The following is a 71,035-nucleotide window of genomic DNA, read 5'->3' as shown; positions in this document are numbered from 1 at the left end:
GCGACCGGTTAGAAGGGTGCTTTGCACAGGCCCGTTGGAAGTACCCTCTCGCCCTTCTGCACGTGCAGGGCTCACTATCTCGCTCGCTCGTTCTTCGCCCAAAAGGCGTTTTACTGGTGTTAATTAATTAAGGTGGATGGTCACTGCAAGTACACAGCTACGTCGAGCAATGACCATACAGCAGTAGCGGCGGAACACCTTCAATTAGGGGGGGGGGGCACTGCCGACTTTTGGTCCCATTCTTTCCATGCAACGCCCATAGGGCTAACGTTAAAATGCCAAAATCAAAGGGGGGCACGGTGCCCCGGTGCCCTCCCCGTTCTGCCGCCTATGCCATACAGCATACGCGAAATATAATGTTCATTGAGTGACTTAGATATCATATGTTCGATGAAAGCGTTTAAAGCTTCAAGAGTTGTCATTGGGAACACATGCGTTATCGATGACAGCATCAACAATGAAACAAACTGTGCAAGCCAGACGATTGAACGCAGGCTAACCAAGAAGCAGCATGTCTTGGCGCACGCCGCCACAACCCAAGGGTACGACACGCACATTTGAGCTGCGGCTGTCCGCGCGGGGTCACTCACATGGTGCGCTGTGGCCGGTCGCTCGGTCCTGTTCCTTCAGTGGTCCGCCTGGTGACGCCGTCAGCCTCCTCCGTTTGACCGGTCGGTGTGCGCTCCCCTGTTCAGCTCACGGGTCCGGTACACGGCTCTATCTGCGGCCACCGCTGTCCCACGGAGGCAGGGCGGCGGCGGCGGTGGCGGCGGGGGCGGGGGCGGGGGCGGGGGCGGCGCCCCTGTGCCGCCCTCTGACGGCTGCCGCCCGACACCGCCCGGCGGTGCTGCCCTGAGACATGGGACTCGGACGGGACGCACAGCGTCATGACGTGGCGGTAACAGAGTAAAAGAACGTCAAACTGGCGTCACAATGGTGTTTTTTTTTCATGCAAGGGAGGGAATGGCAATTGGCAAGTACGGCTGTCGCGGGTATAAGCGGTAGGTTTTGCCTTTTTACATTTCTGGCTATACCTATCTCAGAAACTAATCGATATACGATGAAGCCATTTTAGAGGATCGTGACAGGCATGTAATTGTATATGAATAAATTGATCGCATTTTCAACCCTTAACCCTCGCATGTGTGCGGCGTTTGCCAGCTTCTAATGTGTAGGGGGGGGGGGGGTCGGTTGGACCCCCCCTTGCCGTTTGGCCCCTGATCGAGCTAGAGCTTCGCGGAAAAAACGAGCGTGTTGCCCGTGACGAGAGGAAGCCGATGATACCCAATTTTAAGGTCCTAGGTCATTGGTTGACCTTCCAGGTCAGGTCAATGACCCAAAGTCGGGAAAATCGGGACCTATTAGACAGTCGTAAAGTGTGGCTGCTAAGGGGTTTTTCGGGGTGCTGGTCACGAATATCGTGTTAGTTTTGATCACAGATGATGTCTTTAAGCATTTAGACCAGGTCGGGTCAGGTCAGGTCAGGGCAACCAGTAGGCGTCGTGACGGGTATTCGTAGTCCGTGTCAACCGCCTCTGACAGCTTCGTAACATGTTACGAAGGCACCAAAACTGCTTCGTAAATGTTCAAATGGTTGCTAAATTCGAATTCAGCTCCAAAAACTAGCCTAGAAACATGTAAAACTCGAAAAAGTGAACCGAGGTCACCCGAGGTCACCAAAGGTCAATGACCTGACCTGACCATCAGGTGACCTTGACACCCACCCTAATGCATGGGAGTAACATCAAATCACATGTCTGAGCGTTTGAAACCACGAAAAGCTTGCAAACGCGCGGCTAATGCGAGCCGACATACGCGGAATCGCGATTCCGGCCAAACATGGTCTCGGAAAAGAGGTCACAGGTCAAAGGTCATTTGGGTCAGGGTCATGAAATTTTCAGGGTCGGTGTAAAATTAATCAATGCGAAGGTACTGAAAGTTTCGTCGCGATCGGCCGCTTTTTACGCGAGTTATTTGCGAAAAACCATTGGGGGGTCCATCCGACCCCCCCCCTACACATGCGAGGGTTAAAAGCTTAAGACGAAGAAGATATAGCCGGAAATTTACTCAATTTCATAGGGGCAAACCCTACTGCTAAAACCCGCGAGACCTGTACAAACAGGAGAGCATCAGATATCAGGGGAACATCGAAGCGCAGCTATTTAAAAAGTATAGCCTATGAAGAGACAAAATGAGACACTTAGGCGACGAGTTGGAACTCCGGAATGAGCTTTTGATGACGTACATATACGAGACTTTTCAATATTACCTTTGGTAATAACTGGTTTGATCAGACCTTTAGGTCAAGGAGGTAAGGTCATGACGTTCAGGTCACGAAGCTGGTTGAGGGAGGTCCCTGGTCATGGCTCATCATACCTACACAGAAGGTAGGCAAATCCTTCGATTTTGCAGCTTATTTTGAGCTCACTGTTTTAATTTAGGCTCCCACATAAAAAATATCCATTGCACCCCAAAGCGGCCTGGCGCCCCTACAGCTGGGCAGTGGGCACCCACAATCATTTTAGGAAAATTACACCCCTGGCTAAAGGTCATCTTTCGATGCGTCGTTTTGAGCATTTCAGCTCAATAACTGGGTCACCAATGTACATAGATCGGACTGTGCGTGTCTGCAGGGAATCGGTCCGTATATTTGGAGAGACGGCCGGTCGGTCGGACGGGCACGCGGACCGGTCGCGGTGTATCTGGCCTCTCCCTGCGCCCAGTGCGTGGCACTGCGTGTCTGTGCGTGGCGACTGGCGAGCTCGAGGTCAGTCGCCGACCGTGGCCCGGCGCCGGCCTAGTTACAGAAGTCACCCGGACCATCCCCCGTGGGCTGGGCGCTGGCCACACAGCCATGGACGCACGGCAGTGAGCAGGGAGCACAGACCGCCTCACACATAACATTCGTGAGGGCTCGTGAGGACTGGTTATTGGTCACTTCCTTCAAGTCAGCCGACGACCATGACGACACATAACCTGCAATGACTATTTCACCAGCACGACCGCAACTTGCAGCAACACGTTGTAGCCGATATACCTACGTCAGAACATCTCGCACGCATGACGCAATGACCAGCGCCACAACCTTCCTCTCTGTGGTGCGACTGGTGCGTCGCTGCGTTATCACGGAGGGCTGCGGCTGCTCTACCTATACCGAGCGAGCCCCGTGTCCCGTGGCATCATCGTGTGGCTCGGGTCTTCCTACCAAATGTGTCTCCGGTAAGTCTCCTCAGTGACTCGGTCAGCCCCGATACTTGGGGACTGCTCTCGATGAACTGCAGTGTGTAGGTACCGACTTATACGCGCCAGCCGCGGATATTTAGAGTAGGTATACCTACCCGCCACCGGTCTATCGCCACCACGGTGCAGCTGACGGTCATGGTGGTTAGGAAAAGGCACCATACATTTAGCTGCTTTATTTTTAACCTAACTTGCCACACCGTGCTCGCAGAGGTCACATAGGTCACAGAGGTTACAGAAAGCAGGACAGGTCACAGACGGACAGGTCATAGACGGACAGAGACCATAGATGGACAGGTTACAGACTGCCGGGCAGAGGTCGCAAACTGCCGGACAGAGGTCACAGATGGACAGGTTACAGACTGCCGGGCAGAGGTCGCAAACTGCCGGACAGAGGTCACAGACGCTGTCCGTATCGACACCGTATCGAAAGGTGTACCGACACCTTTTTTTTAACCCCACATTTGTTCTCCCGTGAAGTTCAGACAAGTTGTTTAGAAACCTTCAAAAAAGGTACAGTCACTCGATTTTTCTCAAGTTTGTCTGTCTTGGCGGATCAAGCAATGCCAGAGCAAGATTACGGACACACAAATTTGATCAGGATCGGACGATTGGACACTTCTAAAAAGAGATCTTTCGTGCTTCCCGGAAATTCACCGGAGAACAGATGTGGGGTTTAAAAAAAGGTGTCGATATGTCGCAGAAGGTTTTAAAGAAGTAAGACTGATGAAGGTCACAGACGGTCTGACAGAGGTGACAGTCTGATATACTCGTAGGTCAGAGATGATCGTTACTTCTAGGCATAAGCGTCATCGCGTGAGCTGACCTCTGTCCGACCGTCTGTGCCCTCTGTGACCTCTGTCTGACCATATGTGACCTCTGTAGGACAGTCGGGTCACAGACGGCTGGACAGAGGTTACATAGGTCACAGAGATCACAGTTGGACAAAGGTCACAGACTGTCTTACAGATGTCACATATGGTCGGGTGCAGAGGTCACAGACGGCACAGACGGCTGGGCAGAGGTCAGCTCACGTAACGGCGTTTATGCCTGATTGCCTAGCAGTGTATAAGGTATACGGTACTTTAGCGAGCACATTGGCCGAATGGACAAGCCCCTCACAGCGTCACCTATCTAATACACCGCACATCTAACAGCGACATCTAACGACGAATAGAGTGTAAACTGTACAGAGACATTCGGGAGTCGAGACCGAAACGACGCGACGGTAGGCTCACTACTCGACATCAGACAGCTAATGTCCTGACAATGAGATGGCAGTCGGGTAGTAACTTTTTGGGTTTGTCTGTATCGAGCCAAAACCAACTTAGAATTTATTATTTCAATCTTAATACCTATTTTTAGTATTTTGTTGGTGGGCATTGCATCTTCACTAATCATTGTCACTTACTGAACTGAACCGAGTAACAAGCTTGTATCTTTCTCAATTTCCCATTTTGGCTTGGTTTTGGTATTTTCCCATGGTATTGGTTAGGTATTATAAGGCTAGGTATTGGTTTTACAATTATTTGAAATGAGCAGGACCAGTCCTGATCTGTAAGTGACCGGTGAAATCCTTACCGTAGGTACCTACGTAATACCAGAATCTGTCTCCGAAACTGAAACAACCACACTTGAAAGGAGCGTTAAAGGGCTAGATGAATTGAAAACAATCCCTCCCACTTGAAACTGTTTGCAGAGCACACTTGAAACCGTAAATATCAAAACCACTTTAAAGCAGATCATTTTTTTTTTCATCATTTCCGAGTTCCGGACTGACGGCCATTCCATCAGACAACAGAGAGTGAGGGCAGCTCCAGTGGGGCATGCCTGCTGCCTTTCCCTTCAGAATGACCGTTGAAGCGGCAGGGTGGCCGTTGACACTGAGACACTCACGTCCCAACAGTGTGGGCTCGGCCGCTGCGGCGCAATCATCGGTGGTCGACTCACCCAAGGCATACCTGCCTATAAACACGAGTCCGCGACTCATCAGTCGCAATGTACCTATCTCTTATGTTCCCATGACACATCCCCGAAATTCATTCTATTGTCCCAATAGAATGAAACGGACCAATCCCAGCATTAAACATTTTTTATAAAAATGTAAAATATAGAAACTTTTTCTCTTCGAGTTTTAAGGACGCTCCACACAGTAATCAGAACCAACATTTTATTGGGGCATGACAGGCCTTTGAGCTGACTACATGGCTCACAGGTCAACTGATTATATGACACTTCTAATAAGAGGTGAGCACTGAGCATCCACTTCGTTTTGTCGCACGCAACATGCTGTTTTTATCACGAGTCCAGCCCAATTCAGGGACAATGACTGAGGATCTACTCAATCACTTCGTTCGACATTGAAAAATACTTATACGAGCCAATTTCGACTAAACGTATCTTAAACATGCAACGTGACCGGTAATGATCATGGCTCGGGGTAACACATTCATCATAAGGTATGTAGTATGTACCTCACATTATCAATCAGAGGGCGATGTTCCATGGCGCTGCATTATTTCACGCATGAGCCAAAGTGGATAGTCATCAAGTAGGTATAGAACACTTAACTGCTTCAGACATGCTGGCCGTATAATATGTACCTAAGTGACGAGCCGGGAATTACGCCGGTTATATCTTTAGGAATCTTGGGTTCCGGTTATATGTAAGTACAATACGGCGAAAAAGTCATCTAGCATATTACGTAAACGTCCTTATGACAGGAAATGGGATTGAGTGAGATAACCGAGATAATCATGGCAATATACCCATGTACTGTACTACTACATTTATTTAATCAAATGTAATGTAGGTAAGCAATGACAAGACTGAACTGAATAGCTGACACCTAAGCGTTCCAAAACAATTTATGGTATAGAAGCGTGTAGACGCGCTTCCGATGATTTTGGCGTCTATTTTTCATGCAAAATAAAAGGTGCCTAATCCTATGTTACAGTTACATAGCAGGCGAAATCCGTTAGGTCGCAACGCAACTATAGTTACGTTGCAAACTACCTGACCGGCCAGGTAGTTTGCAACCTAACTAGTTACGTTGCAAACTAACAGACCGTTCAGTTACTTTGCAAACTAACTAATTAGGATGCCAACTATACCTAGCTCAGTGGCGGCGGAAGGTATTCTAGGATAGGGGTGCAAACGATATTGAAGCGCCCCTTCCCGCTGGGCGCCCCTTACCATGCCGATGGCCGTCCCTGCACTGGCAAATCAGTTTCGCCCCTATACAGGCGCCCATAGAAGTTTGCAGAGTGCTATTCCTGGTCATAATCATCTCCCCAGTAAAAAAAAAAAAAAAAAAAACGCAAAATACGCCCTAGCACTAGGGGTGTAACCGCCCATACGGACAGTGCAATTTTACAGGCCCCAATCTCGGACCTCCCTTAACATTCATATGTTGTAAACGGCAAACCGCCCCCGATAAATGCTACACAAACTAATTTCCTCTCGCATATCGGCCATCAGGCGCCCCTTTTTGTCGCATGGAGCCTGCAACGCTATAAGCCCTCATATGTTCGTGTTGGCGTTCGGAGGCTATCGCCTTCAAAGACGTCTCCGTAAATGTTTCTTTTTCGTCCCACACACAGGCGCCCCTCTTTCGCATGCAGGCGCCCCTCTTCCGCATGGCGCGCTTCTCGAGTAGCTGCGCCCTCCTAGCCTTTATCGCCTGGCAAGATTATATTCGACAGGGTCGGCAGCATCTGCCTTTGTTTCAGATAAGGATGCCCTCCACTCTTCAGCTTATCAAAAGATACTTTTCCCACGTCATTGCCACCCTCTTCGTGTCACAAGTGCCTTTATCAGTTGCGGTGTCGCCTCGCACTGCTCAGCTTTATGGCTGCCGCACCTCTTAACTTCCTGCCTCCTCTACAGATTTTCGAGGCGCCCCTTTCCATAGCTTTAGGGTGCAGCTGCCCCCCTTGCCCCCCTGCTTCCGCCGCCACTGACCTAGCTCCTACAGCGCTTACGGTTTCTATGTATGTGGTGGCACCGACTGCTCAGTGCTGAGAGCAGATACACATCGCATAGTTTTCTTGTTTAAAAAAACTAATTCTTCACAATTGAAATTATAGTATCGGATTACCGATTCACGCCGGTCACATATATAATAAGAAATCCCGGGTGACGCGGGCGCCAATGCTGCTGTCCTTGGCGGAAATGGTGGTGCTCGCTGCACACTGATTCCCTGATCCAGATGATCCAATAGTCCAGCGTTGTTCCGCAGAACTGGTCCCGGAACCAGTCAGCAGTCAGTCACCATCAGGTAATGGGTAATACTGGTAATAGGTATGTAGGTACTGTACCCAATTAATAGCCAATTTCAGTCGATTCACTTTTGCGATGACTTTGTCGCCTTCACACCTGCCCTGTCGTAATAACCGTTCGTGGCTTTTATACTATCGTGGGTATGATCAAGGTACGTACGGGTGATGTCCCACTTGCAGTTACTTTTCTAATTTCTTGACAAACAATTAACTTCATGACCTTCGGTCACATTAGATTACTGTTTACAGTAAAAAGTCGGATTCGAGACCAGCACCTAGCAATATATGCTGGTAAGTGGTTTGTAGGTACATCAAATACATATGTATGATGTACGATGCATGATGCATGAAATGTCGTATGTTCCTATATACAGTCCACAGCAGAAGTAATGTGTGGTTTCAGTCATGGGTATGTTCTGCTTCTAAAGCCTAGTAACGATTAGCCAGACTGCAACGAGGCTTTAAATGTAGCTTACATGTATCTTCACCCTTGCAGCTACAACTTTATCTATTGACGTCTTTTTTTCAATCAGTCCGCATTTAAAAATCGTCGGTCAAAAATATCCGTTGAGATTGGTAAAACCACACATTACTCTAGCGGTGGGCTGTACGTATATCAAATTTAACCCACCCGCTGTCTCATGTTCATATTCAGCGAGATTCAGCCCGGATTTAGCCCAGATTCGGGACACCTCAGATCAAGCTGAAACTTGCACACAATGTATAGAACGTGACATACGTATACACAACCCACAGTGCGAGTCATTCGGTGGTACTCCCAGCCGTTTCGCCTACAGAGGTCAGCAAAGGTCACGTTGCCCAAATTTTAACAGCAGTTTGTGGCTGACTCAGTCAGTGGAGCTAGAGCGCCAAAAACGGCACCAACGACTCGCAGGCATCTAATTTTACTTTTTCACTAGCAATTTGACCTTCCAACGTCATGTATTGACCGTAAGGTCATTTGCTGGTTATTTCGAAAATGCACTCGCACAGCGGTTCTCAAGTATATGGGTCGACCGAATTCCAAACCAAGACATACCATCGTGAAGCCCATGAGACGAAGAAACTTTAATAAAAACCGCTTCTCGATATGTGACACCGTTTGACCTGGACAGGTCAAAATGTAAGAATCTCCGACTCCTACCTACGTCGCAGCCCGGATTCAGCCTAGATTCGGGACACCTTATGCAATTTTCGTTTAGTGTAGATCGGCATGGGAAGACAGAAATCCATTATTTACATAGAATACATACAGAAGCACAGAGAAGGATTTGATATGCTTTTACAGCACAGCAATACATTGGTTTAGTTCGCTGGCAATGGTAAAAAAGCAAACCTCGACCAGGACACACGGTCATCGCCGTCCATCACCCAAATGTCCGTGTCCATGTTTTATTGTCCATGTACAATTTTAATACAGCACCGTTTTGAGACATCCTTGCAGACACGGAAAGCAATGAACTACTGACGTCAAAGAGCAGGAATTTACGCGAGCTAACGAGAGACATGACATCGTCGCAGAACAAATCCAAAAGAGTGCAGACAGCGCCAATAGCCATGCCAATTATGACTGTCAGTTTTTATCTGTCACGAACATCCAGTGAAGCTTCTAAAATAAGAAAATAATGAAAATAAAATAATAGTAAAATAAAAATGATTTTTTTAGGTTAATTTGAAGATGAGCTACACTTCGTCTTCCACAATATCACGAATGGGGTCGAGCAATGAAGCGTTGCATTATGTTTGTGGCAGGTGCAGGTAGGTATGCTCCGTGGCTTAGTTGCGACTTGCGAACATTGATAAGTACCTATTTATCATTCATAAGCAGAATAATCCGCCCAAAATTGTTGCATAAGTACCTAACCAAATATTTTGCATTACAACCTGTACCTAATGCTATAGTAGATTTACTGCATTTATTCTGAATTAACTGCATACACGGAACTCCATCACGCACAATCAATCACGTCGCCTTAAGAAAACTGTAAAAATAACACATTTACCATGGTTGTGTCATGTGTGCGACTGTTCCTAAATTCGTTACAGTGCGGTTAGACAGCGCCGCACACTGTGCTGTTTAGTGGTTAGGACAGCTCCAAGAATTCTAGTTCCGGCGCGGTGGCCAGCTCGTTCGAAACTGTGAGCGGCTGAGCCCCAAACTGCCCCCGCTCCGGTCGCGGTGTGAGCCTGCAGAGCTCCAGAGCCGGATGTATCTGCCTATGTTCCGACAGCGGATTCTTAGTCTGAGGCCAGTGTTGGGTTGACTTGCATAACAGACGTCACAAGTGCATAGCACTCTTTGTTTCCTTCATTATGTTTGGAACTTCAACATTAAAAGAGACTTCTATTGTTCGTTCCAGCCGTTTGTCATATAAGATTTTCAACTTCATACTTATGCACAACATGGTTAAATCGATAAAACTTCAACGATAACCTTATTATGCTAGGTAATTTTGTCCTAATGGGCTACTTCTATTAAATTCGCTGGACATTTCGGACACATTTAACTCTGGCTAAGCGGCAAGCGCTCTAACAGCATGCCTGTCGTGTTTATCCCCACATCCGGCAGCGTCCCGGTGTTCACCGACGCACGTGCATCCTGTTTCTTCCCACTCGAGCGCCGTCCGGTGGCCGGGCTTCCCTGGCGGACAGTTGTTCGGCAGCGTAATCCGCAGCGCCTCCGAACACGACGTCTGGCGGCGCCAGGAAAAATGGCAACTCGTTTGTGCGCACCCAACCGGCAGAAGAAGATTTTGTTGGACGAGGCGTCAGGTGATATTTGGTGATATTGTGACTCGTACTGTGCCTTTTGTAAGGCGGACCAGCCGCGGCATGTGCCAGCACGCTGCATTTACAAAATGTCGAGGTGATGACCTACAGTCATTAGCAGTAGCGGCGGAACACCTTCAATTAAGCGGGGGCACTGCCGACTTTTGGTCCCATTCTTTCCATGCAACGCCCATAAGGCTAAAGTTAAAATGCCAAAATCAAAGGGGGGCACGGTGTTCCGGTGCCCTCCCCGTTCCGCCGCCTATGGTCATTAGCATGCAGAAATGAGCCCTAGCAATCGTTGAAGGAAGTCATCCTCAATCGTACAGTTGAAGGATGATTTGTGAACATTAAAAATTCCTATTACGGTATGAACGTAGAAATACATTTGGCAAAATGATTTAATTAGCGCAGAGTCACACAGCTGGGATCAATGTGCGTTAGCGGCTTATCTGGTCGAGTGAATCTGCTCTGCGGCTCTGAGAGCGCCCCGAGCAGCTCAGCGCGCATATCCAGCCCCTGAGATACCGAGGGAATCCCTCTGTCGCCGCGGTTCCGTCGACACCGGCGCCGCACGTCCCCTAATCTGCGGCGATTAGCGGGCCGGGGGACCGGCGCGGCGCGGCCGGCCGGTCTGCCCAGTGTCACCGGAGTCAGGTCCGGGACAGGTGTGATCGGGGGGGGGGGGGGGTATGAGAGTGTTCCGGGGGGGGGGGGGGGGGGGCGGTATAAGAGCGGCTGACCGACTCGAGTGGCACTCAGAGCAGCTTCTCTGCCCGGTCGGTCCGTTAGCCAGCTATACTCACGATGCAGGTGTCCTGGGCGCTGGTGGTCGTGACGGTGCACTTGGCGACCGCGCAGCACTCGCACAAATACTTCCGTTTTCCAGTGTCACCAGGTGAGAGGGGCGGATCAGTGCAGTGGTTTGGTGATCGGGCTGCGTGAGTGGTTAATTCCGAAAAAGTGACCAATGAGTAGGTAGCCATTTTGTCGGCACTACAGGACGGAGTCGAAAACTTGGCGATGGCTGAATTGGCCACAGTAATTCCCGCTAAACTGAGGCTGCGATAGAAACAAATAACAACTCGTACCTACCTAGTACCTATATCTCTCAGCGAATACTTTCACATATTTTTAGTTTTTTTTCCTTGTCCTCATGCCAGCTTTATCCAGAGGAAAACCGCTGACTCATGGCTGCGGTTATTTGTTGCCCAGTCACCTGTACGAGTGTGGCCATCCGCGCGAAAAATAACCACTTATGTGAAAAAGCATTGGCCACTGGCCAGGCTGAATGAGATTTTCACATCAGCGGTTATTTTTTTTTGGGGGGGGGGCTTGATTGATCAAACTTTTTTCGACATTTGGGCCTAAAATAATCGCAGCCGGCGATTTTTTTTGTTGGTTAAACTGTCCTCACGTCAATAGGTGCTTGGGCAGTCGAAGACATCGGGACAATGGTCGATTGCAGAAGAAATCATGCTTCGGCTAGGAAACAGTGCCCGTTTTAACCAAGGCTGTTACTATAATACCATTAAATGCCACCCTTATAACCACTATTGCTCGAACATCTGTAGTTGTTGGCGTCACGAGCGGCAGTGAGGAGAAGGCCGTGGGGCGCTGCCAGCCTGGCTGCTAACTGCTGGCAGCGCCACAGCCTAGCTACTGACAGCACCACAGGTCCCAGCATTACAGAGGGCGCTGTCAGGTCGCCTAGTCGAGAAAGACCGGATACCTACTGGCGACCCACCAAATCGCGCTCGGGCAAAGAAAACGTTCACAGAGCGAGCATGCAATGCAGATGACGCCATACAAAACGTGCAATAGCAGACTGTTCAATAATCATGGCAAAATCGCTATTGTGGATCAACGTGCAACACAGCACCACAAATCCATCACGTTGCCAAAAAAACTGACAGCTTTTACTGGATTACTTTAAAGGTATGTAGTGTGCCACCTTTGAAAGATTTCCCATTTTATTTTTCCTAGGATAAGAAGCTTCTGTTTTTACCTAATATCGCAAAAAAATCAAAAATGGGCCTGGAATAGTGCCTTTTTCGCCTAAAAGTTTATCGGTTTTTGATATGTATAACAACTGTAGTGGGCTGACCTGCAAACAGGCGTCGGCAACAATCGCGAATGCGGCGCACATGTGACAATAAGCAAAGGTCATTATAGAGTTACGACGTACGGGAATGAGTTATCAGTTGTCTAATCGTAGACAACACAATGTCGAGCCTTAAACTGTAAGCCTGTATTGGTATTGTTTCTTTTATTTGGCTGTCGAACATTATTTATGGTTTGAAATATGATTTTATGTAAAATAATTGATATGAAAAAGCCGTCTCTTAAGTTATGACCCCATTTCACCACACGCAAGTGGCAGAAATGACAGTGATCAGCTGACGCATTTTTTTTTTTTGGCCGAAGTCAGAGCGCGCGGCCCGACGCACCACCCACGGTTCGTCGGAAGGTCATCTCAGGCTCAAAAGAAACGATATATACCATTCGAAAGCTGACGGTGAGCTGAATCTAAAAATGTAATTTTTATCAAAATCGATCGATGGCCTTTTTTGAAAATTGCGTTTTTGTAAAAACTTTATAATTTTGTATTCAACGGGCTGTCACGGACATTCTTGAAAACATAAACATGTATTTTTTAGTTCCAGTGAAAGCTGAACGCCAAAAGAACAATATTTAGCGAAGCAATATTTCCAAACATTAACCCTCGCATGTGTGCGGCGTTTGCCAGCTTCTAATGTGTAGGGGGGGGGGGGGGGGTCGGTTGGACCCCCCCCCCCTTGCCGTTTGGCCCCTGATCGAGCTAGAGCTTCGCGGAAAAAACGAGCGTGTTGCCCGTGACGAGAGGAAGCCGATGATACCCAATTTTAAGGTCCTAGGTCATTGGTTGACCTTCCAGGTCAGGTCAATGACCCAAAGTCGGGAAAATCGGGACCTGTTAGAAAGTCGTAAAGTGTGGCTGCTGAGGGGTTTTTCGGGGTGCTGATCACGAATATCGTGTTAGTTTTGATCACAGATGATGTCTTTAAGCATTTAGACCAGGTCGGGTCAGGTCAGATCAGGTCAACCAGTAGGCGTCGTGACGGGTATTCGTAGTACGTGTCAACCGCCTCTGACAGCTTCGTAACATGTTACGAAGGCACCAAAACTACTTCGTAAATGTTCAAATGGTTGCTAAATTCGAATTCAGCTCCAAAAACTAGCCTAGAAACATCAACATGTAAAACTCGAAAAAGTGAACCGAGGTCACCCGAGGTCACCAAAGGTCAATGACCTGACCTGACCTTCAGGTGACCTTGACACCCACCCTAATGCATGGAAGCAACATCAAATCACATGTTTGAACGTTTGAAACCACGAAAAGCTTGCAAACGCGCGGCTAATGCGAGCCGACATACGCAGAATCGCGATTCTGGCCAAACATGGTCTCGGAAAAGAGGTCACAGGTCAAAGGTCATTTGGGTCAGGGTCATGAAATTTTCAGGGTAGGTGTAAAATTGATCAATGTGAGGGTACTGAAAGTTTCGTCGCGATCGGCCGCTTTTTACGCGAGTTATTCGCGAAAAACCATGGGGGGGTCCATCCGACCCCCCCCCCTACACATGCGAGGGTTAATATGCGTCTCCCACAGCCGACAATAAGGCGCAATTACACAGCTCAATGTCACGATGGACCAAAGTCAGCCACACAGAAGCGTGAAATGACCCTTAGCGACTCGCAGACCCGGCCCTCTCAGCCCGCCTGACCGGCCACGGCAAGGAGGTTTGGCTGTCGTTCTACTAAACAGACGTCATATTTGTCAGTTTAACGATTCACGTGGGTACTTAAGTTATTCAGGAATCAGGATACATGAGCAGAAGATTCATTGCTCTGTCATTTTCACATCATGCATTAATTTGCATTTGTTCATGTCTACTTTGCTCAATTGAGCTTGGTATCATGCCTATATAAGGAAAATTGGCCGCGCTGAAATGTCAGAGGTTGTACCGGCCTCAGCTCGGGTGGAGTGGGGGTAGCGCCCGGTGGGGCAGGGTAACCTTTGACCGGTCGCACGGCCGAGCAGCTGTCACCAGTACAGCCTCTGACGGTGGAACCCCGCTCACTTCCCCTGCGCGGGCACTGAGCGCAGCTGGATGGAACAAAACATGTATAAGAAAAATGTAAATTAAAGCATGTCGTAAATCAAGCAGAACAATGAATTTTCTTCACAGGTATCCTGAATAACTTTAATAGCGATGTACAGGGGCGGCGCCACGGGTTTTCGATAGGGGGGGACGGGGACCGAAAATCGAAAATCCCAAAAGTAGATACTGATCGATACTGATCGTGTATGCAAAAAAAAAAAAACGAGGCACGTAACGCCGCGAAACTTGGCAAGGCCCAAAACACATCGAATGGTGCATCCCGTTTCCAAACTTATCCTAGGACACCTAAGATCGATCACCTTTTCAAGCATCCTTGCCTCTAAATCAAAATTTGCAGTCTTGCCAACTCAAAGCTGGTTTCCTACAAGCTGCGAATTGCTTAGGTATGAGGGGTATGAGTATCAGTGCCAGCTATTCTTACGTTTCGTACTTTCAAATTTTCGATCTTACGTCTGGTCAGCTTCAGGGCTTCACCATCATATAGTCATGGAGGAAAAGTGGGAGTGTCTTCTGCTCTGACAAGTGCGCCAAAACTGCAATATAATTTCAGAATCATGACATCACCACCTGATCCATATGCAACGGGCAGGGTGCAGCTAATGGCTAGCCGTCAGTGGCCATGTCATCGGTGGTCACTCAAAAGGCCATGCTAGGTCATGGAAGGTCACCAGCCGTTATTTGATCACACTTTCTGATGGATTTTACTTGCCAAGAGCTTCGCGGGAAAAACGAGCGCATGCACCGTTGAAAAAATTGAGTGAAAGAGTCTCAGGTCCGGCTACCTCTGCAGGTGAAATGCCCCAGGGTAGGATTCCGGTCCTTGTTGATTAACTTCGTCAAAAATCGCAGTAGAGCTGTGATGTCGGCACCATTGTGTTCGTCATGATCGAGCTGGCACGACCTGCATCGTTCTCATACTCACCCTCCAATCGTAACAACTACAGCAGGGATTGGCAAATGGCGGGGCACCCCCTTTGGGAGGTAATGAAGGTCTCTGGAAACCTCAATCCCACATCTCTTTAGCATTAGTGGCTCTCCTTATGGAACAGGTTTCTTGACTGGTCTGTTTCACCCCATAATTCAAAGACTAGTCAAGGTAAAACCGAGCGCACCACAGTGAGCACAATTTGATAAGCTGGTGTATCTCAATTTTCATGTAGAACCTTTCACGTATCACGGACCTAACACCCTTTCGTGCACTCATGCAAAAGCAACTGCCATGTTTCAACACCTGGTAATGGCATTTTCACAGTCGCTGACGTAAGAAGGGGAGGGATGGGGGGCTCGATTAGACCCCCAGCCGTTCGGCCGCCGACCGAACTTAGTTTTGCAGAAAAAAAACGAGTGCTATCGAACCCCTTGACGAGAGGGAGCCGATGCTATATCCAATTATAATGTCTTGGGCTACTGCGTGCTTTTTTGGTCCTGCCTGTGATCTATCCGAACACTTCTCCCCACAAGTGCTGGGGTTAAATGGCATAGATTTCAAATGGTTCCTGTGGTAGAACTGCCATGCTTGAATTTGACTAATTAGGAATGGAAATTTTTCATATAGTAACGGAAATCTATGGAATTTCAGTGAACTTGGTTTTATCGGCAATGGGGTCTGGCAGTGGGGTGGGGAGGTAATAAGTAATAACCCTGCCTGGCGCCCCAAAAAGGGGGCACGATCCCCGAGGCCCTGCCGATCACCTTGTAACTACAGGCATCACAGCTCCACACCTTTTGCAGATGGCCAGCACCCCCTGCGATGCATCCCAACAGCAATCTTTATTCAGAACCTGCCTTGATTAACCAACGATGCATTAAATGCGACGGATAGCTCTATAATGCATTATTATCAACTATTGAACGGGCCTCGCCGATAGGGGGGTACTGTACCCCCCTAACTTGTGATAGCGGGGGACCTGTCCCCCCCGTCCCCCCCGGTGGCGCCGCCCATGGCGATGTAGACAGTTAAACTGACAAATATGACATTTGTTTAGTAGAACGAGAGGCGAACGTTCTTTCCGTTGCTGGTCAGGCGGGCCGAAAGCGCCGGGTCTGCGAGTCGATAAGGGTCATTTCACGCTTTTGTGTGGCTGACTTTGGTCCATCGTGACACTGAGCTGTGTGATTGCGCCTTATTATCGGCTGTGGGAGACGCATATTAATGTTAGGAAATATTGCTTCGCTAAATATTGTTCTTTTGGCATTCAGCTTTCACTGGAACTCAAAAATCCATGTTTTTGTTTTCAAGAATGTCCGGGACAGCCCGTTGAATACAAAATTATAAAGTTTTTACAAAAACGCAATTTTCTAAAAAGGCCATCGATCGATTTTGATAAAAAATACATTTTTGGATTCAGCTCACCGTCAGCTTTCGAATGGTATATACCGTTTCTTTTGAGCCTGAGATAACCTTCCGACGAACCGTGTGCACCACCGCACCACAAAGTATGAGCAGAAGCCGCGCCCAAAGCCAGGGCCCCGGTAACGTGACGTAGCCGAGTCGGGGCAGCGTGCGCTGACCCAAGCCGGGGCCGCAGCTTTGGGCGCGGTCTACCGCATCCCCGCGGGCAGCCCCGGGCTATCTGCATGACACCGGGAGGACGCGCGGCCCCGGCTTGGGTCAGCGCACGCTGCCCCGACTCGGCTACCTCACGTTACCGGGGCCCTGGCTTTGGGCGCGGTCTACCGCACCACCTAACAGGCGTGTTCGAAACCGCAGGAGATGATGATGAACGGGTTTATCGAAACTTGATTGGATGAGCATATCGGTAATAGCGATTTCAGTGTGTGCATTTATTGTTCATAGTGGTGTGAAATGTAGTTGGGGTACGACCGACAACCCGTCGGGGCGAATTTCGCACTGGGGTACTCAAAATTTGAAGAATTTAAGACGTTTCCATGAGTTTTGAAGGTATGGATAAGTTCTAAAAATCCGGTTCTCCTTATCTGGGTCATTAACTCCATACGGTCCAGGAAAGCTGGCACACTGCCTTTAAGCCAATCTGTACGCATTAACTATGCCTGTTATGGAAGGAAGAAGCCGAATTTACTTTATGAGGTCGACGACACTATAAGTTCAACTGAAGCACATAACTTCCCTTACGTGCTAAACGCTTTCCCCGCCAACACATTTCTTACCAAAAATGACACAACTCTCTTCCTTTCCAGCACACGAGAACGAGTGCCATGACCCGATGGTCGATAAGTATTTCGCAGTTGGCGAGGAGTGGGGCCCGAAGAACGCCAACTGCAAACTGAGCCGGTGTCTGCGCAACGAGAAAGGACTCTTCATCGACCGGATCTCGTGAGTAAAACGCGCCTGGCGGGCGCTTGCCCATTATATAAGGATGCGCCAATCATCGCAGAATATTGGGGAATATAAAAACACTTTCCAGATGCTCAGTAGCAAAACTAAAGGTGTGTTCATCCGTAAATAGTCCCGATACCATGTCCACTGTTACAAATGTCTATGTCAAGAACGATGAAAGTGCATTACATTGATCAATGTTGCACCCTGCTTCATGACCTTAACTTGAAGCACCCTAAATCTGATGAGCTAGACTGAGCCAGACTGTATACGTACCAAAATGTGACCTGACCCCCATCTACCGCCCGCTAGGTGTGACCGTATCCGGGACAAGATTGACCTGCGTCAGGTCAAGGAGCGCCACCTGTACTGTCGTATCGCCGCCGGCGACCGCCGCCAGCCGTTCCCGGGCTGCTGCGAGCAGCTGGTCTGCAAGAGCCGCGAGGGCGGCCGCAGTCGGCGGCTGACAGCTGACGAGCTGCCGCTCAAACCCGACGAGCTGCCGCACCAGATCGAGTACATCGAGTGACCGGTGCACCGGTGACGTCACTAAATCTGCACCAGTGACGTCATATAAATCACACTTTTGACGTCACATATGCACACAGTGCTTTATGTTTGTACCTGTCGTGTATTTCTGTATTCGTATTGTGCTTACATCATGCAAGCGTTATGTGTGTATATGTTTGATAATGTTTGAGCATGGATGCATGCCGTACCTAACGACAAAATAACGGAAACTATAGGAAATATAGGTATGTGATAAGGAAGAAAGAAAGACAAACAATGCATAATAATAGAAGGTTTCGGTTTCCCGATGGTGTCATTACAGTTCATAGCAACTTAGATAGCATGACTTTCGTAAAATGACAGAGATAATAATTTGGGAGTAACTAAGATAAGCGAACATGGTGTTGTAAGTTATTTCACTGTAATCTATACGGTACGACTACTCCTATGCTACTGCAGCTGGGCACACGGTCTGGGTAAGCAGAGACATCACCTGGCGACATTCATCGCCTGATCACCGAACCTGCGAACATCGGTTCACACAGAACACATTTACATGAAGACGCGGTACAAACATGATTTTACCATTGTAATCAATCTCAGTATTTCACTAGAACAATGCCTGCCATCGGGTACACACTACACGCTTCGGTGCACTTAGTCGGAATAAGTAGGTACGGGATGAAATTAGCGTCGGGGGTGTACCAGGAAAGAGCGCGTGTCGCCAATCGGGTACGATGCGGAGAGGAACACAATGTTTGGGCCTCTGTACACCACGAGGCTCAAACTCCAGCCTTGGCCCTGGATGTCCTCAGACAATAATTAACGTTCTTGAGCGGTGGATTTTTCTTAAGTAGGTACGTTTCCTCCTAATTGGCTGATTTTAATGGTTCTTAGAATGGATATGTCATAGTATCATGAAGGCATGCATGAAGGCAATGAATTCAAAGTATGCGATATAAGCAATTATTCCGAAACATGTCGATATAAATCGCAACATAATCCAATACATAAATATGATCAGCGGTATTAGGTATAACCCATAGGCCATAAGCAATGTAACGCGGCCAATCAAATAAAGCCGAGTTTGTCTAAAATCACCAAAAATATACAAAACTATGATATGATATAATATATATCATAGGGAGGAGAGAGAGAGAGAGAGAGAGAGAGAGAGAGAGAGAGAGAGAGAGAGAGAGAGAGAGAGAGAGAGAGAGAGAGAGAGAGAGAGAGAGAGAGAGAGAGAGAGAGAGAGAGAGAGAGAGAGAGAGAGAGAGAGAGAGAGAGAGAGAGAGAGAGAGAGAGAGAGAGAGAGAGAGAGAGAGAAAGAGAGAGAGAGAGAGAGAAAAAAAACAGCGGAAGAGAACAATGGGGCTCTCCTTATGTCGAGCTGAAGCGTCGAGATGCTGGGCCACATCCGCAATAAAGAGCTGAGATCACAGCGCTTATTTAAGGAGATCATTAGAAGCAAGGGGCGAAGCAACTAAAGACTTCGATGAATCGACCAACCAGTATATATTTTTTTTCGTCATGTTTACGAAGACCGTACCCATATGTTTCGAAGAACACGCCCAATTCTAGCCACTTGTCATTCCCGACTTAGCAGCAGGCATCAATCAAAACATTTTCTCCAGATTTATGACGTCATGGTTGCATCTGCTGGCCCAACCCTACCATGTTTTGCTATTTTCGTCGTTCGCCTGTGACGTCATTTGTCTGAATTTCCGCTGAACACCCGTCACCGTCTCGTTCCGCGGAATGGCCCGCGGTTGGCAATTTGTGCCGCAGATGGTCGACCCGTTGCCGGCAGTAGCGACCCCAGATGACCGGCCAAGGCCCTACAACCGGTGAGCTCGCCGCAGATACAGAGTCCGCCGCCGGGTGAGCAGGGATGGGAGAGCGAGTTCCGAAACATGGGGTCACTGGGGACGATTTCGGATAATATGGATAATATGGACATATGAAATTTTTCGTAGGATGTGCGTCCCTATGGGTATCTTTTGCGTTTTGCCCTGTGATCACCAGCAACAGACAAACAAGGCAGGATACATAAAAGAGAGAAAATAGATAAAGAGTTGAACTCTCTTCGACATTTAAATCATTATAGCCAAAAATATATCTATTGATATTTCGGCCAAACTGTTCTTCTTCAGAATGAGACAGTGTACACAATTGTACGAGAATACGAGAAAACAACAAATGATATCGAGAAAATAGAAATATTGTATATACTGCCAACTAGGTACCTCTAACAAAATACATAAATAAATCTACCAAAAATAGTCGATAAAACTGCCAGGAATTAATCCAAACGGGGAGAAGTTATCAGGAATTTATAGACGAAAGCTTTGAAGAGCTGGTTGAAAGTTCGTTCGAACAAGGCCGTAGTCGGCAGATACTCTGTCTTTCGACTTTTTATCGCATAAGGTATTTCGAAGCCACCTCACGAGCCGTATAAACGTTCAAACGTTCTATTAGGATGCATTAATTATGTGGCACTGCAGGATTGTGAGGAGCCACAATAACTATCATTTCTTTTCTCCTCCGTGGGTACACACCACCAAGTGTCGCCTGGAGATAAAAAAACAACAAAAACAACATCTCCTAAAGCCTAAGTGATAAAGAACGACATTCTATCACACCACAACACATATCATTCAGTTGTCGTTTCGATTTTCATCTGGAAGTAATTTATCATTTGTATGTACAAAGTCTCCCGAATCTCTTCCAGCAACGATTGTATTCCATAACACAACTCATTATTACGACACGACAGTAGATCAGTCTGTCGCCCCCGTGACGTCACACCCCTCTGATGACGTCTCCCGCGGCGGCCATTAGGAGTAGGTGACCTGGTCGGGCAGCACGGGGTACTCGGAGGACGGGATGCGCACCAGCCGGCTGCCGACGCGCTTCTTGCAGAGCGGCCGCGGGCAGCAGCCGGGGAACGGTTTGCGCCGGTCGCCGCTGGCCTGGCGGCACAGGATGTTGCCGCCCTCCTGCGTCTGCGACAGCTCCTTCAGCTGCGCGATGATCTGATCCACCGGGTCACACCTGCCGCGCGTCGGAAAAAGGTCAGACAGGTCAGATAAAGGTCAGACAGGTCAGAAAAAGTCACCGGGTCTTACCTAACGGACAGTTCACAAGTGAGCAGTGGCCGAGCGAGGTCAGGTCAGAGAAACATCATAAGTCAGAGAGACGTCACAGGTCACAGCGACGTAACATGTCAGCGAGGTCACAAGTAAAACTAGTAACAGGTCAGAAAGGTCACAGGTCGGACAGGCTACAGGTCAGATAGGTCAGAGATCAGGTAGGTCACAAGTCAGAGCGAGGTCACAGCTCAGAGTGGTCACAGATCATATAGGTCACAGGTCAGGGAGGTCACAGGTCAGGGAGGTCACAGGTCAGAGAGGTCCCAGGTCAGAGAGGTTACAGTTAAGCAGAGGTAACAGATCAGAGTGGTCACAAGTCAACGGTGGCGGCAGGACAAGGAATATGTTTTTTTTTTGTCTACGAGTATTGTGAGTAATCTGGCGTCCATACGTACTGGACGCGATCGATGAAGAGGCTGTTGCCCTCTCTGACGCACGAGCTCTTCTTGCAGTCGTTGGTGGTGGTCGCCCAGGAGGAGCCCACGCTGTAGAACTTGTCCGTCTGGTCGTCCTGACACTCATTCTCGTGGCCTAAAGATGGGAATTGGAATACTAGTCAGCTTTTCAGGAAACAATTTATTTAATGCACTTTATTCGCAAAAAGAAATCGTTCACGCATGGCACAGGAAAACGGGTCAATACTCATGATGACTTAACGGTTGCAACATAAAAAAATGGAATTGATAATGTTCGTTTGAGGTTTTCCAACAAGAAAAGCGACGAACCACCGACGGCATCGCCAACCGAAGTCAGTCCAGACTCCAAATGCACCTTTTAGATTCCCAGCTAATTTCACGGATATATAGTTTCACTTACCGGGCGCCACGGGGAACTTGTAGTAGCTGTGCACGTGCTGCCCGTCGGCCAGCTGTAGCGCTGCCAGCGCCGTCACCACCAGCAGCTTCCACATCGTCACCGTGGTCAGAGACAAACTGACGATCCTACAGCGGCTGAACTTTGGGAGCGGTATGGGGCCGCCGCCGCCCGGCCGGGCCTTTTAACCGCTGCCGCCGCCCCCGCCACCCGCGTGCCCGGGAGCTCTGCGAGCCTCACTGGAAGGAAGAGCACCGAAACCGGTCCCCGGCCAGCCACCCGGCGACCAAACAACTCGCCGTCTCGAAAACACGAACAGAGTCGAGCACCTTCGTCAGTCGGCGACTTATGTAGCTGCGCACTGGTTTGGTAAGTATGCCTAGTGCCTACGTGAGAAAGCCTTTGGTGAGTAATTACTTAGGTATGCCTACCTTTCTGTGAAACGTTAACATTTGCACGGGGCACAAGCATAGGTGCAGAGGTTAGATATATACAAATTAAAAAGGCAATGTTCTAAAACCCGTATGTCGATTTTTGTCCTTCATTTCATGTATATAAAATAAAAAGGTATTGAACAGGTATTGATATTTCCGCCCATATAACACCTTACCTAGAAACTGGACAAAAAAAGTCATAGCATTGAACAATCCGAAAGCCTTTGATTGAACATTTTTTTTTTTAGCTCCGATGTAGCCCAGAAGACGTATCAGATAAAATAAGCATGTAAGCATGTGTTTTTAGAACTGATAACAAACGAGGGACTTTGTGCACGCTGCACCTCTGAGGGCACTCGCGTCCCTTCAGGTTCTTGTGTTGCAAGCTCCGCAGCCCCTTCTCCCCTGAATGCACCCATGCAGAAGGCTTACCCGACCCTGTGAGTACATAGTTGCTGAGAGCCCATTCCCAAAAGGAGCGTGCCGCTCAAGCTATCCGAGCCCGCATCAAAGAGACCCTCCCACCTTCAAAAAGTTAATGAATTGGCATAAACGTGATTTAAGTACCATGGTTCATGGAAAGAGCAAAAATGAATATCTACCAAAGTTCACCGAAAAATATTCACCGGTTTTTGAGATACTAGACTTTTACTTTTGTTTACTTTTTGCAGCCTACGTTGTTCCTCGACGTCACTTGGAAGCAGTAATTTGGCATCTTAAAAGTGCGGCAGATGTTGCGCGCAATGCAGCATATACCACCACAGCTTTACAAAGGTTTTAGTGAAAGATTTTAAAATCGCTAGACATGCGCTGACGTTACAAATTCAGAGGGGGCATTCAAATGCATTAGCCCCTCTGTATCCAAGTGAAAAGAAACTTTGAAATAAAATATTTTTGATTTAAGGCATTTTTCGACGTTGGGAGTGCCCAACCAGTGATTGTGAGCTAGGGACCCCAGTTAGGCTATCTCAACTCAAATCTAATGTTAAGGTGGGATGGCCACATTAAGCGGCTCGCACATCTTGAGAGCCGAGGATTAACCAAAGCCGAGCGGAACACTGCTGAGTACTGGTTCTCAGTAGGTCTCGGAAGCGGGCCGGTCGCCACCATGGTCGCTGGGTAGTGGGCGGCGTTCCTCCCCCAAAACTCCCACCAAGGTCACCTGGATCAGCACGGCCCTGTGCACTGGATATTAGTCATATTTAGTCTTCTAAGACACACCGTCGCATTAGGCCCTAAGACATTTATGTAATGTGGTTTGTACGAAAAATTGTATAGATAAACGAAACTGGCAATTCGTTACAACCAATACTGCATGCACCCTCTGACTTTTTAATAGCATTGACATCAGACAGGTCAAATGGGAGGGCTCGGCATTAGGTCTTTAAATGAGTCATCCGGAGCTTTCTTATATTTTTTTTAAAGATAAATGACGTAAGCGTAGCCAAGCTTTCGCAACCTCCAGTGATCTCAATCTGAACGAAAAAAAGAACGGAATATTTGCAAAAGTAGGTACTCGTTAAAAGCTGACTATTTTTACCCGCTTCTATCTATTCAAGTTTTCGTGTTATGCCAGTTGCCCACTTTGACCCTCCTTCATCATGGCAAAGTGGGCTGTGACCCCCACTCGTGAGACGGTCGCTAGCTAGTTAATTGATAATGGGCTAAGTGGATGGGCATTGGCCATCCTAACACTAATAATGCGCACATAAATAATATTTGTATACAGGCAAATGCCTATATGCCATAGCATATTGCAGGTAATCCCCCACTCTTTCGTTCGATATAATCCCAGCCGTCCTTTTCAATCAAAGTCGCGTTTGTGGAGCGTATGGTCAATCAGCTAACCAAACCGACTACTACATTATACCGTGCATTATACCTATTGAGGCATGTGTGCCTACCAAAAAACCAGTTAGTTGCGGCCCAGAAACAAGAATGCGATTATATCTGCAAACAATGACTGTGTTTACAAAGAAAATGTCTCCCAAAAAAGTTTTATTTCCGTGTATTTCAGCTCTCCGCCGCCGAGATATGGCGGATGCCGCGGAGTTTAGGACATAAATCACGACCGGTTGACGTCAGCGTGGCTTCTAACTAGTCGCTAAACTCGCCTGCATTGACTGCACTGGTCAACTCTGCGGTAGGCGCGCGCCGGAGCCGCTTTTAGTTCCGAGGTCACAGCCTGCGGAGTGGCCGAGGTCACGGTCATCCTCCACTGCCGGCTATTAGGCTCTGCCGACAGCCAGCTCAGCACTGTATGGTGGCACGCACAGGCTCGCACACTGCCTGCGCAATGAGCATGCGAACGTGACTTTGTGGTCTGTAAACCTACCTGTGCAGTTAATGCGGAACTGCTTGTCGGGGCTGGATTCTATGCAGGATTATCAATGCGTCAAAGCAACAGAGGCATATTTCTAGTTACATACTCGACACTCGTATCTGACGGGGAGGAACATCAGGTAGGGGAGGATGCAGGGTAATTTGGCAGGCAGTATAATTTGACCGCCCCCACCTTTAACCCTCGGCCTCACATGCCATTTTCCCATCCTAGAACGCACATGGGGGGGGGGGGGGGGTTGCCACCCCCGCGCCATTTCGTTCCTGTTGGAGATAGAGCTTCGCGGTAAGACTAAAAAGATTCTTTGGGAAGAGACAAATCCAATGATACCCAGTTTTACCTTCTTAGGTCAGTCATTGACCTTCCAGGTCAGGTCAAACTAAAAAATGTTGCTGTTTTGGGTCACCGTTGGATAACAAATGCGCTGCTTATCATAGACCGATGACGATGACGTTTTCTGGTGCCAAGCCAGCTAGAACCTCTTTGTCACACTACCCGACCAGGTTTTTGCTGCTGAAGTCATTTCAGGTCAAGTTAGGTCAAGGTCAATGATATGTGTTTGTATGTCTGTGTGTGTCTGTGTGTATGTATACTGATGTGTGCACCGATTGTTTACTTATAAACCGGCTCGAGACAGCTCTCCAATCGATGTTTAACTGGTTCTGCGCACACCGTATGAAAGTGAACGAAGCAAAGACTGAACTGATGATGGTCATGGGAACGAAGCAGATGCTGAGAGGTATTTCTAGTGTGAACGTTCAGTTCAACCAGGCAACAATCAGATCGTCAAACCATGTTCGTAACCTCGGTGTGATTTTCGACCGTAGCCTTGACTTCCAACCTCATGTCGATCAACTCGTTCCGAAATGTATAGGAATGCTCCTCGGCCTAAACCATGTCAAACATGTCATACCGATCGCGACCTTGAAACATCTTATCACAGCTCTAGTCTTCCCCGTGCTGCGCTATTGCATGTCAGTTTACGGCATATGTAGGGGAAGTTGGGGCAATGCCGGAAATGGGGCAAAGCCGAAATTCGAGATATTTCGAAAACCGTACGACATGGATGCCACCTGTCAGTGATGCTCTGAAGCTTAAGTGACTACCAATTATCGCATGTTTGTTACCAGTCGTCATTCGGAATACTTCGGCTGTGAGGGCGCCAATAGCGTTTTCAAGGTACGTTTCCTTCGTACTACATGCGTCTTCGAAGCTGCATTTCCTACTCATTATGCTACCGTTTGTGTGGCCAATTCGGTCAAGTAATCTTCAGCACGTCTTTGCATAAGTGTGCTGCATATTTGAAATTTGTACAGCACGTTGAAAAGTTATGGGCCTGCAAATGAATGTATGGCTGGCTGGGGTAATGCCGAAAACGTGCATTTACACACGCTTCGTGAACTTTACCGCTGTAGAATAGCAACGCGTATTTTTAGTCACACAAATTACACTTTTAACCGACACAACGGCCTGTTACCATAAGGAATGATTTACCTGGCCTTTTCTTATTATATCACACAATTATAACTTCCAGTGTGCACCAAGCGTCCTCAAGCTCTTAAAACGCGTGTCAGCTTTGACGAATTCTGGATAAAATTTGAGATAAAATAGCAAAACATCAACTTCAGCATTCCCGTAGATCATTTCTCCCATTTTCGGCTTTCCCCGCAGTCCGGGGCAACGCCGAAAAAGTCACTTCTTAGATATTTTTAGTTTGTGCGCTTAACGGTATGCGAATTCATCAAATGCGCCTGGTATGTTTGAAAGGCAAAAGACTGGCCTCTCGAATGACGCCAACCAGAATAGCTTATGTTGTCTACCTTGCGTGCTACGGGCGTCAGAAAAAAAGTATTCGGCGTTCCCCCAACTTCCCCTAACAAGGCGCAAGTCCACCGCATTCAGAAGGTGATTAACTTTGCCGCACGAGTGCTCAGTGGACGCCGCAAGCATGAGAGCATATCAGATGTTGTGCGATCGCTCGGGTGGCTAAATGCTGATGAACTGATCACTTACCATAGAGTCATCACCATTCACCGACTGCTTACCGATGATGTACCGAGGCCAGTAGTCGCGACTATCCGCCCTCCCGCTCGTGAGCAGCACAGCCATAGTACTCGCACTGCTGATCTCCTCACAGTGCCGCGTATTCGCACAGAAGCGGGACGCAGTCGGCTGTGCTTCAGTGCCGTGAAGTTATATAACTCTGTGCCTAGGAAGCCTGGCATGTCTATCAAAACAGCCACCAAGCAACACCTGTTTGCGTGCCGTGACGAGTGAGTTGTGGTAACGTTTGATTTTATTTTATTTTATTTTCCCATTGTTTTGAATGTATCGGTGTAAATGCTCCCTATATCCGTATGCTTATATTATTGACGTGCGATGGTGAAAAGCCCCTGAGAGCAGTGGACCTTCGTGAATATACATTCTGATTCTGATTCTGATTTATGTGTCCATATTACATGAAATCATGATCTGAGAAGCTCTTACCAAAAATGCAGTCAAAAAACTTCGCGAAAAGTAAATTTAGCTTGCTTAAAACGCAATTATTTTAGATGACCTAGGTTGACCTTGACCCTGACCTTGACATCTGTAGTTCTGTACATCGTCGAACAACATGTTTCATGATAGGTTGGAGGTAAGATTTGCAAAAAAAGGCCGAAATCAATGTGTCAAAAGCTCACAAGGCCCATAGCCAACGCAAGATGTTGAGAATTGGTCATTTGGGTCATGACATGACCTGAAAAACAAGGTCATATCTCCGAAACCAAAAACCACAGAAACTTGAAATTTTCAGTGGACATCAAGAAAGGATGGAGGAGCAGCTATACGAAAAATCAGGCTTCTAGCTCTAAAAATGTTGAGTGCAGAGCAGAAAGACTGCCTGGGGGGGGGGGGGGTGGCAGCCCCCCTCATGTGCGGGCGAGGGTTAACCCTCGCCGGCACAGGGGGGAGGGTTGATGCAACCCCCCTTAAGGTTTTTCGCGAATAATTCGCGTAAAAAGCGGCCGATCGCGACGAAACTTTCAGTACCCTCGCATTGATCAATTTTACACCTACCCTGAAAATTGCATGACCCTGACCCAAATGACCTTTGACCTGTGACCTCTTTTCCGAGACCATGTTTGGCCGGAATCGCGATTCGGCGTATGTCGGCTCGCATTAGCCGCGCGTTTGCAAGCTTTTCGTGGTTTCAAACGCTCAAACATGTAATTTAATGTTGCTCCCATACATTAGGGTGAGTGTCAAGGTCACCTGAAGGTCAGGTCAGGTCATTGACCTTTGGTGACCTCGGGTGACCTCGGTTCACTTTTTCGAGTTTTACATGTTTCTAGGCTAGTTTTTGGAGCTGAATTCGAATTTAGCAACCATTTGAACATTTACGAAGTAGTTTTGGTGCCTTCGTAACATGTTACGAAGCTGTCAGAGGCGGTTGACACGTATTACGAATACCCGTCACAAGAATACCCGTCAACCCCTACCGGTTGACCTGACCTGACCTGACCCGACCTGGTCTAAATGCTTTAAGACATCATCTCTGATCAAAACTAACACGATATTCGTGATCAGCACCCCGGAAAACCACATAGCAGCCACACTTTACTACTTTCTAACAGGTCCCGATTTTCCCGGTTTTCGGGTCATTGACCTGACCTGGAAGGTCACCCGATGACCTAGGACCTTAAAATTGGGTATAATCGGCTTCCTCTCGTGACGGGCAGCACGCTCGTTTTTTCCGCGAAGCTCTAGCTCGACCAGGGGCCAAACGCGAGGGGGGTCTACCCCCCCTTGTGCCGTCCAAGGACGCAAAATGGCTTGTGCCGGCGAGGATTAAGATATCTGACAAAAGTGAATGAAATAATTCTAGCCTCTATTCATGTGTCATTGGTGGAACTATTCCGTGTTAAATTTTCAAAAACCTCCCCTTCGTAATTTTATAAAACATGAATTTGATTAGAAAATGGTAACTTTAACGTCCGTTCAAAAAATTATGAACGTGTAGAATTCGGGTTGTAGCCAAATTTCGACATTGTGGTCCCATTGCTTAAGGTGTTCAGCGTTTTCAAGAGTAATTTCATGTATTTCCGTATAACCGTCCTGACTTTATAGACGAAACTTCTCAGAATGACAAGGCGGGGTATTTTGGCCGGTGCTAGTGGAGCAGCTTTGACGGTGCTCCCAGGATCGCTATGCTGGGACGGCCGACTTCATAAGGTCGTCGTGCCCAGCCTCCACCAAATCTTCATCTGGCATCGGCATTTTGCTACTGATGACGCCATTCCTAGCAACCGAGCGTCCCTAGCAACCGAAAGTGAAGACGTTGCACCTTCAACAAACGATCCTCAGCTAATTTCGTCAGCAACAAAGAAATGAAATTTATGAGTTATGTTGTGAAAATAACTTTTGATAATAATTAAATCCTGATAAAATCCATACTTAGTAAAGCTTACGATACATCAAATTCGTAACGTGTGCAAAAATGTCTGACCCCAGGTCACTTATGGTCAGGTCACCAGGCAAAGTGAAGTGACCATGTATCTAAGAACTTTGTGATTCAGTCATTCCTACATTATACATTCCAGTAGCTTGAAACTCAGGGTAGGTATTACATGGGGGAATCAGTACCAACAATTTGTTTCTCTCAGAATTTGGATGTCGGTGACCTAAGGTCAGGTCAATTTTGTGACCTCTCCATTATACTTAAATCAAAGGGAACAAATTGAAATGCTTTTCTTTTGGCTTAAAACACCCTCAAACATCAAGAAACACAGGTGATCATGACACACTGAACCGAAAAATGCTTCTATGACCCGTTTATGATGATGATGATGATGAATTGGGGTTTTTGGGCGGCCGGACTACAGTGGTCATCGGCGCCCACCGTTTATGCTCCTGAGGTCATTTCAGGTCATGAAACGTCTCCAACATTTTTTGACAATGCATAACTTTAGATAGAAATATGCTAGAGAGCTGAAATGACCATTAATGTGTTCAGCTCAGCAATACAAATCGAATGACATCCAACATGACCTTTTCTGTGACCTTGACCCGAGGTCAAATTCTTAACCCTCGCGCTTATAGGGGGGGTCGACCGGACCCCCCTCCCCTCCGTTTTTCGCGAATACCTAACTCCCGTAAAAAGTCGCCGATCGCGACAAAACTTTCAGTACCCTCGAGGTAAGTAATTTTAAATCTACCCTAAAAATCATGACCCTGACCAAATTGACCTTTGACCTGTAACCTATTCCTCGAGACCATGTTTGGCCGGAATCGCGATTCTGCGTATGTCAGCTAGCATCTGCGCGATTGCAGTGTTTTTGTAGTTTCAAACATTTAAACATGTGAAATGATATTAGTCCCATGCATTATTATGGGTGTCATGGTCGCCTGAAGGTCAGGTCAGGTTATTGACCTTTGATGACCTCGGTTCACTTTTTCGAGTTTTACATGTTTCTAGGCTAGTTTTTGGAGCTGATTTCGAATTAAGCAGTTCTTTCAACAGCTTTGATGTAGTTTAGGTGCCTTCGTAACATGTTACGAAGCTGTCAGTGGCGGTTGACACCTACAATGAATACCCGGCTGGACCCCTGCTGGGTGACCTTCACCTGACCTGACCTGACCTGGCCTAAATGCATGAAGACATCATCTGTGATCAAAACTAACATGATATTCGTGATCAGCACCGCGAAAAACCTCACAGCAACCACACTTTACGACGTTCTAACAGGTCCCGATTTCCCAGAATTTTGGGTCATTGACCTGTTCTGATCGGGCTGTCCAAGTTGAGACACAAGCTGCCATACGAGACTAAGAAGCTGCTGGTTGAGGCGCTCGTTTTCCCGCACATCAATTACTGCTGCACTGTGTGGGGAGGATGTACTGCCTCCCAAAAGCACCGTATCCAGAAGGCGATCAACTTCGCGGCACGCGTCGTCACAGGACTGGCCCGACGGCAGCACGTCACTCCTGCTCTGCAGGCGCTTGGATGGCAGCGTTTCGAGGGCATGCTTGAGAAACGGGATGTGGCTCTTATACAAAGGCTGGTCTCGCTTGACGCGCCGCCTGCACTGGCCCAAGTTGTACAGCGTCGCTCGGACGTGTCACAGAGACACACCCGATGCTCCCACGGACATCAGTTGGAGCTACCTAAAATTAAGAGTGAGCGAGCGAGGCGCTGTTTCCCTTACAGATCTGTGTCCACGTGGAACAGCGTTGGCGGGGTCGGCAGCGGATGAAAAACCATGTATTTTAGATGTCTTTTATTTCTTTTGGTGTTTAGTGTTTCGCTTTTGCGTTGATTTTAGCCTTTTATGTACGTACTGCGTAATGATTCACGTGTTTGTCAGCGAATTTTAATACTTGTATGTACACGACGAGAGGGCTGAAAAACCATTAGTAAATGGAGACCTCAATACACTGGATTTGGATTTGGATTTGGATCTGACCTGGCAGGTCAACCGATGAGCTAGGACCTTAAAATTGGGTATCATCGGCTTGCTCTCGTCACGGGCAACACGCTCTTGTTTATGCGAAGCTCTAGCTCAATCAGTGGCCAAACGGCGAGGGTTTAATTGACTTTTTTCCGGTCAATTTTATCTGACCTTGACCACGTTGCCTCAAATTCGGAATTTTAGGGCATACTTCTGATGCGCCTCGGTGAACCTTTTCCAACGCCATCTTGCACGTGTCGCTGCGATGCTTAGCTTCGGAAATATAAACATATCGTTCCGCACGTATGCGTAGCACGAAGTGTAATAGCAAAAGGTTTCCACGTGCCAAGCATGTGGACCGTGCATCTCAGCACACCTATTCGTACAACGCCTTCAAGCGTTTGTCCATGTTGTGCCGTTGTGCAGAGTTTTAGGTGCTTAGGTCAAAGTTTTCGAGCATCGGAGAATGCCTCATCAAAACATGTTTTTCGCCCCGAGCATGTGCAATATGTACCTATCTTTCGGTGCCGATTATTCCATATGTCAGTGGCTTGGTACCGGGACATGTGACCTACAAATTTGGCACCTGGACCTCCCTTGGATTGGCTTAAAGCGTCGATAAAAGGTTTTTGTTCTCAATGTGTTTTGTCGGCAAGTCACACGCGCCACGTGACAGAGAGTGACTCGGGACCTAAACCATCACCTGCCTCCAGAAATGGCACGTCAAACGGCACCACCATCATCTCGATCCGATCATCCATTTAAAAATAATTACAAATTTATTTGCTTTACAACGTTTCACAGCACAGATTTTTGGCGCCGCTTTGTCGGCGCCACTATCTTCCATGGGAGGTCCCTTCGAATTGCCAGTCCGGTTTATTTGTACGTCTATGAATTTGTACCAAATTATCTGATTTAGTAGTATCGTAAAACATTTCTTTTTCTTTTTATATCATCTGTTCCCAATTGAAAACAAGTCCATGGTGCCTTACTTTACATTTCCAACAATTATTTTCACAACATCAGATACTTGGCAATGGATTGCCCTCCCTTCAAATTTAGTTTCAACTAGGCCTGTCTAGTGGGATACTAGAAAAAATATTCCAAGCACCAGTGACGTCACAATTTGTCCAACCTTATGTTCTAGTAATCTTGGTCGTGCCGAGCCGGTTGGGTTTATAGTCGTTGGCGGTAGTATTGCGGCACAGTCTGCCTCCTAGGGGCTCATCAAGACACTGCGCAATGCAACACGACGAAGCTGCTAGAATCTGCTCGAGCCAAACTGATAGTCACATCTCCAGTCCGCAAACACTATCGACAATTTGTTTGCAGATATCGGAAGGTTAGGAGATGTGAGGATTTGAGACTGAGTTGAGTTATTTCATTGACTGCTAAAAAATTGTGGTTGAAATATGTCGATTATTTTTTTACTAGAATAAAAAGTTAACGTTTTTTCCCATACAATGTCCTTTCGCTATTCACTAATTTGTTTTACTGCCTCGAACTGTAAAACTTTTGTCAATCATTTTTTCCTCTTAAAAAAAGGAGCCGGAGTCGCCCCCTTTTTTGACGGCTCCGGCTCCGGCACCGGCTCCGGGCTATATTGTTTTACGGCTCTGGCTCCGGCTCCGGCTCCGGGCAAAATATGCCGGCTCCAGCGGCTCCGGCTCCGCACCGCTGATTTTAACTGTTCCCTAAAGATTTTTAAACGAATCCCGTCATATCTTTTTTCTAAATGACGTTACAGTGATTTATGTCAGGGGTGTAGTTTTATATCTCTTTGTGGGGGGCAGATGCACCCACAATCCTGGATCATATTATTATATAATATAAAATTATATTATAATATGCCACGGCGCCCTTCGCGTGCTCTAACGGCGTCCTCCTGACCGTCTCGCGCCCTGCATCCCTCGACTGTTCGGCGCCCTTCTGGCCTCTCAGCGCCCCTAAACCACAAAGCGTTTTCAATCACTCGGCGCCCTTCTAGGGGAATGGCGCCCTTTTCATGGTCTCACGCCGCCCTCGCAGCCGTCTGACGCCCCTACGTTTGGCGCCACTCCTACTGGGTGGCGCCCCTCTCCAGTCCGGCCATGAATAACTATCAGCTATGAAATCAGGAGGTCAAATTATGTCATGTGATATGCTTCTTACTAGCACTTGGGGTTCGCAACGAAAGTAAAGGCTGCCGGTCCTAAAGTAAATAAATACCGTGATCTGACTGGGGGGGGGGGCAGGCCGGTGACTGCGGGGGTTTGCCCCCCCCCCCAGAGACGAGGCCCTGATCTGGGCGGCTGCGCGGAAGGGGGGGGGGGTCACGGCCCCCTGTGGCCCACCCTGTCTACCCCACTAGAGCGGGGAGCTCCCGGTGCCGCAGCCGACTCTGGGACGGACCAGTTAACATGTTAGACGAGGCCCTGATCTGGGCGGCTGCGTGGAAGGGGGGGTCACGGCCCCCTGGCCCCTGTGCAGTGGCCCACCCTGTCTACCCCACTAGAGCGGGGAGCTCCCGGTGCCGCAGCCGACTCTGGGACGAGGCGCGCGCGGCTTCCATCAAGACAGCCCTGACATCTAGTGCGAGGCCGTGGAACTAACTACTGCCAGCGAGAGCAACGAGCCCCGACGTGAGGCTCTGGCCCATCTCTGGCCATTCACGTAAATAAAATTTTTAGAGCATCAGCAGTAATCTGCTGAAAAAGGCAACCTAGTGACAGATTGAGGTAGTCTAGTCTTGATCTACCACCTAGCGAGAGCCGAGAGAACACCCAACAAAAATGTGATCTTAAATCGAGTGAAAAAAAAACTTCATATGGAGGCCCGCGATGTGGCAGTCATTGCGCCGCAGAGCCAAATGTGAAGTACGTTGGTTGTTTATAAACATTTTGGGTGGTGGCAAGGCTGTATGGTGGTGGTCGGTGGTGGAATTCTCAGGGGTGCGGTGTTGTTATTCTTTTTTTTTCTGTTAAATTTAGCATGTATCATTCATCCATCATTTAGCATTTATTTCATTTGTCATCAGCTATCAAGTCTCGATTCTTGACCAATTGGCTGATAGTCTTTTCGCCACCTTGACCTGCTCATGTTGATGTTCGTTGTTGTTGTTGAAGAGTTAGGGCGCGCCTGCTCATGTTCGTTGTACTGACCAGTGACCAGTGTCTATGTCAAGCATCAACAGCTGCCTCAGGCTTATTCTGAAAGCTATTTTTTATCAAAGGAAATAGTTCACTTTTAAAATAGGGTTTGAACTGGAATAGCAGTTCCATTGCTTGAGCTGAGACAAGCACAAATAAGGAGCTTTTACGGCCCAATGATCACCCTAGGCAATGATATTCCATTGCTTGTCCCGTAAAAAGGTGCCTTGCTGAGGAATGTGTGCCTTGCAGGGGTCATTTTCCTCTTTTAAAACTGAATTGAAATATAGAAAACAATCATTTTTATAAAAAGGTTTTATTTTCCTTGCTGATCATTTTCAGCATAAAAAATCATAAATCCATTGCAAAAAAAAACTAATTTCGTGAAGGTGAACTTTTCAGGGCCTCCTCTAACATACCCACTGGGTGGGCAAATGCCCACCCAGTCACCACAATTGCCCACCCAGTGGCGTCGATTTGCCCACCCAGAAGCAAATGCAAAAATTCTGGTCCGGCCGGACGTCCGGTACTACCTTTCTGGTCTTAAGCAAACTGGATGCTGTTTGAAGGCCAAAAAAAGTTTTCTGGTTGCCCGATATTCAGGGGCGTAGCCAGGATTTCCTCAAGGAGGGGGCCAAACGCACAGGGGCCCAAGATAACCCCCTCAAAATCCAAAAAGCCATCTGGTTGCATCCAATATTTTTTGGAGGGGGCCCAAATAAATAGGGAAAAAATATTTATTAACAAAAATATTAGAACTTAGGGGGTAAGCAGTCCATGGGCCCTGTTAGATAGGCCCACGAATAGCTTCATAGAGTCGCCAGTCGGTTTTGAGGGCGGTCTGAGGGCCCGTAGGTCGGATGAGGGTTCTTCAGACCGTCAGAGGCCCCTACAGCGCATGAGAGCCTCGTAAGCCGTCTGAGGGTCATATAAGCCGCCTAAGGGCCACTAAGACCGACAAAAGCCCTCCTTGCACTTGCAGAGGCCCAGTCATGCCGACGGAGGGCTCTCTTAGACAAACTAAGGACCCGTTCAGGGCATTTGAGGGCTTTCTCAAACCGATAGGGCCCCCTCAAATCGACAGTGGATCCGATCCGAGCTCCCTCAAACCGATATAGGGTCAGACCAACAGTCGGAACGCATTGATTCTGTTTACACACCGTTGGACCCAAGTTGATCCCATCCCATCCAACTGGCCCCCTGGTTTCAATAGGGCCCCAAGGCTCTAAAATTGGGGCTCTCTTGGCCAAAGTATAACTACTCAGCTGTGTCAAAGGATCTGCCGCAGGGGCCTTTGCGTCGCCAAGGGCCCACTGTGTCAGCCAGGGGCCCCTATAGAATAAGGACCCCTGGCTTCCAGGGGGGGGGGGCATGGTCCCTTTGGCCCCCTCATTGGCTATGCCACTGCAGGTGACAAACGTTCTTCCAGGCGACCAGGGGGCAGGGGCCAGGCGACCAGGCCCCCAGGCGACCAGGGGCCCCCAGGCGACTAGCCCTCAAGCGACCGGGGCCCCCTAGGCGACCAGGGGCCCCAGAAAACCGGGGGTCATCGGATGAGTGCAGGGGCCCATTGGGTCATCAGAAGGCCAGAGAAATGAAACTTCGATATCAATTTTCTTCCGAGTAAAAGACGTTTTATCCAGTGTTTGAAAAATATCCCGGGGCTTGAGGGGCTCTCCCATGGCGCGTTTTGCGCTCAAGGGAGGGGGCCATTGCCCCCGTGGCCCCTCCCCCTTGGCTACGCCCCTGCCGATATTGTTATTCATGGACAAAGCCAGCTAAATCTCTAAATACGGCTGAGCTGAACAAATAAGCAAGAATCATTACCGGTTCGGGTAGCCTTTACTACAATGTATTATGTTAGTTAGCCCTCGCCCGATGAGGGGGGTTGATGCACCCCCCTAAGGCTTTTCACAAATAACGTAAAAACGGCGGCGCTCAAATTTCGCATACCCTCTGGGGCAACCTTTTGGCACTTGTCCTGAAAATTTCAGGTCTCTAGTCTTTTCAGGTCAGGTCACCAGGTCACAAACCCGGTACAAGGTCAGGGGAAAATTGGACTAACAGTTTAGCGGCAACCGAATGCCAGAGTTTTTCGTTGATAGCGTGAGTTCTATAGCACGTAGCGCTACCAAATTTAAGACACGACTTGGAGCATCTGTTTGTCACTTGGCCTTGGAGTTTTAGGTTCCAGTGACCCGAGGTCAGGTCACAAGGTCACAAAAACTGGTGCATTGTCAAAATAGCAAGAATACCGAATAAGAATACCTACCTACCACGCAGTTTGCAGAGGGCTGTACATGTAACTCTGGAACGAATCGCTCGAGCATTGCTAACAAGGGCGCACACAAGGGGGGGCACACGGGCCCGTGCCCCCCCATTCGAGTTGGGGGGCCCAACTCGAAGGAAGGGGCCATTTGAGGCGGCCTTCGGCCGCCTCAAATGGGCCTCTAACTAATCCTTAGACCACCGAAGACCGTGTACAACGGGCCCTCAAATGGCCTTAAAGGGCCCTCAGATGGTTTCAAAAGGCCCTCAGATGGCCTCGAAGGGCCCTCAGTTAGCGTCATAGGGCCCTCATCTGGTGTCAAAGGGCCCTTAGATGGTGTCAAAGGGCCCTCAGATGGTGTCAAAGGGCCCTCAGATGGCCTTAAGGAGCCCTCAGATGACCTCAAAGGACTCAGATGGCCTTAAAGGGCCCTCAGATAGCCTCAAAGGGCCCTCAACTAACGTCAAACGGACGTCAGAAGGCCTTAAAGGGTGTCAAAGGTCCCTGAGCTGGCGTCAGAGGGCCATGCCCTTGCGTCAAATGGCTCTCCGAAGGCTCTAAAGGGTCCTTAGCTGGTGACAGAGGGCCCCCAGCTGGCGCCAAATGGCCATCAGTAGGCCTCAAACGGTCTTCAGTTGGCGTCAAGCGGCCCTCAAAAAGCCTTAAGGGGCCCTTAGAAGACCTCAAGGGGCCCTCAGAAGGCCTTAAAGAGCGTCAAAGGGCCTTGAGCTAGCGTCAGAGGCCCCCCCCCCAGCTAATGTCAGAGGGCCCTGAGCTAGCGTCAAACTTAAAGTGCCCTTAGCTGGTGTCAGAGGGCCCCAGTTGGTGTCAGAGGGTCATCCATTGGCGTCTAATGGCCATCAGAAGGCCCAAAAACGATCCTCAGCTGGCGTCCAACGGTCCTCAGCTGACGTCAAGAGACCCTCAAAAGGCCTCAAAGGCCCCTCGACTGCTCAAAGGGCATTTAGAAGGCCTCAATGGGAACTCAAGAGACGTTAAACGGCCCTCAAAAGGCTTGAAAGGGCCCTCTGCTGATGGCAAAGGGCTCGCACCTGAGTCAATAAGAGCCTTGTCAAAAAACGGACCTGAGAAACCTTGTCGGCCCTGGTTATCTGCGGGACTCCTACATTTACCTGAGTGGCCCCCGTTTACTGAGGGGCCCTGGTTATTGATGGGGTCCCTGGTTACTTAAGGGGCGCCTGGTTACCAGAGGGGCCATGGTCACCTGGTGGGCCCCTGATCAATTGAAAACCCCTGGTCATCTGAAACGCCCCTGATTACCTAAAGGGTCCCATCACTTGGATTCAGTGACATAGCAAGGGAGCGAGGGGGTACGTGCCCGTTCTCGGGTTTAAGGTTCCTTCGAAACCGAGGGGCCCTGCGGCGCCAGTTGGTAGCAGAGGGTTAGCGCTGGCCGCACTTCAACTCGGAAGGACACCACAGGGCTTGTGGGGGGACGTTATTGGCTCCTATGTAGCCACAATTATCTTCATAAAGGCCCAATGCCGGTTTCTGAGAGACCTCGCCGGCCGCTCAGGGCCCTAAGCAGTAACGGCCAACGAGGGATTGGCTGCTATGGCTCCACATCCGTCTGTGATTGACACACGGTCCACACCAGTGTTTCTAAAGGCACCCACAATGGCAACTGCGAGGCCCCTCGCCCCACCTCCAAGGGACCCCCACTAGCGCATCTTAAGGGCCTACACCGACGCCTCTGAGGGCCGCGTACCAGTGACTCTGAGGGCCTCTTACCAGCCTCCGAGTGTCCTTGCCAGCCTATGACGGGCCACTTTCCACTTGCAGGCCATTTTGCAGGGCCACACACATGCCAATGATGGCCCCACCAGTGTCTCTAAGCCCTAAGACCCCGCAACGGCGCCTGTGAGGACCCAACACCAGCGCATCTGACGGCCTTTCAGTGGCACCTCTGAACGCGCCACACACCGGTGACTCTGAGGAGCTGTTGTTGTTGTTGTTGTCGGTCCCCGCAGCCGCGGCGAAGCCGCGGTGTAGCCTAGTGGCTCTGGAGGGCCCTGAAGGCGGCCACCAGGGCCGCCACTGCATCGCTGCGCCGAACCTCCTCTGGGGTCGGCAGTATGTTGCCGATGGCCTGGGTCCGGAGGCGGACCCCCATCATCCCCGGGCATGTCATGAGGATGTGTCTCGGTGACTCTGAGGAGCTCGCTCGCTTCGCTCGCTCGTAAAATACCATGTAAATTAGGCATTAGTGTACATTAGGCACACTCCTCGGGCATAAATGATACTTTTGCTTGCCAATTTTCCACATTTTCTCATGCAAAGACCGTTTTAAAGAGACCCGTCTGCCAGTGAGACTGGACCCACCGTGCCTCCCTCCTCCCATCGAAAGGTCCTGGGTACATCCTTGCCTGAGCTGACCCCGGGCGCCCGGGTGACTCGCGGGCCCGGGGTCAGGTGACCAGCAGGTGACCCCCTCTTGGGCGAAATTCTGGGTACGTGTCCGATATGCATCGTACATAGTCCTGTTGATTTGATTCATCGGTTAAGCATTAAATATAAGTTATAGGCTGGATCTCTAGTCTGTGATCCCGCATCGTATCAGATATAATGACATTTCATGTCGATGTGCCTAAAAAAATATGCGAATATACGTGAAAAAGGAGTGCTGCTCCCGCTCCTACACATCCGGGCCAAACAGTGACCGGCCCCTGCTTCTAGCCACCCGGGGCCGGTCGGCCGGCCGGCAGTCAGTCGCTGCCCGGGGCTGATTTCTGAGGGACCTGCAAAAATGTTTATTAATGAAATGGTTTACGTAATAAATTAGATGATTAGGTATATGTACCGGCTCAGAGTCGCATTTGAGAGAAAAAAAAAACAGCCCAGCGTAAACATATATATGTTTTGAAAATTAAGCTGGTACCGAAATAATTGTTTTACCATGCATTGACAAACCAATTGCTCAAGCTTCAAACCAACCGAAATATAGCCCCGTGGGCCGTATTTTTTTTGGGGGGGGGGGGCCTTCGGCATGGGGGGCCCAGTTCGAAGGTCGTGCCCCCCCCTTTCAAAAATCCTGTGTGCGCGCCTGATTGCTAACCATAAAACATACGACAAACGTTAACTTTGCAAACTATCATCTTATTTCCAATAACGGCACTGCTTATTTCGCCTCACCCCCGCCCCCCCCCCCCGGTAACAGGTTATGAAATTGGTTGAACCCCAAAACAGTGGCTGGATCCACCCTTGGGCAGGGGAGTAGCGAAAATTTTGCCCACCCAGTGAAAAATCCTTAGAGGAGGCCCTGGACTTTTCCCTGTAAAATGTATTTTTCCAGTATCATGTCAGTATGACATTGCCTTCTGAAAAATACTTTTATTAATTGATATAGATTATTGTTACAGAGTAGTCAAAGACATACTTATTAAAGTTTGTTTATTAAGTCCACAGAAGAAGCAATGAATTCAGTTGCAAAAGTACATATATACCTTATTCGGTCTGGTACTTTTTAAGTGGGGAAGTCTGCGGAATGGTAGGTACAGGTTGACACACATCAGGATCAGCGTGGATCTATAGCAGCACCTGACAGACTGTCCGTTTCTGTAACGGTTGAGTCAGCTCGAGGCCGACTATCGGAGCAGGTCGCACTAGGATTCAGGGTATATAGAACAACCTAGGATCTGCACCGTATTCTCCGCCACTCGACAGTGGTCTGCCCCGTGTAAACGGCACCGAGCGCTGCGGGTATGGAAGGATCGAACTTCCTTACGAAAGTGCTTCGATTGTTTTTAGGTCACTTGAACAAGGCCATGTCAGAACAGATCATCGAAGGTAAACTTTTCCGAAGCCATCGAACTCCGGCACTATGATGCGGTCGATGGCCTCCCTGGTCGTCGGCTGGTACTCGTCGCAGAGCCGATGGGCTGCTCCCCGGCACTGATGGGACTGACGGGAGGCAGGGGTGCAGGCTGCTGCCCGGCGTTGAGGGATGCAGGCTGCTCCCCGGTGCTGACCGGACTGACGGGAGGCAGGCTGCTCCTCGGCGTTGATGGGACTGAGGGATGCAGGCTGCTCCCCGGCGCCCGGCACCAAGGGGACTGAGGGATGTAAAGTACCAACGACGTGACGTGACCAAATGCCTACCACCGCTTGCATACCATTGCTTATGGACCTTAGCGTGGGCCGGGAATGTCGATTATTGGTAATCAAATTTTGATGTATCGCAAAACGGAGCATATCATGTCGTGACTCTCCAACACACCCCTAGCAACGGAAGTGCAGCGCATAAATCATGAAGGGGAGTGGCAAAGACAACAGCACGTTACTATGAGCAGAGCCGGGGCCATCTAGCAGCAATGGTGGCTGGGAGGGGTGTTTATTTAATGAGGAGGCGCCCGGAGAGGGCGAGCAGCGTCGTTGATACGCAGCCGGCAGCTCCATCTGTCATTGTATGTGGATCGGCCGTATTAGATTTGCTGGCAATGGATATGAATATCGACCTGTGTCGTAGATGACATTTGCTCAGTCTTTTACGGTTACTTGTTATTCGACCCTAAATTACGACCGCATGTGAGGTTGATGTGAAAGCTGATCACTTTGGCGCGGTAATATGCTGTCTGCTCTCGGCTCGAAAGTGGCAGCTCTTCGAATCAAAGTGGCAGCTCTACGAGCCAGTTAGGTCGGTCACCTTCGGCCTTGGCTGTAGTGTAGACGCACAGGCGTGGTCAGAAACTGTTTCACAAATCACATATCGTCGTAGCACGCCACATCCCTCGTAGGTTGTAGGTGAGGTTAATTCAGCCCAGTTTTCGGACCGTCGCCGTACCATTTCGCGCGGCGAGCCGCGTCCTGCCCCGGCCGCGGTCCCCGTGTTGTGTTTTGGTGGCAGCCGCCGCCACCGGGCCCCTGACGCCGCGCCTGGATTCCAGACGCGCTGCCGAGGGGGGCTCGTCTCGTCTGTATCTCTATGGGCGCGGCGGCCCGGCCCAGTCCGACTCGCCGAGCAGCGGCCTCCCGACGGACGTGTGCCGCAGTGACCGGTCCGCCGCCGCCGCACTCAGCAGTCAGCACTTCGACCACTGAGGTATGGACGATGTGGATATAGGTATTATAGGTGAACAGCTGTGTTGAGGTTAAGTTAAACATGAATGTGTAACATCCCCATGTAACGTGTAAACATGCCCATGAATGTCCACTTTACTTGTTATTAGGCATGGCCCTCTCGTACTTTGTAGCATTGAGTTCATTTACGAAGGATTGTGAGGGGACTGGGCGTTTTAGTTGATGTGAAGACGACATACGATTATTTGTTCGAGCTACTTGGGTAAACTTCATGACAGTGTTTAGCAGCCTTCCTGAACTGACTGATATCTGTCAATCGTCAATATAGTTACTGACCCAAAAAAGTTTATCTCCTGTTTATTTAGCATCTCTCGCTGAATCGCTCTGTCAATCACTTATTCGCTCACTCTCTCCCAGACTCGCACTCACCCGTTGATGTTTCACCCGCAGCCCCGACCGACCGTCTGACGACCTGCGAGGTCCAGTCCACCACTCGGTTTTTGTCTCCGCCGTCCCGCCATGGCCTCTGAGGAGAACCTGGGCGTGGTGCTGCACGCCAAGAACGACGTGCGCGTCGAGCCGCTGCCGATGCCCACGGCCGGCCCCGGAGAGGTGGTCGTCCGCATGGACTCGGTCGGCATCTGCGGCTCCGACGTCAGCTACGTCTACAAGGGCCAGATCGGTCACTTTGTGGTGCGCGCGCCCATGGTGCTGGGCCACGAGTCGAGCGGCGTGGTGCACGCGCTGGGCGAGGGCGTCACCGAGCTGAGCGTGGGCGACCGGGTGGCCATCGAGCCGGGCGTGCCGTGCCGCCGCTGCGAGCAGTGCAAGCGCGGCACCTACAACCTGTGCCCGGACGTGGTGTTTTGCGCCACGCCGCCGGTGCACGGCAACCTGTGCCGCTACTACCGGCACGCGGCCGACTTCTGCCACCGGCTGCCCGACTCTGTGTCGCTGGAGGAGGGCGCGCTCATGGAGCCGCTCTCGGTGGGCGTGCACGCGTGCCGGCGCGCCGGCGTCACGGCCGGCCACCGGGTGCTGGTCTGCGGCGCCGGACCGATCGGCCTGGTCAGCCTGCTGGCGGCGCGCGCGCTCGGCGCCGTCGAGGTGGTGGTGACGGACGTGACGGCCGGCCGGCTGGAGCTGGCCGCCCAGCTGGGCGCCCAGCACACGCTGCTGGTCGACTCGCGCGACGCGCCGGCGCTGGCCGAGCGCGTGGCGGCGCTGCTGGGCGGCCACCAGCCGGACGTCACCATCGAGTGCAGCGGCGCCGAGCCCAGCATCCAGCTGGCCATCCACGCCACGGCCTCGGGCGGCGCCGTCGTGCTGGTCGGCATGGGCCCGGCCGTCGTCTCAGTGCCCATCATCCACGCGGCCTCGCGCGAGGTGGATATCCGCGGCATCTTCCGGTACGCCAACTGCTACCCGACGGCGATCGAGCTGGTGCGCCGCGGCCTGGTGGACGTCAAGCCGCTAATCACCCACCGGTTCCCGCTGGAGCGCTCCGTGGAGGCGTTCGAGACGGCGCGTACCGGCGCCGGCGGAGCTGTCAAGGTGATGATCAAGTGCCAGCCCGAGGAGTAGCGGCGCCGGTCACCAGGGGCTGATCGCCGCGTCCGGCCGCCGTGACGGGCGGGGCGGGGCCGGGGTGCCGCCACTGTGTGCCTGTTTTTGCCGGGAGTCGGGCGGAGTCTGGTCGGTAGTGGTCAGTAGCCGGGCTAAAAAAACGGTTTTTATTTCTTTTATTAGATGTTATGTTATGGAAAATACTCAAGATAGCTAGGCCTACACTAGGTTTAACACCTGCATGTATTCTTTATATGATTGTATGAAGTGATGATGTATGTATCATGTGTCCAAGGGACCTTCATTGCCAGAATCTCTCGCTCCAAGCATACCCAGGTTCATACACAGCACAGCTTCTGAAGTAATGCCCCTTGTACAAAAACGTCGCAGGTTGTGGGGTCGTAGTGTGATTGGACCTCCCCACTCTACTGCCACAGCTCATGAGCTCGGAGTTGGGGTGGGCCTTGGCTGTCGAGCCACCAGAGTCCCTCTGCAGTCTGTCGGGCCAGTGCTGACATGTTCAAATAAACTGTGGGCTTCGGAGGTGCAAACCAGTGCAATACATACATGCCTGGACCCTAGCAATGCCCTCACTGTGGTGATGATAACTGCGATTATCTCGCACAAAACTATTTGTAATCTGATCTTTGAGGTCAGTGAGTGAAACGTTAAATTCGGAAATATAGTTACCCAAAGAGGCTAATTTCGAAGTGGGTTGTTCGATCATTTCCTCGCCTTCCTCTGTCGCCACAGCCTAGTGGTGCCATCTAGCTGGGCTGACAGCCGCCCTGCATTGGCTGGACGGTGAAGGGTGAGGCCAGAGGGCGCTGCGGTAGCGAACAATGGCAATGAACTGAAGGATGGATCTCAAGATCACAATTTTGTTACGTAAATAGGACTGAGGACAGCCTCCCGATAATGCGGGGTCTGGTGACGCATACACGCTCGATGTAACGCAGACCTTGCTGGCTAAGGCAGGGGTCCTTACGCCGCTCTCGCTCTCCTAATCAGCCCCGGAAGAGCTGAAGCGCGCCAGAGTCTCGGAAGCCTGTGTTTTGATCCGCGTTTGTATGCCAATCTTTTTGTGGAGATTAAACCAGCGTCGTGCAGGGTGCGTACGTGCGTGCGTGCGTGTGTGCGTTTGTGTTCGGACCCCCCCCCCCCAGGATGTGACGTTTCATAGATATCTCAGCGGCCAGCGCCGCCGTTTTTCGCACACCTGTTCATGCATCTTTTCGGCATATGTGAGAATTTCAGACCCAGGTCGCTTAAGATAAGGTCACTTCAAGTGACCTCATCCCAGAAAATCTTAGAATGCTCGCTATAGCTACACCGACTCAATGATCGCTTTGAAACTTTCAGAGGTTGATAAGAGTAACATTATGTGTAAATGTATATATCGGGATTCTGATATCGGTGACCTAAGAACATTCTAAACACTCTCAAACATCGGGTTACATGGAAAGTTGACACACTGAACCGAAAAATTGCACCCGTGACCCATCCTTATGTCCTAGCAGACATCTCGAGTCAAGTCATGTAAGGATCCCACTAGTTTTTAGGCCACTTTTGATAGAAACATGCTTGAGCGATGAAAACATCTTAGATGTGTTAAGCTCGACGATACGGATCGTCTGATATGCAACACGACCTTTTCCGGTCAGATCAGGTCCCCTTGACCTGAGGTCAAATTTTCGAAATGACCTTTTAAGGTCGTCAACTAATAGTTAATTCGACTCGTCTCAACGAGAGGAACACGATCCTAGCAAAAGTAATGTCTTGACTCTCTCGATTCAAAAGTTATTGAAGAAATAGGTGCATTTTTTGTAAAACGGCTATTTTTAGTTTTTACCCTCTGGCTAGTGGCTAGAGGCTAAACCGTTGACCTGAGAGGTCAAATCTGAGTGTAATGCGCAAAAAGAGCATTCAAAAAGTGCTATCGAATGCGCTTTTCCCCGGCGCTGTTGCTCTATTGGTTCCCGAGTTATGTGCCGGACAAGGTGTTAGGTTTTCGAAAAACGTTGAAAGAAAAAGCGCATTGCCCGTGACGAGACTAGGAAGCCGATGATAGGTAAGGTACCCAATTTTAAGTTAAGGCCTTAGGCCATTGGCTGACTCAGGTCCTAGATTAATGGCCCGAAAGTCGGAAAAGTCGGGGCCTGCTATAACATCGTAAAGTGACGGGTGGTTATGGGGTTTCGGGGCCGGATCCTGATTACGAATTTCGCGTTAGCTTTGATCAAAGATGATGTGGTCATGCATATGCAATATGCATTTGGGGTAGGTCGGGTCAGGCCAACCAGTGGTAGGCGGCCTGCCGGCTATCCATAGTAGGGGTCAACCACCAACTGACATGAGCTTCGTAACAAGTTACGTAGGTATCAAAACAACATCATTTAACATGTTGGAACCGGGAAAAGTTTATGCTTATGATGACTTCTGATGACCTGACGGTTGATCTGACATAACTTGACTTTCGAAATTTTAAGCAACTTTTAACTGCCTTTCGAACACCCTTGCTGCATTGGGCTGCGCGGTGCCAGAGGATGGGTGTTTTTACGCCCTCCCCCCTTACGTTTCGATAAGTTACGATTGGACCACCGCCAAACTAAACTATTGGACGCGTTGCGACAAAAGCAGAATCGGGGCTGGTTACGGAGCGAGCGAAGCGAGCGGAGTCTTTCGTAGATTAACGGAAATTTCTGAGTCGTGCGGACGCTTTTGCGAGGCTTATATATTCTCAGCAACCACTCGACCGATTTACATTACATGCGGTAATTTTTGTAGGGTAGCTTCATTCCTTCTACCAAGTATTGGACTATTCCCGAATCCCGATGCATGTGGGTGACCCCTTATATATCTCGGTAACTACTTGGCCGATTGCGCTGAAAGTTGGCATGTAGGTAGTCACCCACTAGGCAATGCATATCCATGTGCCAGAGTTGGGGTGCTGCTGCACGTGCGTACGTGGAGGGGTCGTTTCCAGATCTCGAGAGCGGCTGGACCGATGGCGCTCAAATGTGGTACACGGTTAGGGACCGGTTAGTATAGGGTGCCGTGCATAAATCAGTTGGGACCCATTTTACACGTGCGCACGTGCAGGGTGCCGCTCCCAGATCTCGAGAACGGCTGGGCCGATTGTGCTCAAATTTAGCACATGTCGCAGATTAACCGTGCATTTACCCTAAAAAAAACGTTTATAATCATATTTCCTCCTGGATTTTAAACGATGGAAGCGTATCAAATAACTTATATGGCAGAAATACTGACACCTATTGCCCGCTATTGGGCTGAAAATAAGAAATGTACCTATCAAGAAATCAGGATTAAATCAGAGCTCAGTATTCACAAAAAATCAGCTTTCTACATCAAGTGCGTTCCTTGCCACTGTAAAAAAGCGATAGGGTACCGGCGAGGGTACGACAGAGGCAATCATTCCTGATTTAGACAAATCTATCCGTGGTTGTCGCCCGTCGTTTTTTTTTTTTTTGCCAACGTAACCACAGCACGGCTGCACCTGCACCGTTGATTGATGGGACGTGGCAGTACTGTCAAACACCTTTATCCAATAATTTCATCACGGTATCGGTTGTCGTAATAAAGCATCAGATATAAGCTCCGCCAGCGCAGTCATTAACGCGCGCACCGACGGGGGTCGGTGTGCGGGTTAATAACTATCCGTAGTAAGCTATTTTCGAAGATATCGGGCTAAAACTTCCTGGAGTAATTCATCGGTATATGTTCTATCATATATTTTCCGTTTTTTTTCGAACAAAATTAAACTTTATAGGGGGAAAATAAAAACATAACTTTTGAGTTTTATGTGATTAAGTATACCTAACTTCCAAAATTTCCAAATTTCAAATCCGAGATAGCAGTTTTGTAGCTCTGTGTATTTTGAGTCCTCTCGTGCAAAGTAATTGGATCTAGCTTAAAAACTGAGCTGTTGGGAGCGATGGGGAGCGATTGCCGTAGTTCAATATTTTGCATCAAAATCGACCGAACATGATGTCCTTATGACGTCATTTCCAGTCGACCTATGGTAGCTACGAAATTTTATTTTAACACGAGGTGTCAAATTGATGCAGCCGAAGGTACTTTAATTTTCGTGTTGATACATACAGCGGTTTAGAAGAAATCGCAGAAAAACGAGAGGGGCTATGAATAGCCCCCTCCAGAAAAGGGAGGGGGAAAAGTGGAGGGGGGGGGGGCCCTCCAGTGGAGCGCGGGTTAAAGAAGCACCTAAACGGCTTCTTTTATAACCTGCATTCTCTTGCCCCAAGCAAGAACCATATACCTACCCATCGTTAAAATGGGTACCCACTGGGTATAGAACAGTGAAGCTTCTGTCAGACAGCACAGGTGCATTTCGTCGGCTCTGTGCCAATCAATGCAGGACACGTGTGGGCGCCATCTAAAAGACATGTATTGCACACAGTGTTGGCCGCGTTTGTCGGCGGGATGGACAAAGAATAACGGTATTTATCGAGCCGCTGGGGAGGCCGGCGACACAGCCGTGCACTCTGACCCACCGGTGACCCGCCAGGGCCTTGGCCCGCCGCTGTCGTTTCGCCGGTCCCGCGGCACAGGAGCTCACCGAGACACGCCTCTCTTTGTGGCGAGGAAACAACAGATATTAAAACTAAGCTCCGAACAAACAGCTCCACTCCGCCCGCCGGCGGCGCTGGGAAGATGGGTCTCCTCTGGAGGTTGCACGCGCTGCCCGCTCGTGTGACGCTCTAGGTGCGCGGCTGGTACTTGGGGAACTTCCTGCGCGAGCCGCTCGTCTGGCCGGTCCTCTTCTTGCTGACGGCTGAGGAGCCGCGGGATGGGGCCGGCGAGGAGGGGGACGAGCTCAGGCCGGGGCTGCTGCCCGGGATGACGACCACCTTGCCGCCGGTAGTGCTCCGACAGCGCAGCTTGGGGCAGCAGTCGGGGAACGGCTTGGTGCGGCTGACGCTCGTCTGACGACAGCCCGGCTGCTGCTCCAGGATCGGACACCTGTCGGGGACACGCCGCACCGTCAGCTCAGCCGGCGCTATCGCGGACAAAACGGAGCTACAAGCCTCCATTACCAAAAGGTGAACCGAAGGAAGGACCTTTCAGACCTGCGTCATCAGAAGCTTTCTTACTTCACCTCAGGTCCATCTCCACTCACTACATAAACCTCAGCTCATGACAAACCGACTACCACCTGCCAAACATTTTCGGCTGTCCCCACCAATTACCCCGATACTCGGCCACCCCGTGCCAACCCGTTACCACGCGCGCGCCGTCCAGCGCCCCGCCCCGCACACCGTCCAGCGCCCCGCACCCACCCTGTCGCCCTGCTCACCCGTCCTCTGTGATGGTGAGCGCCATCTCGCCGTTCAGGTCCTCCCTCAGCACGCAGGTGGCCAGCTTACAGCCGGTGGTGGTCCACGTTTCGCCCAGCTTGGCCGACTTGCCCGCCTTGTTGTCCTGACATTCTCCGGAGTGACCTGCAACCACGGACAATGGAAATGGCGTGGGTGATAACGGCGACATACACGTAATATATCGGCCGGGTGCCGTACAGATTAGATACCGGTAGCGGAGATGCTTAAAATCATGGATGGATCCTTACATCACAGGTTAGAAAAATCCCCAGCTGCTTGAATTATAATTAATTATTCATGCTGCCGCTGCTGCAGGTGTGAGCACCAGCAGTGGTGGGCGGATTTAGTTTACCGACCTTTGAAGAGACAAATGTCCCGGGGGTTCGGGCAAATCCCATCCGCGTTATCTGCATTCCCGCAAGCAGATATCTTTTTTTAATCGTCCTCAATTAAACGTCACACTCTGCCGTTTTCACGCCAGCAGACGGACAGCCTTATGGCGACAGCCTGTGCACTGTTCACGGCTCATGTATGCATGCAACTCACGCAATATGTCTCATCAGTAGCCACCAGCGGCCTCAGACCCGGGCGCGGGTCCTCTCACCTGCGGTGGCCGGCGCGCTGAAGTACTCCTGGTGCGTGTGCAGCGCGGCCGTTTGGTGCAGGCTGCTCGCAGCCAGCAGCACCACCAGCAGCACGGACGACAGACGCGGGAACATGGTGCACCGGTGTCGGGACGCGGTCTGGGCCCGGCCGCGCCGCCCGCCGCCTAAATACCGGCCGCCGGTCGGCGCGGCGGCGGCGCTGCAGCCTGCCGGCGGTCGCTGCAGCGCGGTACCGCGGTACGAACCCTGAGCTCCCCACCGCAGTCGAGACGACCGGCTGTATCCGGGATCGGGCGGGGGAACCGCGCCCTGGGACAGGGGAACCTTCCCCGCCGGGGCCGGGCAGGGGGGACCGTGCCCCGCAGACACGGGGCCCGCTGGAACAGGGGAGCTGTGCCCCACTGGGATCAGGTAGGGGAACCTTCCCCGCCGGGACCGGGCAGGGGAACCGTGCCCTGCAGGTACGGGGCAGACCAACTGTGCCCCGCTGGGACAGGGGAAATGTGCCCCACTGGGATCAGGTAGGGGAACCTTCCCCGCCGGGACCGGGCGGGGGAACCGTTCCCCGGGCTGGCACAGGGCGGGGCCCCCCCACAGCTCTGAGCTCCCCGCTGCGGGGGAGCACAGAGCTGTGCCAAGCCGGGACCGGGACGGGATGGTTAGTGGATAGTGGCTCAATGCTATCTACATTCGATTTGGACTTATATGTCTACAACACATTTGTAAAAACATATGCAGATCAGGCGTATTTCAATGCGTACCTAAATAAATGAAAAGGTGTTGTTGCCCTTTAGCCCTATTCTGGGCGGGCTCCGAAACGTTCGGAATCGGGCGGGGCTTTCCCCCCTCTCAGATCTTGAAGACCACGAATTAGAGCAACAAACGGTAAACGGCATTTGACAGTTCGTTGTAAACAATAGGTCTTTACCTACAACTTTTATAGATAGTTTCTTTTTGGGCAAGTCAATATTGAGGCCACCAGAGGTTATGAAAATAAAATGTTTGAAACAAGTAGGGTGAATAGGTCAAAAACGCCCCCATTAAGCGCGAAACCTTCTGACACTAAACCCAACACAGATTACTCAAACCTTTGGGCACCATCATGTAGCTCATTCTTTTTGCTACGTTTTGAGACCAAGAAAAGACACCTGCGTGTGGTATTTAACCCCCCAAAAAGGTTTTCGCATACCCTTACAAAAGGGCGTTTTGCCCCACACCCTGGGTAATACGCCCATACCCATGTGCAAAGCGCCCCCACCCCATCCAGCAACAGAACATGATGAACATGGCAGAACTTGAGGTCATTCTGACGTCATTTGTGGTCAACCTATCATAGCCTTTGGAATAAAATTTTGTTGCAATGTGTAAAATGGATGCCCGGAGGAGTCCTGAAAGTTTGGTGACGATATCTGCAGTCGTTCAGGATATATCAGCAAAAAAGGACAGGGAGAGGCCTTTTCGGCACCCACCTACAAGGCGCTACCCTGCACTCTCACCACCGTGCAAAACGCCCCCCTTTCAGAAAACTGGGGGCGTCTTGCCCCATGCAGCGAGTAGGCGTCTTTCCCCATCCGCTCCATTTCCGGTCAACAAAATATTGACAAAAAACGCGCCACTAACGCCGCAGCATAACAAATTCAACAGAATGACAATAAAACGCAGTTTTTAGTGATGTGCACAATAGCAAGTTTTGTGATATAAAGAGGGCATCAAAATATTAGGAATCTTCTGTAAAAACAACAAAAACAACACCCAAAACCAACATCAGCACCTACCCACGCTGTTCCTCAAGACGCAGAACCGGAAATAGAGACCTACGTAAACAAGCAGCTGACTGTTCTGAAAGACAGGATAAAACACATATCCGTCGATAAGAAATACGATTTTTTTAGGGGAGGCGTTTAACCCAGGGGTGCGTTTTCCCCACAGTTACCCTACTTGCATGTTCTTGATAGGTCAACTTTAGAATTTGACCTAGGAAGTTCAGTGTTCACGCTGGATACCAATCAACGCGTCATGACCAGGCATACAGCTTGATACCATTTCCAACTCTTTAGCACCATCACATCGTGATTTATTGGCTAAAAACTATTGATGACTTCACAAGACCTCAGGTGACCCTTCCCGGTGCCCCTGCCAGTAAATGGCACCTGGGTCATTACAGATCAGAATTCAGATAGTCTGTCACAATCCTGAAAGAATTGGGTGGTTACTGGTTTTGACTCGTTTATTCGAAGCAGGGCGTATTCCAATATTTCCCATAGGCTTGTAATGTGAAGATTACGACTCTGACCTGACCTCAGGTCACAGCTATACAAATTATGAGATATATAACTTACACATGCTGGTACTGTTATGAAGACCTGAAGAGAGGACATCGTTCCGTGAAAACCTCTAGCTCTGACGTGATTGCAAACTTTTCTGAGGTGGGGTCAACAAACCCGTTTTTGTTTGTCGGGGGACCTTCTCGCCCCCCCCCCCGCCCGGAATAGTGTTAATTATATAAATGTAAAACAAAATCGGTTAGAAAGGAAGAGTCGTCTCTCAAAGAGCACCGACCGATAAGCTGCAAAACCGCTAGATTATAGGTGTACTCGTATGATATTCTAAGAGGCAAGTCTCGTAGCGGCTTTGTTACCGGACCGAGCACGATTTTTCCGGTGTCAAATTAACAGAGGCGCACTCTGAGGTCACTGGGACACACGTGAACTGTGAACTAGGAGGAATTTTGTTTGTGCTCTAGCGCACATGCATCGGAATCCGCACGTAGCCGCGTCACGGTGCAGAAGCCTTCCGAGACGTCACAATTAAAAAGCCTCCCGATCATCGAATCCAATACTGACACTAATCTCTGGGGATAGATTATAATTAAACTACGATAACGTGTGTGCTGAATTTTTTATATAGCCATTGATAAACATTTCTAGGGAAATCGTTTGCTGGACTGCTAAGTGCGTTACAACTGATAAAAAATTGCATGGTATGTTTTTGAATCAACTGTAAACAATCACACTCATTTGCACACTATCAACGTCATCCCGACAATTAACAAGAGAGCAGCACCATGTAAGCAATGTTGAGTCCACGACATTTGTTCATGGCCGACGACCGTTCACCGTACCTACTAAGCACTACTTATCACATGAAAGCGCGCTTCGCTCATTTGATCGATTGATTTGATGGTTTGGTGAGCGTTGTTCGAAGCATTTGATGTTGCTTGATTTTAATTCAAAAGCCGCGTAAAGAAAAGCAGAGAGGTTTATGTAACAACTTTTGCATGAACATTAATCATAAAATGCAATCTTTAGATGACGATCGAGAGCAGTGCTTCCTTAATGATTCAGAATTGCATGTAGGTAGACATGTGGGTAGACAGACGAAATCCTCCCCAAGACATAAAGATGGCCCTTTTAATAGGTGCACACAGCGCAAACGGTTTTATCCTCCAATAGGTGAGGTGCTGGAACTTAGCGCTGCAATGTTGCTAGGGTCATTAGGTACCTAATTCTTGGATAGGAGCTCGCCAAAACGTTACACACTACATAATCATGCCTTCTGATAGGCTTTGAATCCTACTGTTCATGCCTCCTGATAGGCTTTGCACCCTGCTCACGGGCCTTTACAGCCACCCCCGGGCCGGCATTGCCTCGGCTCACGGGCAGCTATAGTGACGTTGCGTGCCCACGATACGAGCAGCGAAACGACACCCGGCCGCCGAGTGACGGAAATACCGCGCAGAATTAGCCGTCTGATCTCGATAAATATTCCCCCACATAACTGCATCCGCAATGCAGCTTCTGCTGATTCGGAGCGCACGCTTCCTGCTCCGTGGTGCTTTGGACCTAGATTCAGTACTTTTCTCTAAAATCAGAAACATCGTTTGAGAGCTAGAAATAGAGCGTACAACACTGCAATAACTCCTTTATCCTCAGTCATATCAGGATCTGTTGGGCTTATCCTGAATCACGGACGCAGTCTCCCTGATCTCGTCTGTCTGATCTCACGCCGGCCGGGTCGGCCCCGGCCGGAGAGTAGCGGTCCCCGAGTCACTGAGGTCAGTTCTGTCAAACTCCCTCTCTCAGCAGACAGCGGCAACAGAGGTGCGCTCAGGTCAGATATGACCAAGATTGTGCTCAGTGCCAGCAGTGGCAGCCGGGAGGATAAGCATGCACTCCGTCTCCAAATTACACCGTCAAAATTATTTCCGTATAAATAAATATAGCTGGGTCTTTACCGTTGCACAATAAGTGAATTATTTAATGATACAAACACAAAACAGCAAATATCACTTATGTCTGTTTAATCAATGAGAAAGAAAGAGTCCAGAAGACCTACAGCGCTTAAAGCCTACATAAAGCCGTATATCCGGCTCATTTCATCAACCGCATCGCTAGCTTTTATTAAAGGCTTGCTTTGACGTCATTTCTAATGAACAGTGAATTGTGAATAGCAGATAAAGCTGGTTCCCTGCAGACCATAACACACAGAGACTATTACTGAATTAAGTGATGTCAGACGCGAAGCGACCATTGAAAAACGTATACATCTTTTTCAATAGCAAATCTCCCTGGATCAGGTACATATGTAAAAGACGCCTCCTTTCATCTGCCGCGGCCGGCCGCTCGAGGAACGGGGATGTGCAGCGATCTCCGGGTCGGCAGACCGAGGGCGGTAGAGATCAGATGACGTATGCAAAGATACACGGATTTGTCGTGCGTTAGGTGACGGTGGTCGCACAACGCGGAATGCGAGGTCCTGGTAGGCTCCTATTTCTCTCAGGGATGTCGGAGTTACTGGCGATTGTGTATTACATCTGTCAGTATTCATAATTTTCTTATAATGAACAATGAAGGGTAGCTTTTCTAGCTTCTATGATTGTGAGATCACATACCTATGCATACTCCAAAAAACCATTCCAGTTCAAACTCCAAAAACAGTTCAAAAAACCTCAGACAAAGCAGAGTAATCAGCAAAGCTTAGAGCTCACCATGAACTCTGGTAATGGTACCTATAGGTACACAGAGGTTCACATACGGCTCACCGAATAAAAACATACACGAATCAGGCCGGGTAAAAATATTAGCAGTTCCATGATCATCCTCTCAAGCTAAATTGCTTCAAATCTTCATTTTTGAGGGGATAAATTTTGAGCTTATAGCAAAAGGCGCGATGCGCAATAGGAGACGAGTGACTAAAAACCAAATAAAAAGATGCGAGATTATTTGCAGCAGTATTGCAAGGGCTACTATTATTTCAACACTTATCACGCAGTAGATCCCTAAAATAGCGTGCCAATCAATGACACCTGTCACCACTGAGCAGCTATATATTACGGAAAGAAGATGAGCCACTCGCTGGTGAAACTATTATATACCTAATGGATCAATAAGTCACAGCCAGAATGAAGCTGGACCTTCTGCATCATAAAGGCTTGGCTAGTTGCCTATATAACTTAGCATAAAATAAGACACATTAGGCACTTGCATCACATGTCTAATGAGTAATGACAGTCTATGAGCGATATCGTATTCCTGCAGGGTACGGGCGGGCGGGCGATGCGGGCGGTTTTCATTTTTTTTTTTGTGCGTCGTTTGCGGTATTGTTTGCGGCTTACGGCGGTCGGGCGATTGTTTTTGTTTTGTTTTTGCGATGTTTGCGTTGGCGTTTTGAGCGTGCATTTTGCGCGTTTTGCAGCTGTTTGCGTTTGGCGGCGGGCGGGCGTTTTTTTTCCCAATAGTTCAAAGTTCCAACCTTCGGATCCGCAGTGCTGTTCGAAAAGCGCTGCCCGGGCCTATCGTATTCCCAGGCTATCATCTCGATTCCTAATATTCATATTTCTTTATTTTATTGAGCATATCGTCTACAGAGATAACCAACAGACTGAGCACCATAGCGCTCCATGGAACCATAACCAGCTCATAGGCATAGAGTAATTACTGAAAATGGATATTTACCCAAGTTGCAACAGTAATGCATTATAAAAGGCACCATGGAAACGCGCCGTCATGGCGACTACAACAACAAAACAAGAAAGGAACATCCCGGACTGTCACGGACATCAACGCCGCACAAGCGGCAAGCACCGGGGATATTTCTAATTTCTATTGCAATTAGGATGAGAAATGAGGATTTGAATTGAGGTGTTTAAAATGTTGGCAGATGCTTAGTTTAGGATCACTGTCTGCGAGGGAAAGATCGCCGTCAAAAGCGCTCAGACCGATCATCAGTTGAAAGCTGCATCTAAGTGGCAACGACTAGCCTCGGCTACTGCCGCATGCTTTCAAATCTTTCTAATGGCTCCACAGGGGTGCACTGTGAACGCCAGAGCGACCTGCAGCAGCTACAGCCTTTTATTGCAGCCTTTTCGCCTGCAGCAAACAACAATATGGCATCCGCAACCCGCTTCACCTGAGACGGGACAATGACTATAAAAGTTATATGATGTTTAACGAGCAATTGGCAGCTGAGGATTAGGGTGGCCGGGGGCCCAGCGAACGGCGCATCTCTGTCGCACTCGAGTGGCAGATAAGGTTCCCTCTCGCGTCTTACCGAGAGGAGCCTTAATCAAACCACCCGGCACCGGGAGCTCGGCTTTATGCAGTTACTGCGCCATGAGGTGTCCCCTCTCATCGCAGAGATGCCCCAAAACAGCGTCGAGCAGCCCGTATGCCTGACAAAAGGCTGGGACATGGATATGATTGAGCCTCTTTTCCATGTGATTACGGAGCGAGCGAAGCGAGCGGAGTCTTTCCTTAGATTAACGGAAATTTCTGAGTATGAGCGGCCGGCCGGCCGGCCGGCCGGCCGGCCGGCCGGCCGTGGTCACGGTTTTGCGACGCTTATATCTCAGCAACCACTTGACCGATTTACACGCGGTAATTTTTGTAGGGTAGCTTCATTCCTTCTACCAAGTATTGGACTATTCCCGATGCATGTAGGTGACCCCTTATGCACGTGCCACGTGCAAAACGAAGAGGTGTCACTTTTGTAATTGTTGCAATATCTCGGTAACTACTTGGCCGATTGCGCTGAAAGTTGGCATGTAGGTAGGCACCCACTAGGCAATGCATATCCATGTGCCAGAGTTGGGGTGCTGCTGCACGTGCGCACGTGCAGGGGTCGATTCTAGATCTCGAGAACGGCTGGACCGATTGCGCTCAAATTTGGTACACGGTTACGGAGCAGTTAGTAGGGTGCTGTGCACAAGTCAGTTGGGAACCATTTTGCACGTGCGCACGTGCAGGGTGCCGCTTCCAGATCTCGAGAACGGCTGGGCCGATTGTGCTCAAATTCGGCACATCGCTAGAGACCGGTTAGTAGGGTGCCGTGCACAAGTCAGTTGGAGGTACCCCCACGCAATTTCGCACGTGCAAGGCCCACCCTCTCGCTCGCTCCGTTAGTCGCCCCATAAGGCGCTATACTGGTTAGGCACACCATTCACCAACAGGATCGGCACCAAGGCAGCCCCCACTATGCGCATTGCGCGCTGCGCGCTTTTGCTAGTCCTATGTTCCATGTCAGTCCTAAGTCCTATGACAGTCAGCTTTCAAAGACTATCATTTTGGCCGAAGGCAGCGTTCCTCGCTCGATACCTACTTCTGATGAATGATATCTCAATCCCCAACAGCTAAATTCCCATTTCAAGTAAAACCACAGAAACAGGCTCAGTCCCATAAATCTATTGCGTAAAATCCAAAAGTTTTACTGCGTTTATGAGGCAACCGTTTCTCCAAAATTTAGCAACCGATTGTGGTTTTGACTCGAACGTCTTAATCTTCGGACTATTTAAAAGCCTTTATCAGCACATGTTCAAGCATCAAATCAGCGCCCACCACCTCCCACTACAGCTCAAGCCGAATACTTAATCGTCGAAATTTTTGCACGTAGCACGATCCCTGCCACGAGCAGTCACCTCCTGCGGTGTCACCGATCTAGCCCCAGCCCGTCCGCGCGCGGCCGGGCCGAGGCACCCGGACGGCGGACATGTGCCGCGCACCTGTCGCTCGCGGTCAGAGGTATACGGCACATTTTTACCGTCGTCTAATTGGCGTCATCAGCCAGAGCTGGACGCCACCGCAGGTCCCGCGCGCGATGAGAAATTAATCCTGACAGATTGGCCCCCTGAGCGATGGCTATCGTCTGAGACTGACAGACTGGCGGACAGACGGCTCTGGCTGATCAGTCTGTCCAGGTGCCACCAGCCCGGCGACTCGCAAGAGGGCAGACTGGTTAAAAAGCGAGGGGCATCGGCAAACAGTTGTGGATGTCAGTGTAATGCAGAAATAAAATGAAGGGTTATCAGGGTAAATTGATCTTAATCGCCTAGTATGCATATGATATTGTGCATGACAGTCCGTTTCAACGTGACAAACATTTAACTATGCACATAAGCATATTCAAGAGTTTCGTACTCTAAGTCTGATGATAGTCTTCATAAAAAAGTATAATGCCTCTTGCGTGTCAAAAAGCAATTACTGTACTGTTGCATTGCGCATGGCATGTGGTAGACTTCAGACAATCTCGTACATACTTGACAAGATAAACATTTTTGCATTATCCGCATTCCATGTCCTGTAAATATAATCACCTCAAATGATTTGTTTTGTGAGAGAGATGTCATGTTCCCTGCAGTTGTTTGTTTGTCGGTAAGAGAATGTGATATGTATTGCCTGCAACAGTAACATTATCTCCATAAATAATTAAGCAGTCATGTATCCTAGGATTGACCCTCTCTCATGCCCACACGCAGCAATTCAATAAAACGTACAATACAAACACAAAGTCCACCACCATGACGCTATAATTGATCACTCCTCATAATGTTCCCAGTTCCCACCTCCGAGAGCTCTCATAATACGGTATACTGTGAGAAAGCGCTTGTTTGAGGTTTATTGTAATTAGTGCGTTTCTGAAAGGAAGTATATACCTTTGATTTTCGATCATACTTTATGATATATTTGTTATTATGGGGCTTTGGTTTTGTTTCAGCAATATAAAAATACGATATCGGCGAAACGTTCATAAAGAACAACCTTCATCCCCTACTCACAGCGATGAGATAAGGGCCAACGAAGACCAGCTTACTACGGTTCGGAAAGTGGAACGATGGTGTTCGCCTAAATGCCCAAACCAATCTATCAGATTAGTTTCGAAGGTGCAGAGATGACTGAGCCCGACCGCGCGCTACCGCCTCTCGGCTGGGTGGAGTTGGAAGGGCCAGGAGCGCTGGGGTGGGACGGGGTCCGGGGCGGGGCGAAGGGTCGCCGAACCATGGCCACTGGCCCGCGCACAAACACGCACCGCCGTGCCCACTGCCCACGCACTTTGACCCTTCCGGACCCGGCGTCGGAGCTAAAAATAGCCCTTCCTTTGGGGGAGGGGAGCCATCCTTCCCCTTTTGTCGCGGCGTCTCGACACGGGGGCAGTGAGGTGGCGACGGCCGTGGGCGGGCAGTGAGCGTCGCGGCGCCGAGGCGGCTGCTGTCGGTGTGTGTCAGTGTCGGTACCGCAGTGGGAACTCCGTGCAGCAGTGTGATTCGGAGACGGACACCCGGCGAGATGACCGAGTCGCTGACGCCCGGGGCCGGCGACCGCATGCCCGGCGCCGAGGAGGCCCTGCGCCTCCGCGCTGACGAGATCGACAGCCGGACGCGCCAGGAGCGCCAGCTGCGCTGGTGCATGGTCCCCAGCGTCGCGCTCGCGCTGATCAATGTCGGCCTCTGGTCGCCGTGCATCGCGCTGACTCCGCGGGACGAGCGCAGCGGCTTCTGCAGTCGCCTGGAGTGGCTCGACCCCTGGCTCTCGATCGCCGGGGTCCTCGCCATCTGCGCCGCCGTCTACTCGACCATCCTCCTGGTGACGACCACCCGCAACCTGCGCAGCCTGCGCGAGCAGCGCCGCGAGACCCGCCGGCTGCTGGCAGCCATCGGCACGGGCCGCGGCGCCGGCTCGCTGCTGGACGAGGCGGCGCTCGCTGCCGAGAGGCACGATGAGTCCGGCGCGCGCCTGCTGGCCGAGCTGGCCCTGGAGCACTGGTCCGAGGCGCTGCTGGCGGCCGAGCGTGAGCGGCGCGAGACCACCGAGGGCGCCACCGGGGGCACTACGCCGGCAGAGTCCACAGAGTCCGAGCAGAAGCAGAAACTGGTGGCGCCCGAGGTGTGAGGGGGGCCAGCGGGTGGTGAGCATTGGGGAATGGGAGTGGAGATGGAGACAGATGGAGAGAGAGGACGGGGACGAATACTGAGCGGAGACGAGGAAGAAGATAAGACGGATCGAAGACAGGAACTGGGCATTTTATAATTCGACGGGCCAACGACAAGAAGGAACACAATTGAAGCCAAGAACTGAGTGTAGAGTGTGAGTACAAAAAACGGTTACTTGTCAATAAGACGTAATCCTTCGATGAAAATGAGACTGCCATAGCATTGCATTCGTCCAACCCAGCAAGCTATTCAATCTGGTATGTGAGACGTACGAACTGCATTGTGGAGATGACGTCTCACAGCATGGGCGCTTACATAGTTCGCGAGTAAAGTACGATAGATGTGCTGTGGGGCTGGGTTGTAGGGCTGAGCTGAGCTATTTGTACCATTGCGAAATACCATTCCACTTTTTATCTTGTATTTATTGTATTTAGTCTTAGAGGGTTCGGTGCCTCGATGCAAGAGAATGTTTCCGCGTTTAAAATGCCGTAAATTGGCAGTGTCTACCGCGCAACAACACAAATTGCTGACGGGTCTGGCTGAGTCGTGTTCTCATCTTTATTTCGCCACGTTTTAATAGAAAATCATGGAAATGTGAACTGTAACTTTTATCTCTTCGTCATTCAGTTACACTTAGCATTATAGTTACAACGCAAACAACCAAAGATATGCGGTCACTCACATCTACTTAGTGTGTCTTTCAGCTGCTCTTACCATTTTGGCTCACCACGAGGTGAAAGGAATCGAGCACAGACGAAGAGCGATTCACGATCCCGGGTTACTAACAAACATACCCAATACGACTTTATACGATAATCCGGCGCATCGCCTCCTTGTCTTCAAACTCAGACGCGAATCACGAAATCTGATGTCTGCGAACTGCACTCCGCGTCGCTCCGCCCCAAGGAAATCAACCGCAAAGCGTGGTAAAAAGGAGCTTCGTCGTGGTAACGAGCCGGGTTCGCCGTGGTAACGAGCGGGGTTCGTCAACACCCGGCGTGTGTACGAGGAGAGGAGTGGCTGGGAGTGGCGTCCTGTTCCCAGGCAATAAAATATAGCCATCGGCAGACACATCGGCAATTATATGGGATTTGTTTGGAGGCGTGGCATAAGCCGATTACGAGCGATCGCCTCTGTCTGGTGCTGTCAAATCAGATTAATTGAGATGTTGTGTGGACAGAATCAGTTTGTTATCATCTGCGAGTCTGTCCGATTAGATAACACATCACTTATGGCCACATTTCTTACGTTTACAAGAATAATGTCAAAATTCATATCGACTTCTTGTATTTCCCTACAGGTATGATAAATTATCAAAATGTTGTGAACTTTTATATTGCACATTATTGCACAATGCAGTGCAAGGAATAGCGTGTGAAATTTAAAGGGACCCTCCCACCTTAACATTAGATTTGAGTTGAGATAGCCAAAATGGGGTCCCTGGCTCACAATTACCGGTCCCGGCACTCACAACATCGAGAAATGCCTTAAATCGGAAATATTGAATTTCAAAATTGCAGCATTTTGATTCAGAGGGGCTAATGCTTAGGAATACCCCTCTGAATGTGTGACGTCAGCGCAAATATCTAATGATTTTTAAATGTTTGACTAAAACGTTTTGTAGCACGCGGTGGTATATGCTATTTGCGCGCAACATCTGCCGCAAACGCCGCACTTCTAAAATAAAGTCGCTAGAAACAGCGGAGATCCCAAAAAAAGTAAACAAAAGTAAAAGTCTAATATCTTGAAAACCGGTGAATATTTTTCGGTGAAATTTGGTAGATATTCGTTTTCGCTCTTTCTGAACCGAGCGACATCACTTTCATGCCAATTCATAAACTTTTTTGAAGGTGGGAGGGTCCCTTTAACCCGGCGGCCGCTGGGCCTCCGCGCCACCTGCCGGCCGCTGGGGGGCATAAAGTTGCCCCCCCTTTACTTCTGCGACGATATCGTCGCAACGCGAAGAGATAGAGAAACGAAACTTTGCACACATCTTCCTGAATACCTAACCGAAGTTGTGTCCAAATTTGGTGTCGATCCCATTTGAAATGACGTCACAGTGACGTCATAAGTGAAATTATAGATTTGCGACTCTCATATTCCTCACGATACATCACATATATGGGACCGAATATAAAGGGCCGATTATTGGTCAGAAACTAGATGGAAGTGTAGTAAGATGTTTTAGGATGACAGCAGGTGCTGTCTAGTTCATTTACAGTCGAGTTTCATGCTCAGCGTCATCAGAAACGGTCCATATCGGAAAACGACAAAACTTTATGACGTCACTGTGACGTCATCTTAGGTGCTACAACCACCAAACTTTCCTCAAACATTTCCTAGGTATTCATTTGAAGCTATGCCAAGTTCCACGTTCGTAGCTCATCAGGTTTCGGAGATATTTCACAAAACGTAAAGGGGGGAACTTTATGCCCCACCCCCCCCCCCCCAGCGGCTCGTGGGTTAAGTGAAAATAAGCAAACTATTCATCTCCGACTGGAATACGTAGGTAGGTAGGTGATGGGCCTCGTGTCATAAATCATGATCTTGAACATAAACGGAATCGGGAATGTTCATGAAATCCATAGGTAGTGGCGGGATATGTATGGTGAGACTGAGATCGCTTCAGCTCGTGAGAGTAGCAACAGAACAGTGTAAGTAAAGGTAAATAAAACCGTGTCGCGTCCAGCACATTTCAAGACACTGAACTGCAAATATTCAGCTTTGAGCACCACGCTACCCTGGGAAGAAGCACCTCTACATTCAGATAAATGAATATATAGTAAGCATTTATTTAATGTTTATCCCGATTAGGGGAATGAATATGCCGGTTACATTGTCCATTGTCGTTTCCGTTTGGTTTTAACAATAATACAAGTGATATCACGGACTTTGTTAACGGATATAATGCAAAAGCAGCCTACGTTAGGTGCTTTACCTAGCAATCATACCCTTTCCATGCAAACGTCCCAGGGAAAAGTGAGTGAGAGAAAGCAAATAGTGTAAAATAACAGCAAATACGAAACGTCCAATCCAATTGTCCAAACCACATGAATTCAGCACATGTCCCATCGGTCTTATTCTAATGAGTGTGGGGTGGGGAAACACAAAACGTAACGACAAACAGTACCTATCAAACCAAGCCAGCACAATGCATGTATTTCGTTAAAACGGTTATAATAACGCGTTGAGATATGGTATATCTTGCGGTCTCTTGCATCCAAATGTGGCCTTGATAAAACAATAAGTTTAAAATCTAGCTTGTTTTTGCTTGTATCCGCGAGAATGCGGAGCTTGCTGACCACATGGCTAGTAAAAACAGATAACACACGATTAAGAGAAGGACAATAAATTACAGTTTCAGACACCCTTCATGCCTCCTTCATTACATTATTTAATTCTACAATTATTTCTAATATCAGGTCCCTAATACCGACTGAGCACCCAAATTCATGGTTTCCAGCGGAAGTCACCAAGAGCACTATAGAACACCATTCGCCCGCCTTGCTCTCTGGGCTGATTAACGGTATCGGCCAGATGGGCATTTAAGCTTGACCCGCGTCCTGCGTGTAAGTATGTATTATATGTACAGTCCACAGCAGAAGTAATGTGGGGTTTCAGTCATGGGTATGTTCTGCTTCTGAAGCTTAGGGACGATTAGCCAGACTACAATGAAACTTTGAATGTAGCTTATATGTATCGTCACCATTGCAGCTGCAACATTAGCTATTGACATCTTCTTTTCGATCACTCCGCATTAAGCAATCGCCAGTCAAAGCCAACCGTTGAGATTGGTAAAACCCTACATCAGTAGGCGGAACTATGGTCATGAGTACCCAAATATAGGAACGTTCCCATTTTTGGGAACGGAGTTCCCAAATATGGGAACGGGCGTGCCCATTTATGAGAACGGAAGGCAATTTTTCGGCCGTTCGCCCACTAAAACTCAAAAGTGCATCACGTCTCAAAAAAGTGCACGCTGATTTAAGTATCTACTAAATCTCCATAAAGTTATCTTTAATCTGACCGTGGAACAAGGAAATTGACCGTGGAATGATATTTTTAATGATTTTTTAAAAATGACAGAATGGTGGAAATATGGGTTATACGACATTTAACATGCAATTTTAAAGAAAATGAAGCATTTTTTAGTTTGAGGTAAAGTATAATAATTTTCGCCTGGTTATGAACTTTCATACTATCGACACCAGATGCTGACAAATGCAAGCGAAGACGCGGACGGTCCCGAGGTAATATTGTTGACTTTTGGTGTCGGGGCGGACGACCGCGTGGAACGTGAGTGAATTTACCGAACTACTGTTGTAAACTCAGTTTAAGCGGTTGAAAATTATCCAGCTGTATTTTATCAACCCTGAAAGACATATTTTATTTGGATGCTAGCTGTTTAGCGTTGCTTTTAGGGAGCGTCATGAGCGTGGTTTTTGCCTTCGGTATTTTTAAGCACGATCGTTTTGGGGGAATTTCTTTTATGCAGGTCGCCCTGTGTGGCTTATTTATAATTTTATGCTGATTTTGATCATTTCTCGTGCCCATCCTACCAGGCCTTTTGCCACTTACACTCATTAAGAAAGGAAAAAAGTAGATTTTTATTGGGACTAGGTGTTTTGAGAGTGAAACATTTCAGCGTTCCCATTTTTGGATACTTACTTGTGCTCGTCAACTATCAGCGTTAAACAGACAGGTGTTTTACATGCCTCCACCCTCGGCGCAAACGGTGTATATAGGCATGGAAGACCTTGTTGAACATCGCTGAGCGTTGTGAATTACGTAATCCTGCAGAGGGGGGCGTGCCCGCTGCGGGATCGACGGGAATAAGAGCGCAGTAGACCCGGCGAAACATGCGGCGGTCTTGCCGGAAAGGTCATCTTATGATTGTTGCGTTAACAATAGCCTGCGGCGTTGGACGTGATGCTTGTTAATGAAAAGAGCCCGTGAAAGGCGTCGGTGAAATCGTTCCCAATTTTGGGTACGCCGTTCCTATAATAAGGAACGCTTGCAGCGCCAGTGTACGAGAGCGTTCCCAAATTTGGGCACGCGGCCCGGGCGGTGGACTGCTTTAGAAATAGAGGAACGATTTGAAGCTACGATGGGCCTTACAATATCAAACTCTTTCCCAACAATATTGAGACAAATATCAGGCGGTTCACGATCGTTTTATATTTTTTGGACGTCATTTCACGGTTCTTCTTCTTGTTTTAAACAATGCCTACATGACGTTCCCATATTTGGGTGTATCGTTCCCAAACATGGGAACGAAAATGGGTTTCCAAAAATGGGCACGCTTGACCATAGTTCCGCCTACTGACATTACTTTAGCGGTGGGCTGTACAATGTATTGACATTAAAAGCCTTCCACATATGGCGTGGCGATTACGGCCATATGTGGCCGTAATCGCCTATAATACTCCTTGGTGTGGGTCAGCCAACTTGCCCTGGTATGAGTGTGTAGGGGAGTGTGGGGTAAGATGCCCAGGGTTTTACAATCTCATATATTATTCGAAAATGACGATCGGAAAGCAAAAACTTGGAGTTTCAACGGAAGCCGACATCATTTTTCTCCCAATAATAACACACTTACGTGCCTGAAATATGACAGCTTGTATGCTATTAAGCATTTTCCTGAAGAAGTGAAAGGGGGCATCTTACCCCACAGGGTGGGAAAGACGCCCCCTGGCGTTGGGGAAGATGCCTCCCTGCACTATAAGTGACATAAATGGACACGTGAATCACCTGAACGAATCAGTAGTCCCTTCGAGCCTGCAATAGACACTAAACGTCATCGTAAGGGCCCTCAAAAGTAGTCGTAAGGGGCTTCAGAGGTCATCGTTAGGGCCATCATTGTTCAGCGCGGCCAAACAAGCCTCCGTGGTGGCGTTCGGAGACCGCTGTGGGGCCCTTAGAGGTCTTCATGACAATGTCCCAAAATTTGTCGATTTGGGTGGGAAACGACATCCAAATGAAATTCATTTTCCACTCTCCCCACCAATTTTTAAGAACAATTTTCCACTCCCAGCCAAGAAAACTGAGATTTTTTACCTATACCTAGAAAGAGCAGTTATTATGTGGATGCCCGGTTTAGCATCAAGCATCCTACACCTTAGAATAAAATGCATGCTTTTTTGTTGTTTTTCACTCTTTTTGGATCTAATCGAATCAGCAGTTTTTCACTCTCTCCCCTCTTTTTAGTGGGTAATTTTCCCCTCTGACGCCCAAGACAAAACTGAATTTTGGGACACTGCTTCATGATGCTTGAGGGCCCTCGAGCCCATCGTGGGGACCTCAGGTGCCAGCGCGGCCCGTGGAGCCAACGTGGGAGCCCTCAAAGGATGTCGTGAGGGGCCTTGGAGCCAATAATGGGGCCCATAGAGGCCGTCGTGAGGGCTCTCAGAGTCAGATGCCGCCCGAAAAGCCGCTGTGTGGTCCGAGAGACCGGCATGGGGAGCACCCGACCGTACTGGACTCTCAATAGTCCCAGATCGGCTTTTGTCTCTCATCACAAGTATGTAATAAATGATTTGACGGGTTCCTTGAAGGCCAGCCTACGAATTTAGGGGGCCGTCTTTCCCCATCAGGCCAAGGGGCATCTTACCCCAAGGTACCGAATTAAAATTAAATCAGTGCAATTTGTTAGCCATAAAACTACACCCCGAAACAAACTGTTACGGACACAGTACACGCATGTTAATGTATCACGACCATAGCAAGGGACATAAAATTTATTTACCTTCTTTGAAATTTACAATGCTTTGACACCAATTTTTTTTTTGTATTCTTCGCAATATTATCACACGAACCAACATACAGGTTACAACGGATACAATATAATGCACAGATACCTAACGCTAAGGCTCAGCTAAACACGATATAGCACTAGCAGAGCACTGGGTCACACCGCGCACCAGGTAGGGAGCCAGCTCTGGGTCGGCCAGAGGGTCCCGGCTCAGAGCGAGATCTTGTGTTTCAAAATTGGCCCTCATTTCTTCGTACATTTTTCTGTACTTTGCCAGGCGAGTTGAGATTGGACTGATGGATTTTGGGGGTGATGGCGCTATATCGTGGTGGCCGGTTGGTGTATGGTATGCTGTAAGTGTGTCGTGACTTTCAGATGGAGATGGTGCTGATGCTGAGGTGGGTGGAGCTGGTGAAAGTGTCAGAGGGGGTGTAAGGGAGATGTTGCGAGTGTCATGTTTAGTCTGTTGTTTCTGTGTGTGATGGAAAGCTGGTACACGGGGTGGTAAGGCGGAGTGGGCGGGGCTCACAGTGGAGGAAAGATAGGCAGAGCCTCTGATTGCCACTGCGTTTCCGCGAATGATGGCAATAGAGATTTTTTGCCATAACCAAGCCGTTTCGCGCCTCTCCCCGGTCACTGATGTGATCCTGCGGCCGAGTTCCTGGACTAGGCGGATGGCACTGGGGCCGGCAACGCCTGATGTTTCGACCGCCAATGGAACGAAGAGATACTGGGCTGATAAAGAGGCATACCGCTGTACCTTTCGATCCTCGGCGGCCCGGGCCGCTGATCCCGGTTGCAGTACTGTCCAACGGGGTGCAGTACTTGATGCGTTTGTTCGGGATCGCCAGACCATGTAGGGGAAAGTGGGGTAAGACGGTCAGGGTAGGTAAGACGGGCACCCCTTCTGCAGACCAAACCAATAGCGCTACGAGCGAGAAAAATTAGGACCAGAATTGCCTTTTCCACTAAAAAAACTTGCAATCACTTGTGGTACAAACCACTGGCGGATCCAGGGGGGGGGGGGGCCACCGGGGCCATGGCCCCCCCAAAAGCCTGAAAGGGGGGGGCCAACATATCTTTTGGCCCCCCCAAAACGCTTGGAGAAAAATTAATGTGAGAAGGTTGCGTAGTAGATACCTACTAGAATCAGCAGCGTGATTCAATAGCGTAGAGAAAGTCAGGGGCGCGGGAACTACTTTCAGACTGGGGGGGGGGGGGGAGGTCACACCATGATAGAGATCAACCTAGGATCCCCCAAATCTAGTTTTCTCACCGGTTTTAGGCCACTTATTTTTCATCCCTTGGCTTTTTCAACAAAAAAAGAAACAGTTGCAAAAAAGGACGGTATTCCGTTTGAAAGTTGTGGGGGCACCGCCCCCACTGGCGGATTCAAGGGGGCCACCGGGGCCATGGACCCAAAAAGCCTGAAAGAGGGGGCCAACATATCTTTTGGCCCCCCAAAACGCTCGAAGAAAAATTAATGTGAGAAGGTTGTGTAGTAGATACTTACTAGAATCAGCAGCGTGATTCAATAGCGTAGAGAAACCCAGGGGCGCGGGAACTACTTTTAGACGGGGGGGGGGGGGGGGAGGTCACACCATGATAGAGATCAACCTAGGATCCCCCAAATATAGTTTTCTCGCCGGTTTTAGGCCACTTATTTTTCATCCCTTGGCTTTTTCAACAAAAAAAGAAAACATTTGCAAAAAGGAGCGGTATTCTGTCTGAAAGTTGTGGGGGCACCGCCCGCACGGCCCCAGAGTTGGGGGGGGGGGGGCAAGCTGCCACCACTGCCCCCTCCCCCCGGTTCCCGCGCCTATGGAGAAACTACCGGGTTTACTAGCTTCCTTCATAAATTGTCGTCATGTCTTATCGTCACCCGAGAAGGTCTTATTGCATAAATATCGATTGAGCTGTCAAGTTAACAAACTTGCTGTGGCAGCCTGACCTGACATGACCCGGCAACTTTTCATTCACGGAATATGCGCAATAAATTTTTTAGGAAAACTGAGTTTTCGTTGAAAAAAACTTGTTTTGTTTCGTAATTGTACAAGAAGCATATGAGGGACCTTTTTGTCCCTTCCTGCGAAACGGTAAAAGACTTATTTCGGTCACAGCTCAGGCCAATCTCTAAGGGTCAGTCGGGTCACTTATTTCTTAAAAGGGTCCTTACGGCATCCAAGGACCAATTCCGGCTTTTGAGTGCGCCACATCAGCATTTGATGCTACGACAGATGTGTCGAAATCTGAATATATGTTACAGGCCGTATGAAAATTCGGTCCGTTTGCAAACGGCCTGGCCCAGTCAGGCCATATGAAACTACCTGAAAACACCGGCCGTTTGCAAACTATGACCTGAAATATCAGACCGTTTGAAAACGACCTAGTTAGTTTCGACCTAGCGGATCCAGGGGGGCCACGGGGTCATGCCCCCAAGCCTGAAAGGGGAATCAACATATATTTTTTGTCCCCAAAAACACTTAAGAAAAATGAATGTGAGAAGGGCGTAGTAGGTAGAGAGAAAATACCGTATCATTAAAAATCTGTGAGCTTGATAAAAGTGTTGGTCTTGTCTTCACCCAAGAAGTTCTTATTGCACACTTTAACCATGGATGAAAGAACCTTCATCCCCTGGTTCTCCTTCATCCATGTGCTTTAACTCTCGATCGACGTGTGAAGTTATCGTGTAAGGTATCATGAAGCCGATCGCGACGAAACTTTAGTACCCTCATGGTGACAAAGTCTGAAAATTTCATGACCCTGACCCAAGTGAACTTTGACTTGTGGCCTATTTCTCGAGACTGTTTGGCCATGTTGGAGGCCATGTTTGGCCGGAATAGCGATTCGGCGTATGTCGGCTCACATTATCCGCGCTTTTATAGTCTTTTCGTGGTTTAAAACGCTCAAACATGTGATATGATGTTGCTCCCACGCATTAGGGCGGATGCCAATGTCACCTTACGGTCAAGTCAGGTCATTGACCTTTGATGACCTCGGTGCACTTTTCCGAGTTTAACATGTTTCTAGGATAGTTTCGTTTAGCTGATTTTGAATTTAGCATTTTGCAGCCATTTGAACATTTACGAAGTAGTTTTGATGCCTTCGTATCATGTTACGTAGCTGCCAGTGGTAGTGGACACCTGCTATACGGACGCCCATAAGTACTCCTACTGGTTGATCTGACCTGACCTGCCCCGACATGGTCTAAACGCATGAAGACATTATCTATGATCCAAACTAACATGAAATTTGTGATCAGCACAAAAAAAACGTATTACAGCCTTACTTTAGGAGGTTCTGACAGGTCCTGATTTTCCCGTCTTTTGGGTCTATGACCTGACCTGGGCCGTGTTTCACGGCACGCTGCCAGCCGCTGCCAGCGCTGATGGCACTTTTGGTTTCAATGGAGACATCAACAAGCCTATACCCACAACACTAACGAAGGCTGACCTTAGCTCGCGGAATGCGCTGTCAGCGGCTGTCAGCACGACCGTGAAACACCGCCCTGGAAGGTCAACCAATGACCAAGGACCTTAAAATCGGGTATCATCGGCTTCGTCTCGTCACTCACGGGCAACACGCCTGTTTTTTTCCGCGAGCTCTAGCTTAATCAGGGGCCGAACGGCAGGGGGTCCAACCGACACCTCCCAGCCCGCGAAGGCTGCGCCACGCACCGACCCGGAGCGGGCTAATTGGTCGACAAAAGCAATTTGAAGTGTTTTCAAAGTAATATTTAGGCTCGGGTTGGGTGGGCTACCATTTCTATTTTTTTTTTAGTTTAAAAAAAATATCGTTCCAGGGCTGTGACGAAAAAATAAGTGGCCTAAATCCGATGAGAAAACAGGATTTGGGGGTACCCTAGGTTTGGTTACTTGCAGGAGTTGGCCCCCCCCCCAAAACGCAAGTCTGGATCCGCCAGTGGTACAAACATATGCCACCAGTGTTCATTAACCGCGGATTTGCTTCGCCTGCATCAAATTGTCCACATAGAAAAATCGTGCTGAGCTTCTGACATTGAGTTTGGGGTATATAAGACGGGCAACTATGGATCCAATGGGTCTGTAATGGTGAAAATATTTTTGTTGCTGTAGGAAAAAAAAACATTTCTGAATATGTTCGATTTCGATACACACAAACATGTTAGCAATATTCCTTCGGCACAGTTTATTCTCGAATAATGAATGTGAAAAACGTCTCTACAAGGCTTCTGAACTAGGGCTTAGGTAGGGGAGAGTGGGGCAATGGCGACACCATAAGCATTTTGCTCAATAGCTTAGCTATTTGAAGCTATTTTATGGTGATTTTGACTGTGGTTATAGCCAAAGGAATAGGCTTTCAGATAGCACCCAGTTTTAGTATCTCAGATCACTGATGACAGATTCAGAGCCTACGCAAAAATGTGGTGAAAAATGGAGGTGCAAAAAAGCGAGGGGTAATGCCGGCCACTAAGTGCAAACGCACAAAAGTCGAAATATCGTCACTGGTATTCATCCTTAAACCGTTCTTTCGATGGAAATTTAAGTGAGAATTAAGAAACGACAACTGTATTCAGCAGTTAACAGTACACTGCACTGCAACACAACACTGCACTCGCTGCAACACAACAGCGCGGCGCCAACAGAGCAGCAAACTAACACACTCGTAAACACAGCAAGCAAACTAATACAGCCGTAAACACAGCAGCCCGAAA

General features: G+C 49.1%; 4 protein-coding genes across 4 annotated transcripts; 2 read left to right on the top strand and 2 right to left on the bottom strand.

Moving 5' to 3' along the window:
• Positions 1-11,062: 11,062 nt before the first annotated feature.
• Positions 11,063-18,579, top strand: LOC122389113. Its single transcript, XM_043380809.1, has 3 exons — positions 11,063-11,187; positions 17,612-17,747; positions 18,063-18,579. The coding sequence occupies exons 1-3, from the start codon at positions 11,097-11,099 to the stop codon at positions 18,277-18,279; spliced, it is 444 nt and encodes a 147-aa protein (XP_043236744.1). The 5' UTR covers positions 11,063-11,096; the 3' UTR covers positions 18,280-18,579.
• Positions 18,580-20,981: 2,402 nt separating this feature from the next.
• On the bottom strand, positions 20,982-22,487 carry LOC122389106. The gene is made up of 3 exons (XM_043380801.1): positions 22,229-22,487; positions 21,808-21,943; positions 20,982-21,314 (listed from the first exon to the last, which is right to left on the bottom strand). The coding sequence occupies exons 1-3, from the start codon at positions 22,320-22,322 to the stop codon at positions 21,098-21,100; spliced, it is 447 nt and encodes a 148-aa protein (XP_043236736.1). The 5' UTR covers positions 22,323-22,487; the 3' UTR covers positions 20,982-21,097.
• An 11,820-nt stretch (positions 22,488-34,307) lies between these two features.
• LOC122389095 (sorbitol dehydrogenase-like) lies at positions 34,308-44,131 on the top strand. The gene is made up of 3 exons (XM_043380790.1): positions 34,308-34,358; positions 41,730-41,884; positions 42,313-44,131. Exon 3 carries the CDS (start codon positions 42,382-42,384, stop codon positions 43,444-43,446), a length of 1,065 nt encoding a protein of 354 aa, XP_043236725.1. The 5' UTR covers positions 34,308-34,358; positions 41,730-41,884; positions 42,313-42,381; the 3' UTR covers positions 43,447-44,131.
• A 3,706-nt stretch (positions 44,132-47,837) lies between these two features.
• LOC122389085 lies at positions 47,838-50,371 on the bottom strand. The gene is made up of 3 exons (XM_043380778.1): positions 49,390-50,371; positions 48,764-48,908; positions 47,838-48,429 (listed from the first exon to the last, which is right to left on the bottom strand). Exons 1-3 carry the CDS (start codon positions 49,502-49,504, stop codon positions 48,168-48,170), a joined length of 522 nt encoding a protein of 173 aa, XP_043236713.1. The 5' UTR covers positions 49,505-50,371; the 3' UTR covers positions 47,838-48,167.
• Positions 50,372-71,035: the final 20,664 nt, after the last annotated feature.

Source organism: Amphibalanus amphitrite, unplaced genomic scaffold (genome assembly GCF_019059575.1).
Source record: "Amphibalanus amphitrite isolate SeventyFive unplaced genomic scaffold, NRLGWU_Aamphi_draft 000019F_arrow, whole genome shotgun sequence".
Lineage (NCBI taxonomy): Eukaryota > Metazoa > Arthropoda > Thecostraca > Balanomorpha > Balanidae > Amphibalanus > Amphibalanus amphitrite.
This window is presented reverse-complemented; position numbering and strand designations above follow the sequence as displayed.

What these genes read in the sequence shown, in the direction of transcription:
- LOC122389113 (XM_043380809.1), top strand. Translation starts at nt 11,097, where the DNA reads ATGCAGGTGTCCTGGGCGCTGGTGGTCGTGACGGTGCACTTGGCGACC. An exon ending in CCGTTTTCCAGTGTCACCAG is followed by an intron (nt 11,188 to 17,611) that starts GTGAGAGGGGCG and finishes CTTCCTTTCCAG; the next exon opens with CACACGAGAACGAGTGCCAT. An exon ending in CTCTTCATCGACCGGATCTC is followed by an intron (nt 17,748 to 18,062) that starts GTGAGTAAAACG and finishes ACCGCCCGCTAG; the next exon opens with GTGTGACCGTATCCGGGACA.
- LOC122389106 (XM_043380801.1), bottom strand. Translation starts at nt 22,322, where the DNA reads ATGTGGAAGCTGCTGGTGGTGACGGCGCTGGCAGCGCTACAGCTGGCC. An exon ending in CAAGTTCCCCGTGGCGCCCG is followed by an intron (nt 21,944 to 22,228) that starts GTAAGTGAAACT and finishes TCCCATCTTTAG; the next exon opens with GCCACGAGAATGAGTGTCAG. An exon ending in CTCTTCATCGATCGCGTCCA is followed by an intron (nt 21,315 to 21,807) that starts GTACGTATGGAC and finishes GACGCGCGGCAG; the next exon opens with GTGTGACCCGGTGGATCAGA.
- LOC122389095 (XM_043380790.1), top strand. Translation starts at nt 42,382, where the DNA reads ATGGCCTCTGAGGAGAACCTGGGCGTGGTGCTGCACGCCAAGAACGAC.
- LOC122389085 (XM_043380778.1), bottom strand. Translation starts at nt 49,504, where the DNA reads ATGTTCCCGCGTCTGTCGTCCGTGCTGCTGGTGGTGCTGCTGGCTGCG. An exon ending in CAGCGCGCCGGCCACCGCAG is followed by an intron (nt 48,909 to 49,389) that starts GTGAGAGGACCC and finishes CCGTGGTTGCAG; the next exon opens with GTCACTCCGGAGAATGTCAG. An exon ending in CTCACCATCACAGAGGACGG is followed by an intron (nt 48,430 to 48,763) that starts GTGAGCAGGGCG and finishes TGTCCCCGACAG; the next exon opens with GTGTCCGATCCTGGAGCAGC.